The sequence below is a fragment of the Juglans regia genome, chromosome 4, assembly GCF_001411555.2.
Source record: "Juglans regia cultivar Chandler chromosome 4, Walnut 2.0, whole genome shotgun sequence".
Lineage (NCBI taxonomy): Eukaryota > Viridiplantae > Streptophyta > Magnoliopsida > Fagales > Juglandaceae > Juglans > Juglans regia.
The window spans coordinates 28335659-28407747 of NC_049904.1; the positions used below are offsets into that span (position 1 = coordinate 28335659).

General features: G+C 36.3%; 5 protein-coding genes across 7 annotated transcripts in view; 4 read left to right on the plus strand and 1 right to left on the minus strand.

The window, feature by feature from the left end:
- The first annotated feature begins 6046 nt into the window (after positions 1-6046).
- LOC109006431 (alpha-farnesene synthase-like) lies at positions 6047-14383 on the plus strand. Its single transcript, XM_035689279.1, has 9 exons — positions 6047-6120; positions 6280-6343; positions 11815-11886; positions 12193-12469; positions 12647-13022; positions 13145-13363; positions 13447-13588; positions 13712-13960; positions 14084-14383. The coding sequence occupies exons 1-9, from the start codon at positions 6047-6049 to the stop codon at positions 14381-14383; spliced, it is 1773 nt and encodes a 590-aa protein (XP_035545172.1).
- Positions 14384-23457: 9074 nt separating this feature from the next.
- Positions 23458-25180, minus strand: LOC118348229 (actin-depolymerizing factor 5-like). Its single transcript, XM_035689280.1, has 2 exons — positions 25032-25180; positions 23458-23653 (listed from the first exon to the last, which is right to left on the minus strand). Exons 1-2 carry the CDS (start codon positions 25178-25180, stop codon positions 23458-23460), a joined length of 345 nt encoding a protein of 114 aa, XP_035545173.1.
- A 256-nt stretch (positions 25181-25436) lies between these two features.
- On the plus strand, positions 25437-27797 carry LOC118348230 (protein FAR1-RELATED SEQUENCE 5-like). The gene is made up of 2 exons (XM_035689281.1): positions 25437-25463; positions 26118-27797. Exons 1-2 carry the CDS (start codon positions 25437-25439, stop codon positions 27795-27797), a joined length of 1707 nt encoding a protein of 568 aa, XP_035545174.1.
- Positions 27798-51733: 23936 nt separating this feature from the next.
- LOC109006437 (alpha-farnesene synthase-like) lies at positions 51734-55062 on the plus strand. The gene is made up of 7 exons (XM_018985711.2): positions 51734-51838; positions 51963-52248; positions 52366-52747; positions 53245-53466; positions 53554-53698; positions 54007-54261; positions 54721-55062. Exons 1-7 carry the CDS (start codon positions 51734-51736, stop codon positions 55006-55008), a joined length of 1683 nt encoding a protein of 560 aa, XP_018841256.1. The 3' UTR covers positions 55009-55062.
- A 13909-nt stretch (positions 55063-68971) lies between these two features.
- Positions 68972-72089, plus strand: part of LOC109006441 (putative E3 ubiquitin-protein ligase LIN) — a 4271-nt gene continuing 1153 nt past the window's right edge. The window contains exons 1-5 of one of the 3 annotated variants that reach the window (XM_018985713.2): positions 68972-70057; positions 70168-70306; positions 70404-71356; positions 71692-71839; positions 72017-72089. The exon at positions 72017-72089 is cut by the window's right edge and continues 179 nt beyond it. In XM_018985713.2, the coding sequence (XP_018841258.1) occupies positions 68994-70057; positions 70168-70306; positions 70404-71356; positions 71692-71839; positions 72017-72089 (2377 nt within the window). In that variant the 5' untranslated portion in view covers positions 68972-68993. The remainder of the gene's footprint in view (positions 70058-70167; positions 70307-70403; positions 71357-71691; positions 71840-72016) is intronic. The other 2 variants (XM_018985714.2, XM_018985716.2) reach the window with 2 other exon arrangements.

Here is a 72089-nt window from a genome sequence, read left to right on the forward strand (position 1 = left end):
TGCAAACATTTGTAAATATTGCACGTGTGGTGGAGGGCCTTTATCACCAAGGAGATGGGTTTGGTGTTCAAGATGGAGACAAGCAGAACAAAATTAATCAAGTCCTTGCTACTTAAGCCTCTATCATGCTCGATCTAGTACTTGAATTGAATTTTATATGTAAAGGTAGAAAACCCCAGGGGCCAGGGCTGGGATTTGGCTCGGACCCAAGCCCACATATAGGATTCGGGATGGGTCGAGATGGCCTCAATAACTGAGACGGCCCAGGAGGAATGGCCCAAGACAGGAGTCCCGACAAAAGGATAGGAAACCGAGCCACATGGCACCCCTGACAAAGGTGCCCCAACCCTGACATGACGGAACGGACTGGCACCCAAATGCACAAATAGCCAGAGGCGTCCTCATCTCTGACACAGCTATCTGGATGGCATAGTCGGGCAAGGAAGCCTGCCTGGACCATGCCGCATTTAATGATGTGGGAACGAGCACACATGGCAGGGCCATGTCGCATTCAAGCATCCTGGGGTCAGTACGGAATGGCGCACCCACCTAGGTGTCAACAACAACCTAGGGCAAACCTGACAAGTCTGACCGAACGCTTGAAGTTGACAGGGATGCGCGATCCGTACACCCGTCACTACCACTTCGGGACAGACTCCTCTCAGGTATAAATACCCCTCTTCCTACCAAAAAGGGGGTTACTCTCTCTCTCTGTCTCTCTCTCAAACTTGAACACTATTGCTATCTCATTCTAGTATATGTTCTTTCTTCCTCTTCCACAACCTTAGACTAACTTGAGCATTGGAGGTACCACGGCGCCCGAGCTCTCCCGTTCTCCTCCTTACAGGGAAGAGCCTAAGCACTGTCAGTGTGGAGTGGCCCAGGCACGCAAAACATGACATCAACACTATATTTGAAAAAGTTGAACTATTTTTGTATTTTGTTTAGAAGTTTGAGAAAGTTATAATGATTAGGTAATGATTAAATGAAAAATTTAAAGATTTGAAATTAAAAAGTATTTGTGTTTGTGATATTTGGATATTGAGATAAGATGAGATGAGATGAATTAGGAGGTCTTTACTATTCAAACAAGGCCTAAGGAAAATGATAGGGACCAAGAATGATGCCCCTGCATTGTACCGATAATGCAAATGCACTTTTTTTCAAATATTTTTTAATATCCTTAAGCATTTTTAAAAAATTAAAAATAATATAAATTCTTTAATAGTTTATTTGTTAACCTTTAAATTAAACAAGAAACTTTAGGACCACCATGAGTACTGCAGAATAGAACTCGAAAGATCAAAATGATTTTTATTTTTATTTCGTGAAAGAATCTTGTTGTGCTTGGAGAAAGACGTTTTTATCCACAGCTAGCTCTAAAGCCTTTAGAATGAGGTTTTGATAATTATAAGTTTGGAGGGTGCAAGCTATGAATTTCTCATAGAAGATCAAGTCACATATGCTCCATTTAATTTCTAGTAAAAATTAAACAATATATAGTGAGAAATTTAAGCTTATGCATGCAGTTAACACCTAAAAATTGCACAACAGACTTGAAGGGGAAAAATAGTTACTCCTGACCCATTGAGACGATTCAGACCTCGATCAATATGGTTTGGAGTCCCCGGCATTGGTATGTACATTCATGATGGTGAACTGAAAATAAATGCAGGAAAATAAAAGAGAGAGACACACATAGGTTTATGTGGTTCAACATTGGGTCTATGTCCATGGGTCGTTTGGGAAAACGAGTCTATTATAATATGAGTAGTTTACACTCTCACATAGTCTCTCGTCCTCACTGTAAAATGGAGATCGAATATCTATCTTCTGGGAGAGATGTTGTCGTTGGAGTCCTTGCCGAGAGGTTGAAGAACCTCCATAGGGAAAGTTGAAGCCTGGACTCAAAGTCCTCTGGAAACCCCTTTGAAGTCATCTGGTTGTCCCCTTTATCCTTTACTCCTCCCTTGTTTTATGTCACATCTTCACTTTTCCTCCTAACACCCTTTTCCTTGCTAAGCCTTTTGCCTCCCTTCCTTCTCTGTCTCTTCCCTCCTGAAGAGACCCTAAGCAATTCTTCATTAGTATATTTCTATCAAAAGCTACAAATCTATATAGACCTAGGTAATTTTATCCCCTCTAGTTGCCTGCAATTTTTAAGATCAATTCGCTCTGAAAGAAAGCCTTGAGAATCTTCAAGATAAAATATGCGACAGAGGTAGTCCATAGAAATCAGTAGCAAAATAAATTTTGGAAATGGGTCCCTAGTTTTTCGTTCTGCTTGCGTTAAGCGAGAAATATTTCCAAGCGCAAGAATAGGCGGGAGATATGCTCAACTGCGTAAGGTGCAAGCACAGAGCTTGGCTTTGGCAGGAGATGGGGTCGATCACGTAAGGTTTGAGTGCGAAACTCGGCTATGATGAGAGATGTACTCGACTGTGTAAGGTGCAAGCACAGAGCTCGATCGTGGCAGGAGATGTACTCAATTGAGTAACGTGCGAGCGTGGAGCTTGGCAGTGACAAGAGATGTACTCGACCACGTAAGGTGCGAGCATGGAGCTCAACTTTGTAGGGAGAGGTTCTCGACCTACGAACACCGAGCTAGGCTGTGGCAGGAGATGTACTCGATCGTGTAAGGTGCAAGCACGAAGCTTGGCATCAATGGGAGATATACTCGACAGCATAAGATGCGAGCGCGGAGCTTGGTCTTTATGCACATAAGGGTGGTCAAGTAGTCAAGTGACTTGCCCGCCTATTAGGGCCCCTCAGAGGTCAGGCGGTCCATGACCTTTCCCTCCTGTTGGCTTGTTATGAAAGTAGTGATAAGTCGGGTAGTCGAAAGACTCAACTTGTCTCGTTAGCCCTTGTAGACGTGAGGGAGGTTGAACAATTCATAAGATTGGACTTGCCTCGTCGACCCTCATAGACGTGAGGGAGGTTAAGCAGTTCGTAAAATTGGACTCACCTCGTTAATCCTCGCACAACTTTTTTTAGATTTGAATTGTTTTTAGCGTTTTCATTTTGCTATTAGCTCAAATGCTATCCCGAGTGCAGGAGGATGTCGCGTAATAATTAGAAATAAATTTCTAGATCGTCTCCTCAAGAAAAATTACTTACAATCAAACTTGTTTAAAATGATGAAATATTCACAAAGAGAAAATAAAAATGATGGTATGTGCAATGGATGGAAGAGTGCAACAAGAATGAAAAGGGCACTAATCATGGACTAGATTCATATTTTTGGATTTTTGAGTGTCGAAATGAAATGTAAAAAAAAGAAAACTAACAAATTGAAATTAACAATAAAAAAAATAACTTAACTAAAAAATCTTAATTAATCTGAAAATTAAACAATAAAATAAAAATTATTTAAGTCCTAATTAAGCTTTAATCGATCTTATATGCAATGGAACTGAGAGATTAATAAAACTAATCTAAGAATTAAACTAGATTATAAAGTAATTGAAAAAGTAAGAACTGAAAATTGAAAAGCCCTAAAATCAAGATCCTAGGGTTTATCCTTGTATTCAAATCACAAATTCTCAAAATTAATCCATAGCAATTGTAATCACTGTTAAATAAAAACTTAAAGAAGCAAGAAAAATAAATAACACGAAGTAAATAAACAGCAAATAAAATGCCCAAAAAGTCTAAGCCAAATATCTCAAAAATAAATCACAAACTTTAAACTAAAATTAAATAAATAGTAGATAGTGAAAAAAGTAAACCAAATGAATGGAGATGGAGGTGGTAAGCAATGGAGGAGGCAGTTGGAGCGGCAATTGGACCCTGGAAGAGTTCTTCAAATGTGCGGCGCTGCTATCTAAAAAGTTCCCAATTTCTTGCTAATGATTGCTTAAATAGGGTAGGAAAGAAACCCTAATGTCTTCATATTCCCACACACAAAATTGCTTAAATTTTAAGATCCAACTTGGCAACCACATACGCGCTTTAGGAGTTCGAATTTGGAAATCCTTATTAAAGATAACTTTGTATTCCTTTAAGATAGCTTTCGAACGAATCAAGAATTGTATCAATCCGATATTTAAACGGAAAGTTATGATTAAAATACTAAAGTATATCCATTGTCTCCTAACGCATTTTGGACTCTGATCTGAATTACTCTCAAATCCCATCACTATCTTTATTTGAAGAGTCCTACACTCGTTGAAGGTTCTTAGGTTGTTCCAACGTCTTGCCCACTTGAAAGTCTTTTGAATTTGAAATTAGAAATAAAATAAAATAAGAATAATAGAATATCAAAATTATGTTGTGCATGTGAATGAGCATTGTCCAATTAAATCACAAGTTATAAAATTAAGCATAAATCATGCTATTAACCAATTTAAATCATAACTCGGATTTATTCATCTTAACTATTTTTTCATCTAAAATCAATAATAATGTAATGAAATAAATAAAATATATTGGTTTAAATGTATAAAATATGCAATAATTCAGCTCAATCATTAATCCTCACACAACTTGTTTTAGATGTGAATTGTTGTTAGCGTTGCCATTTTGCTACTAGTGCTGGAGTTCGTTTGTAGTGACCCACGTAAAGTAGTCAGGGGACCCGTTGACCCCTTGGGTCCATCTTAGGTAGTTACTGACCCCGTCAACTCATTCTTGAGAGTAACCCAAGAAAAGCAGTTGTGGAGCACAGAGACACATTAACTTTGAAGGCTCATTTTTTAAAGTAACCTGCTAGCATCGTTTATGGCACAAGTGCGGACAGCCGACATTTTCTTGGTGGAGATGCCATCCCGGGAGTAACGTTGGGCAATGCGTAAGACTGAACCAACCTTGTTGGCATGTTGGAGGTCGAGTAGCTCGTAAGGTTGGACTCGCCTCGTTGACCTTTATAGAAGTGAGGGAGGGTCGAGCAGTTTGTAATACTGGAATTGCCTACACGTGAGGGAAGTCGAGTAGATCGTAAAACTAGACTCGCCTCGTTGGCCCTCGTAGGCGTGAGGGAAGTCGAACGGAGGTTAGGGAGCTTGACTGTGTTGTAGAAGCCAAACTGGTTAACGTAGACAACTTCCAATCACAAGTGTGAAATTTGTGAACTTGAATCATCTTGTTGGACTGTGGCGAAGGTTTAAGGATGCTGGTGAGGCCTGTGGATAGCCATGTTTTAGCGATGACGAAGGTTAGAGGTGCTCGTGTGCATGTTAAAGCCAAGAAATTGATTCTGATGGAGACATGTTGGGATGTCTGAGCGATGCCTGAGTGGGGCTATGTATCCAATATTTTGCGCCACAGAAACTTGTTCTATTAGTAGAAATGGAATTCACAGAAATTTAGAAAGAGACAAACCGGGGTGTTTTAGCTATTGTAGCCGTTTTGTTTGACTGAAAATTCCCCACTACTAGTTGTCATTTCTTCTCTTCCTTACTCTTTTTTTCTCATTCTTTTCCTTTCTTTTTTTTAAACAACTTGTCTGGCGTACGTTGTGTAGCTTTGACCTCCTGGGTTGGCCATTGCATGGTACGTGTGACCATCGCTGGATCCCTCTTGGCCGTGTACTGCATTGGCGGGTTGTTTCGACAATGATGCAAAGGGACTTCTTGTTTGAGCTCCGTTGCTTTGGAGATGTCGCAGGAGAACTTCCGAAGCCGAGGAAGTTCTGTCTGATCGGTTCCAGTTCGTGAAGTTGTTGTCAAAGATGTATATGGCTGTGCAATTTGTGGCCAAGCGGCTTGTGGCTGTGAGAGAATGATGGCCAAGCAACCAGAGATGGCCAAGGTGCAAGGGCACTAGTGCTGGCCGAGATTCTTGTGCAGGGCGGGATGGTGCTGGCCGAGTCGCGATGATGCAGGTGGCTAGGACCAAATGCGCGCATGGCCGAGTTGGGATGCGTTGGTTGTGCATTGCTGAGTTTGGATGATGCAAGTGGTCGGGACGAGATGGTTGCATGACCAGGACACTAGTGGCCGAGACGTGCATGGTCGAGATGCCAATGGCTGAAGAGAGTGGGCCCTTCACGGGTGGTGTGTCCACTAGGTGGCTGAGCAGCTCACCATGTTGTCATGTGTGAGCAATGCCTGGGGACCTCGTGTCGGCGGCAAAAAACCCCGTTGGTGGCCACGTCGTGCCTGCAGCTGGTTTTCACAAGTGCTTTGTGTTAGACAGAGCACAACAGCCACATTGAGCCATGGGCAGCTCCAGTGGCAAGGAGCATTTGCAGCTAAGGAGCCCTCACTAGAGAGGGCCACCCTCGCTTAAACAGAAAACTCCAACGGACTATCTGGTGGCTGTCGTTGGTCCTCTTAGCCCGTGGTTGGCCATCACGAGGTCAGAGCTGTGTGCCAGCGGTTTTGCCTTGCACGACATACACGTTTCCCAGCGGTGGATGGACCATGGATCACCTAGGGGGAGGACATAAACTACTGGTGAACCACATGGTGGTCACTGGTGCTTCTCGCTGGGCCCATGGTGGGGAAGCTGCGAGCCTCCTAGATGCACTTTAAGTGCATGGGCTACATGGTTGAGGGCCACCACGTGCCCGCCATGGTGGTTGAGGACCACAACGGTGGAGACAACTGACACCAGAGTGCTCCCCCGGTTGTGCCACGGTTGGGCAGAGCTATTGTCCCGTGTGCATGGCGAGGTGTATATGGGTGCACTGTTCACGACCCTTGTGGACAGGGGGCTTAGCGGTGGCCATTAGAAACTGTTGGCAGGACGCTGCGAGTGCACTGAGCAAGCCATGCACAACCACCATGTTCCCACTGTGCACACTTGGTATGTGCCCACGTGTGCATTCAGAGTGTATCCTGCACTTGCTTTAAGTGTACAGTGTATTCAGAGTGTATTTAAGTGTACACTATTAATCCATGTACTCCTCCCTCTTTTTGCACAATGCAGCCAAAAGGTACTAAGCATTTTGAAACTCAAGTGGCCGAGAAACTTGGGTTCCCGACCTTACACGTTGGGTGCATAAAAAGCATGTACAGTGCACTTAGCAGCCTTGATGAGGGAAGGTTTAGTCGCCCAATTTTTGGTAACAATGCTATTTATAAAAATACAACAGAGGAGAAACTGATAATACTTATCTAGAGAAAACTTTATCTGCTCAGTCCGAGATGAATTTTCAAGCTAGAAAATAGTTATTCTCCCACTTTCGATATAGAAAATTAGTCAAATCCCATTGACAACGCCAACTGTTAATGCCTAGAAATGAAACAACATGCAGGAAGGGGAGAAAGAGACATTCTCGGCCCGCTAAGACTATTCGAGCCTTGATCGGTGTGGTTTGGAGCCCCCAACGGTAGTGCAATGTGGTTGTACAATGTCAATGCGTACATCCATGGCGTTAAAAGAAAAATAAAAGAGAGGAAGACACATAGAATTACACGGTTTGGCACTGAGCATACATCCACGGATATTTTGGAAAGGCAAATCCACTATAATGAGTATTTTATAGTCTCTCACAGTCTCTCATCCTCACTGTACAATAGATTTCGGAGCTCTATCTTCTGGAGGAGATGCTATAGCTGAACTCCTTGCCGAGAGGTTGAAGAAGCTCCATTGGGAAAGTTGAAGTCTAAATCTAAAGTCCTCTTGAAACCCGCCTGAAGTCGTCTAGCTGTCCCCTTTATCCTCTCCTCCTCCCTTACTTTATGTCACATCTTCCATTTTCCTCCTGATACCATTTTCCTTCCTCAGCCTTCTGTCCCCCCTTCCTTCCCTCTCTCTTACTTCCTGAAGAGACCCGCCCCATCTTATGTTGGGCCTAGAACCCATTATGGGCCAGAGATATTTTATCACCTCCACATGCATAAAATCTTATATAATATATATATATATATATATGTACAAAAAACAGTACGCATGGAGATATTAAGTGTTTCAATAGGGATAATGCTCGAAGCTTGCAGACTCTATGACTGCAAATATCATTTTATTTTATTTTATTATATGACTGCTTTGGGCTAACATTTTTCGAGCTGATTGAGTAGCTTATATATAACTAATCATCTCGATCATGAATTTCAATTATTTTTTTTTTCTTTTGGATTTGAAATAATTAACCCAACGACCCAATTAATACTAGGTTATGTTTGGATATTTAGATGAGATATGATGATCTCATCTTATGTCAAAATTTTTCATAATTTCTTTCCTAAATATTACTCAAATACAAAACAAATTTCCTTTACAAAATTTTAACCTTTTCATCTAATATTAATATGATTTTTTCCAAACTTCCAAACAAAATGCAAAAAATACTATAACTTTTTCAAATTTTAAAACAAAAATTATATTAAAAAATTATATTTATTTTTTTTAATTTTATAATCTTTTTATTCAATTTGTTTTCCTCATTTCTCGAAATCTAATAAAATATCTTAATTCAAATTATTTCATTATTATTTATAAGCAGTTTTATTTCTATTTACATAATTATTATATCATCTTATTATCCAAACAATATGCCCTAAAAATTACCCTGATAGGCGCAGCCTACATATCTAATTAAATAGTTAGGAAGAACAAAATAATTACGGGGTTTCCCGCTCCCTATTGTCTAAGCCCAAGTAGTTATATAAAAAGGAAAAATATTTGCATCAGCCCCACACCAGCACACACTCAACCTATTGAGTGTAAAAAAAAAAAAAAAAAAGTGATGTGAAGTGTGTGCCGGTGTGGGGCTGATGCATAGCATTTCCCATATAAAAATTGTAAAGTTTTAGATCGACCATTTGTTTTTCACCGTCCTCTTGTTAGTTGACCTCGATATCTCTCTCTCACACACACACATATATCACCACCCAAAAATGTACAATACTCATGTATATCTAGATCATTAAGTACGTAAGAGCTAGGCTTCCCATATATATGTAAAAATTGAATGAAGTTGATGATGGGAATTTGTCCCCAAAGACAACTTGAATCTTCGGTCCTGCTTTTTATTTCAAACTTATTTTTCTTTACCTATATATAAATAGAGAGCCTTTCCTATCACAATAATAAGATTTTGCATTATTGAATAATAAAGTTAGAGATAGAGATAATGCACCCTTTTTGCGGACTCTATAATTACAAATATTTTTTTTATTATTATTATATGGTTGCTTTGGGCTGACATTTTTCGAGCTGATCGAGCCGCTTATATATAACACAAAAGTTAGTGATAGAGAAACTGAGAAATGTTATTTTACTTTTTCTTTGATGCTAATTAATTAAGGGGAGACTCCATATATTTCATTCATGCCGGCCGCCCATAAACGTAGATAATTTTATTGAACCAAACTGAACTATTTTAAGGTCTAGTTTTTGACTTTTCTTAATTCGTTATTATAATATTATTGATGTCAGAGAAAGAAACTCGGCCTCTTACGGTCAAGAAAAGAGTGCTCCTGAAATATTTGAAAATATCGTACGCGAATTAGGAAATTCTCGATCTGAATAGATTAGTTGGTTTACTTTGAACATTCTTCAAGTTGAACTACATGACAAGGTATTAACGAGTTCAAAAGACACTACGACGTTGAACTCAAAAGGGGTTTTTCTAACTAATGCAAGATGCCATAGATCCAATATTATGTGTCTGTCAAAAAAATATATATATTGGGATCGAGATGGTGGGCGGGAAGGGGCGCGAGTAAGAAATTTGCAGACCAATGAGATATGTTTTAGTCACGAAAATATTATATAAAAATAAATTTATAAACTGACATAATTTGATGTGGTTTGTTAGATTTTAAATCTGTTTTTATTATAAAGTATACTAAATCCAATGTATACAAAAAATCATGCATTTTAAATTATAAATTTATAACTTTTATAAAAAAATTTTGTGTCTATAATATTTTTCTAGACTAATTAATTGATCACTTTATACAAATATAATGAATTATATAGGAGTTTTAAAAAGTGCTTTTGATGTGAGCCATGCATGGCACCCTATCCCTTAATTGACAAAATGAAAAACTGGAAAAATAAAAGTGTATATATATAATAGTTTGCATCCCTATTTTCGGACCTAGATCAGTTATGAAGACGTTTTAAAAATGACTATTGCTATTCATCATTTATGGTACACAACATTTATTTTACTTTTATTTTAATTTTTTGTTTCATTTTTTTTAAATTAATTAAATTCTTCTACTCATCATCCATACGTATACTATACATTTTATAAGAGAAAAAAAAAAGTGTAGCTTATGGTGTGTAAAGATGATGAGTAAAATTTTTCTTTAAAAATTACTTTTTTCTAATATCTACACATAAATATATAAATATATATATATATATATATATATATATATATATAAGAGGCAATGCAAAAAGGAACTGTATTTTTTTGTCCCACTTTTTTTTTTCCAATTTTGTCCTTTTTTTTGGTGTTTTTTTTTTATTCGTGGTTTTACATTTTTGCCGGTCAATTCCATTAACAATGGTTTCTCGACCATTTTTCCTTCCCGTTAAAGATGTAAAGAAAAAAGATTCCGTTTAGAAGATTCGAGATACAGAAAGGAGCCCTGATGAGTACTCTACAGTCTGAGCAAGCTGCGCGAAGGCTTCGATTTTGGATGGCTTAATTAAAAGAGTGTTGGTAAAGAACGGTCCGGGTTCAGCAGCCCCGCGGCGCAATTTGAGGTCTCTTTTTATTTATTTATTCTTCTGACTTTGCATGGTCATGTTTTTTAGGAAAATTTTCTAATGCATAGTCATTTAATGCAAAGTCATGTTTTATGACTTTGCGTAAAACAGGCCCGCCGGTACTCATCAATAAGAGCATCATGTATAAAGTTTCTAATTCTCTAAATTTTAAGAAAAACTACAATTTTTTTTTATTATTTATAGAAACCTCTCTTCATCTGATTTCCTGTTTTAGGAAAATGTTTTAGAATGTGAACAGTAAATCTAACTCATTTTTTATAAATATTTTATTATAATAAATAAAATAATTTTTTCTTCCAATCATCTACAATTTCTGATCTCATGCTCATATTTATTATAGTTGTAAGTAATAATTTTAAAAATAATTTAAATAATTACAAAAATGTAAAAATAATTTTAAAAATATTATCATACCAGCAAAAAAAAATTAAAATTTTTGTTTAAAATATTCACTATATAGAGAGTAATAGTTCAAAATATAAGAAAAAATATAAAATAGTAAGTAGTTAAGTTTATAAATGAAAGTTAGAGTAAAAAGTAATAAAGAAATAATATAAAATTATTATTTTAATAGAATAGAGAAATAATAGAGAATCAGATATAGAAGATTTTTGAAAGATGAGTAAAATTTAAGAAAAAAATTAAAAATGTATTTTTTAGCTAAATTTTAGAAAAATTTATAAAGAACTACTCAATGTGAATTATCTAATAGCGCCAATTGCACAAGTCATAAACGCGATAACAAAATCTTTTCATAATCCAAATTCAACATTACCATAAAAAGTCAGAGAATTGTTTCGTTGCACCAAAACAAAATCTTTTGCTGTTTCTTCCGAAAAGACCCCTGAGTTGATCTCCATTAATAAAGACATGATCAATTTTTACTTCAAATTGAGACTCTACATTTTTAGGTGCAACCCGGGCTAATGGAACCAGTGCCGTTCCCCAGAGTTAATTCTAATTAATTAAAAACCCTGGGAGATTTTGGCCGTGGCCTAGATAAAGCAGCTAGCTAGCTGGGCGAATTATTCGACCAAGTCCATCGTCAACTCAGCATTGCTTGCTTAAGCTAAACTCTCTCCATTATAAATAATATAAGCATTTCCTTCTGAAGCGTTAATTCATCTTCCCATTCCAGATATCATGAAGTCTGCAGCTTTTAATAAAATGCATCATGAGAGACGGTCTGCCAATTATAAGCCAAATATTTGGAAATACGATTTCCTGGAGTCTCTTGATAGCATTTACGATGTGAGGATCATTCTCAGCCATATTTAATTTTATGCTAACAGTTCATGTTACTATATAGTTTTAATTAACGTGCTTGTATATTATAATCTGTATAACGTACATTCATTCCAATAATGGCATGCATCTTGATCATAATTTGATGGTAGTTTCAGCAATTTCCATATTTTCTCGCAGCAGCAGCAATATTATATTTGATTTGCATGTTTGTTCAAATTTGTCAGAGATTAATATTAATATAAAACGATCGGGGCGATCGATCTACTGATCTACTTTCCATTGAGATTTGAAACGATGATCTTTTTGCAGGGACCAGAATATAAAAGACGGGCAGAGAAGTTGATAGAGGACGTAAGAATTATATTTGGGGAAGCGGTTGACTCAGAGGCAAAGTTGGAGCTGATTGACAGCGTGCAAAAGTTAGGGTTAGCCATCCACTTTGACATGGAAATCAAGGCGGCGCTAGACACCATAGCAATAGCATCCATCAACAAGAACAATCAGAGTCCAGGAGAAGTGGGTCCTTTATACGTTACTGCTCTGTGCTTTAAGCTTCTCCGGCAGCATGGCTATGGTGTTTCACAAGGTAATTATAAATGGTTATAATGTTTTAGGTATGCAACTTCCACACATTTATTTTAAAAAAAATTAAAAATAGAGTCCACAGTAAAAATGTGATCAGTCTTCTCGTGTGGATACCAAATGCATTCCCAATTACTGATTATTCATTGAACTCCGATGCATTACGTGAAACCCACATCAGATATGTTTAGCGGCTTTATGGATGAAAAGACAGGAACATTCAGGAAAAGCACGCACGAAGATATCAAAGGAATGCTGGAGCTTTTGGAGGCCTCGCACTTAGCTCTAGAAGGTGAAGACATTCTGGATGAGGCTAGAGAATTCTCAACCACAACTCTCGAAGAAGCCATTCCCAATTTAGACGGTCACCGTGCGAAGCAGGTGGCCCATGCTTTGGAGCTTCCCTCACACAGGAGGGTGCAGTGGTTTGACGTCAAATGGCACATCAACGTCAAGGAGAAAGACCGGCACACGAACGCTATTTTACTTGAACTTGCTAAACTTAATTTCAACGTAATTCAAGCCACACTCCAAAAAGATCTGAAGGAATTGTCTAGGTAATTACAAAAAAAATATACTTATATTAATGTACCGATTAAGGATAAGAACTTATTTGTTGGTTTTCTTTTTATTTATTTTTTTTATTTTTATTTATTTATTTTTTTTTTTTGTCATTTAGGTGGTGGAGGAATCTGGGCCTCAGAGAGAGCTTGAGTTTTGCAAGAGACAGACTGGTCGAAACGTTCATCTGCTCAGTAGGGTTTGCTTTTGAGCCTGAGAACAGATGTTTCAGAAAATGGCTTACTAAAGTCCTCATTCTAGTTGCGATAATTGATGATGTTTATGACGTTTATGGCACGTTGGAAGAACTAACACACTTCACCAATGCAGTAACTAGGTTAGTATCAATTAATGCAATCATGCAAGCATGGTTAATGTTCTATAATGTTAAGAATTCTAATCTCAACATGTTAAATTCAGGTGGGATGTCAGGGAAACTCAACAGCTTCCAGAGTGCATGAAGACTTGCTTCCTAGCACTCTACAATACAGTCAATGAATTCGTTAATGAAGTTCAAAGAGAGAAGGGTTGGGACCCATTATTACCTCATCTAAAGAAAGTGGTACGTACTCACCTGTTCATTTCCTGTACTTTGAACATCTTCCATGGATAATTTATAAAGATCATCGATATTGGAACCTTTAGCTAGAGAAATTAAATCTCTTAATATTCTTGCGTTTAATAGTGGGCAGGTTTTTGTAACGCATTATTTGTGGAAGCAAAGTGGTACAACACGGGCTACACTCCATCTCTAGAGGAATATCTTAGCAACGCATGGATTTCATCATCCGGCTCTGTGCTTTTGGCCCATGCTTTTTTCTGTCTAGAGCACAAGGTAACGGAGGAGCACGAAAACTTTATGGAGAAAAACAAAGAACTTCTGTATAATTTGTCCATGATAATTCGGCTCTGCAATGATCTTGGAACATCATCGGTACGTAAGATCAACTGTTTGAATCAATAAATTAAGGTTAAAGAGAAACTTAGAAATATATATGACTCCTTTCTTAATTGTTCATTCATTATTCTTTGGTACAATATATGACTTTGGGACCAGGCTGAAGTGGAAAGAGGCGATGCTCCTTCATCAATCCTGTGTTATATGAGAGAAGAGAATGTTTTAGAAGAAATAGCTCGGAAGCATATCGAAGGAATGATAAACAGAACTTGGAAGAGATTAAATGGGCAATGTTTCACCCAATTGCCCACTCTGCAACCATTTATCAATATGGCAATGAATATTGCTCGTGTGGTGCACGGCCTTTATCGCCATGGAGATGGGTTTGGAGTTCAAGATGGAGAGACTCGGAACAACATCCAATCTTTAGTTGTTGAGCCTCTGATCATGCACTATTGATCAGTTGAGATTACTTTAATTTTGAAAAGAATTAAAGTAATCCTCACATCCCACACTACAGTTATTTTAATTTTTTTATTTATTTTTCTTATAATAAGTATATAGTATATGGATGATAAATAAAACAACTCAATTAGTTTAAAAATAATAAAATAAAATAAAAAATAATTTTAAAATATATAAATATGTGGTGTGGAATGATGTGTAGCATCCCTCTTTTGAAAAACATTAGTGGATCAAGGAATAACATTATTCCAAGAAAAATTGTACTTATCACATTTTACGCCGCATATCAATATGTAATTTGTTATTTTTATTATTTTATTTAAATGCATATATATTGATGTGTAAATATATATATTTAAATAAAATGACAAAAACAACTAATCATGTATTAATATATAATGTAAAAAGGATCATGATTAGCATTTCTGTACCCAAACTAAGACTGTTCATCTAGGTTTCGGACCGGATTTTCTGGTATACCCGGCCCGGAACCCGGGCTTCAAACCCGAGCAGGGTTTCGGCTCGAGTACACCCGGTTTATGACTCGGGCTGGAACCCGGGTTTCTACAACCCGGAAATCCGGGTTCCAACTTCAACCCGGGTTTTTTTTTCTTTTTTTTTTTTTAAATAAAAGCCTACAGTATCTATTTTTTCTAGAAAAAAAAATAAAGCTCAAAAAGTTTTTTTTTTAATCTAAAAGCCTATGTTACTGAAAAGTTGGTAATATATATATTTAATTTGAAATTAAATGATCATGTAGATGTAATATATTCCATATTCCAGTATGATAATACTACTGTTAAAAGTGATCGATCAAGTAGTAGTACTTCTAACCTCTACTACTTCTAACCTTCAATGGCCATGCATTATCATGTAAAATGCATGCAATAATGTAATTTACTACATATTAAATTAAATTACATTACATTACATTACAAAACACAAAATTATAATATATGAAAATTACAAAATGCTTCAATTGAAAGTTTGAAACTGCCATCTATTCAGCTGCTTTTGTGTCCTTCAAGTGTTTACTAATTGCATCAGCACGTCATGAGAAACTAGGGAACCTAAAAAAAAAAAATTACTAATTACAAAATATAAATTGCTATGAACATAATTTGTTTACATATTGGCATCAATTTTCTTTCAAATGAAAGCAGAAATGCACATTCATGAACATAGTACTATCATGTTTGCCACATGCCCACAAGTTACACGTCTAAACTTGATTATGTGGCTATCTAGATTTATATATATAAGTTGAAAAACATTGGGAATGTGTCATACCCAAAATAATGGATCACTTACCCAAAATAAACATACCCAATTCATATTTCATGTTGTTCAAGGCTTCTTAAACAAGGATGAGCAAGGTATATACAAGATTTGTATGACTTGAATAAAGAAACAAACTTTAAAATAGACAGCAACCCACATATATCTTTTAATGCACACACATATGTTAATCATACAAATAAAAGAGTTGGTTGATTATGCAAGAAGAAAGTACTTACTCTAAATTTTTTTCAGCATCAATGGGAAAAGAGACTCACAGCATCCTCTGTTGAAAATGAAACTAGATGATCATCTAAAAAAATATTAAAAAATGAGTTAGATAGATAATAAACCGAGATAGATAGATATTAAAAAAATATTTCAAATTTCAAACTTACCTTCAAGGTCCATCGACTATACGTATTCTTCCAACTCCCGGATGTCAACAAATTTGGTTCTTAACCAATTTTGGGTGCAAATGAGGGCTTCGACAATTTCCGGAGACAATGAATTCCTAAAAGGATCCAATATTCGTCCTCCAGTACTGAATGCAGACTCCGAGACAACAGTGGAAATGGAGGTGGTTAACACATCACGTACTACCTTAGCAAGGACAGGATAATTGGCAGCATTAACTCTCCACCAATCTAAGATAACAAAACCGAGCGAGTCATTTACACATGCCTCAGACAAATACCTATCTAGCTCCGATCTAAACTCTATAACACCCTGCTCCTCAAGGAATTTGGTAAACATGATCTGAAATTTAGTCGAAGGCGATGTTGGCTCATTAGAACTCCCCCCACTAGTAGTGTCTGGCCTCCCTTGAGCCACATTAGAACTCCCTCCACTAGCCACACGAAATGTATTATACTACCCGATCAGGCGGCCTGAAAGGAGTTTAACCTTGTCCTCTATCTTATCCGCCAACTCATACCCTTTGCACTTTTGCAACCAAAACTTCATTGCCATCATTTTGTATCGTGGATCAAGCACAAAAGCTATATCATTAAATTGAACCTATTTGTGCTACCCCAATATTTGTCGTACTTACTTCTCATATTTATGTCCATGGTACAAGTGATAATATCAATACTCAAGCACATATCATTTAATACATCTTCAATTGTGCAAAGTTGCTCAAAATATACATTAGCAGTCACATACAAAGAACCATAAATGTTCAATGTAACATCATAAAAAATTTTCAGCAACTCTACAAAAATCCGTGCATTTTTCCAATCATCACTAGTGCAGTTCACAAAATGTTCATCCACAAAAATAAATTGATTAAATGCTTGTTTATGTTTTTCAGTAGCACTCAACATCAAATATGTGGACTTCCATCTAGTAGGAATATCCAAGCAAATCATTCTCCCAATATTCTTTTCCTTTGCCGTACAAATCTTGAACTTCGCAAATCTTGATGGCGAAGATTTCACATACCTGACGGCATTCCTAATCTTTGTTACAAATTCATAAACATCATTTAAGCCGTCCATAACAATCAGATTCAATATATGGGCAGCACACCGCATGTGAAGAAATTCACCACCCAATATAGTGCAATCATTGTCTTTTATTCTCCTCCTCATGTAATCAACAACAACATCATTTGAGGAGGCATTGTCAACTGTGATGGTCAAAATTTTATCAACACCTCATTCATGCAATCACAAGTCTAACACCCTCCCAATAGTTTCGCCCCTATGGTCAGGAATTTGACAAAACTTAAGTATTTTTTTATGCAATCTCCAATTGCAATAAATAAAATGTGCAGTAATGCACATGTAGTTCATATTTTGCACCGACGTCCAGGTATCAGTGGTAAGATAGATTCTTTGACCATCCAACAATTTCTTTAATTGTATCTTCTCTTCGTTATACAATTTAATACAATCCTTTTTTAAAGTGATTTGGGATGGCAAAGTAAATCGAGACTCTAAATCAATCACGAACTCAACAAACCCTTCATGCTCTACTAGCCTAAAAGGCAATTCACACCTAATAAAAAACTTAGTGGTTGACACCCTAAGTTTTTCTGCATCATACTTCACTATACCTTGTGGGCTACACATTCTTCCCTCCGCATTCCTCTTAACACTAGATTGACTTTTTTCAACTCCTTTAAGTCTAAGAGTGGAAGTTTTACATGTATTCTGGAGATGATGTAGCATAAATGAAGTGACATTCTTGTAGTGACAACTGTATAGCTTAGCGCAATAATTGTACTGAGCTTTTGGGTTATCGTGGTCAATAGGTTGCACTTTAGTAAAGTGTTCCCAAACCACCGATTGGTTACTAGGTGTTTTTTTTTTAATTTCTTGGGTAAAGGTGAGATTGAATGGGTAGTCTATTGTGTATATGTGGATGAATGAGTTGGAAGACTCTCATGCTCCTCCACATCCACTGGAATAGACGAGTAGTCACCACCAACCCCTTGGGTCGTACTGATATTACAACTCACAGAATCTTCTTCCATCTGTTATTGAGTAATAAAAAACACAAAATACAATAAATAAATAATAAAACACTAATATAATCTACAATACTACAAGCAGATACAACCACCACATTTACTACAATAGAAACTTTTTTTTGGAAGAAACTTACTACAATACAAACATATTTTTTAAGTGGACACCTATGAAGTATACATGTATTCAAGAACAGAAACTAAAAGTTACAATCCCCAACTTCAAAAGATCAACAAATATGTAATACCCCAGTCCCACATTACTGGGAAAAAGAAATTATCCAAAGCATGGCTAAATTATAAAGGTAATCATGGCAGCTAAGTTATACATTGGCTAAAAAATTATTACACAATCACTGCCATATAAACCCACCTTATACATGATTTTGTTCAATGAACTCAACAATATAGAAATCAATCAGCACTACTTGAGCAGAAGAGGAAGCGTTATCCATTAGACAACAAAAGATACTCAAATAATTTTCAACCCAAACCCAAATCAGACTCACGGAGAAACCCAGAAATCCAAACCCAGATCTGTTCGATACTTTTCTCTCTTGGAAAGCCAAACGCATAAATCCAATGGAGAGAGAGAGAGAGGGAGATAGAGAGAGAAAGAGAGAGAGCAGACTCACGGGTTCACGATGGAGGTAGGGACTTAGGGAAAGGCCAACGGCGACAGAGATGCGGCGGCGACAATGGGTCGCGGCGACAAAGAGGCACGGACTTAGGGTCTCTACTTTCTTGCAAGCGTAACGAGAGAGAGAGAGAGAGAGAGAGAGAGAGAGAGAGAGAGAGAGAGAGAGAGAGAGTGAGAGTGAGTGAGTGAGAGAGACGAATTCTGGGGGGGTTTTCCTTAGGATGCGTAAAGACCCGAGTATCGGGTTTAAAACTGGGTACCCTGGTTTGTAACCCATATCTAGGCCGAAAAGGTTCAAATTTTCCAAGTTCAGGACTAGGTAGGGAAAAAACCCGGCCCAGTTGAACAGTCTTAAGTGTAGGCCTCGGCCATGCAACTAAGCATTGTGGTTTACAAAAATAGCAAAGCCACTACCAACTAGTGCCATCGGAGGATGCTGTAAAATCTTACTACAGTAATAGAAATCCTCATCGTTGTAGAATATTAATCTAGTACGTGAAGGAGATGCGAGTATTGTCAATGCTTCTTGCGACAATGTTGTATTGACAAACAAGGGGAAAGTCAAATTAATTAAGAGGATTAGTGATATTCATACTATTATGTCTATGTTGTAAATATCATTGATGATAGTCAAATTTGGTGTTTGTTTGGGGAAAGGAGTTATATTTTTTGAGAACTTGCCTGATCCATCCTCCTAATGAATAAATAACCAATTTCTTTAAGAACAACATGATGATAAGTAATTACCATGTACCAAAATTATTTTTTCTACTTTTCAATCTGCACCTCTACCAAAGGAGAAAATAAATTATATATATATATATGTACATATTTACACAATGACACTTAGACATCAATTATTTTATAAGTAGGGAGTCATTCTATTAAGTGGACACCTATGAAGTATACATGTATTCAAGAATAGAAACTAAAAGTTACAATCCCCAACTTCAAAAGATCAACAAATATGTAATACCCCAGTCCCACATTACTAGGAAAAAGAAATTATTCAAAGCGTGGCTAAATTATAAAGGTAGTCATGGCAACTAAGTTCTACATTGGCTAAAAAACTATTACACGATCACTACCATATAAACCCACCTTATACATGATTCTGTTCAATGAACTCAACAATGTAGAAATCAATCAGCACTACTTGAGCAGAAGAGGAAGCATTATCCATTAGACAACAAAAGATACTCAAATAAATTTCAACTTAAACCCAGATCAGACTCACGGAGAAACCCAGAAATCCAAACCCAAACCCAAATATGTTCGATACTTTTCTCTCTTGGAAAGCCAAACCCAGAAATCCAATGGAGAGAGAGAGAGGGAGATAGAGAGAAAGAGAGAAAGTAGACTCACGGGATCACGATAGAGGCAGGGACTTAGGGAAAGGCCGACGGTGACAGAGATGCGGCGACGAAGATGCGGCAGCGACAATGGGGTCGCGACGACGAAGAGGCACGGACTTAGAATTTCTACTTTCTTGCAAGCGTAACGAGAGAGAGAGAGAGAGAGAGAGAGAGAGAGAGAGAGAGAGAGTGTGTGTGTGTGAGAGAGTGAGAGAGACGGATTCGGGGGTGGGGCTTTCCTTAGGAGGTGTAAAGACCCGGGCACTGGGTTTAAAACTCGATACCCGGGTTTGTAACCCGTATCCGGGCCAAAAAGGTTTGGATTTTTCAACCCAGGTTCCGGCTCGGATCAAAATCCGAGCTGAACCCAAAACCGGATCCCAGTTTTTCGAGTTTTGGACCAGGCCGGGAAAAAACCCGGCCCAGTTGAACAGTCTTACCCCAAACCTCGAAAGTTTTATGTGAAGTACTCTACAATGTTTATTTAAAGTTTAATTAATGCTAGATGAAAATTTGGGTGAATAACAATATAGTCGCATCTAGAGTAGTCTGGTCAACTTGATCGATAGGGAAAATGAATGTTTTTATTTTTATTTTTTTCATTTTTCTTTTCAAAATTTTTAATAGATTTAAATATTTTTAAAAAATAAAAAATATATCAATATATTTAAAATTAATTTCTTAATTATTAAATACAAAAATAAAAAAAACAGCAGTTAAGTCAAACTAGTGGACAAAAAGCTTTTCCCATATCTCCCTACAATTTGTACTGCGATTTATGTCGGCGAGGTAGGTTGATTCGCTCCGAGTCTAGAAATTTTGGAACTATATCGCGCGGTATAGATCGATTTTAAAAATTTAATAAACGATAGGAAACGATTCATCGTCAAAATTAAAATTTTTAGTTTTTTTAATTTCAGTCCAAACCGATTTGAGTTTTTCGGTTTACACGTACATAAAATTAGTCTTATAATTTTTTCAACACTAAATTTAATTATTAGAATTTAATATTTATTATTAACAATTACTCATTCATAGTATTTAATTATACTAATATAGTATAAGTATAACTGTCTAACAATTATAAGAATAATAGATATGAGTAATAAAATTAAAATTTTATGGTATATTAATTAGTAATTATTATATAATGTATAATATAATACAATATAAAAGCCTATATAAAATTTTCAAAATATAATATAAAAAATTAAATATATATGGATTCAATTTGAACCGATTTTCAAGATATAAAAAGGGATACCAAACTGATTTAGTACCTATTTTAAGCCGGTTGATTCAACCGAATTTCAGAATTTTTTAAATAATGTTAAATACAATCGTGAAATGTATAAACGGTATGCAATTTTTTTAAAAAAGAGTAGAGTTCACTATTAAAAAATTAATTTTTGAGTAATGTTAGATATAATTATGGGTTGTGCAAACGCTACGCACTCTTTTTGAAAATGAATGGAGTGTATTATTAAAAAATTATTTTTTTCATATAGATCTTATTTATTAACTATTTTTAATACAGGACGCTTGCGCACTTTATAATTACAAATATAGTTTTTCTTAATTGTTTATATAGATATCATATTCACTTAATCTTTTACAAAAATATTATGTAGTATTTATATATTTCACAATTGTAAATATCATTTCGACATGGATCATGCTACAGCTCCCGCTGGGAGCTGTAGCATATATTTACATGTGTTTTTTTTAAGTTGTTTTTTGATTAAGAAAGTGTTTTTAATGATGTTCTAAATTTATTTTATTTTTAAAAAATATTATTTATTTTACTTCGTGATTAAGAAAATATTATTTAATAATATTATGATTTTTTTTATTTTTTAAAAATATTTAAAAATTCTATATAAAAAAAGAACTAAAAAATATACATAATAAAATACACTAGAGTTCCAACGAGAGCTCAAACATTTTCCTTTCGACATTAATGAAAGGGTTTGATTTAGGAGGTTGATGTGATGTTTTCACACTCCATGCTTGGTGTCAAAATGGGTAGAGTAATCCAAACTGTACCTGGAGAAAAATAACATATTTTATTAACACGTGCTGATACACATAAAATCATGGAGATCCAAGTCCAAAATTGAGCATTATTGAAGGAAATCCTAAGCATGGAGTAAGCACATCGTATTATATACATGATAAATTAGGAAAATTCTTCTCTTCATCCGGTTCTCTTATCACACGCCACACGAATGCTGATGTGGCAAACCCGATCAACTTACATTCTGGTTCGGTGGTTAAATGCAAAATTCCCTATCCCTTTTCCCTGTGAATCCTTGAGAAAAAATCCCTTGACGATTTCATCTTCCCCATCTGAAAACTTCCTCTCCCCGTGAGTCCCCAGTTGTGATTTGAGAAATCATCACTCTCTCCCGTGATGGTTTCATCTTCCCCCATCAGAAATCATCAATTTCTTCTTTGCTAATTTCGGGCCTAACGCAACCACATTTGTCGTGCTAGCTAAGATTTTCCCAACCAGATTACGGTCTACTTGCCACGGCATATCTACAGCATCGGAAAAGCTTGGAGCCATAGTGGGTGCGTTTGGTTTCTTGTAAGGCTTCATGTGGGAGACTAGGAATTACAAATGATTTTATGGCATATAACTGCTAGGGTTCCTCTTTTTTGAAGAAAATTTGTCTAAGGAATGAAGGGAAAATGTAGAAAACATAGCTGCAAAATATTCAAGTTCCTGTGGGAGACTTTTCTACTCGATTTGCTCGCAAAACTTGAGCCTTTGATGTGTGCATTTGGGTTCTCGTATTTCTCTAAGAACAAGGCCAAGACCAATGCAACGTGAGGATTTTGCTCCTCCTGTTGGGGGAAATCAACTTCTCGCTTATGACATTTTCTCTTGTGGAACTTGAAGCAAAGAGGAAGAGAAGGGTGGAAATTGGGGAGGGAGGATAAGAATAAGAGCAATTTTTGTTGTTTCCCATACATCTTCAGACATGTTAATTTACATGCCAATAAACATGGAGTTTCTACATATCCTTTTACAGGTAAATCCTTTGGAGACCAACTTTCATAAGATTACTTACATCAAGAATTTCCAAATACCACTTTACAAACTCATCTTTTCACCTGAGAATCAGCAATCAAGAAGGAAGTGACTTTCTTCATTATCTCTATTATCAGATAATATTAACCTAAAACTAATGTGACTCAAATATGTCAATTTATTTATGGATAGTGCAATGCTATGCTATGCTTGATAACTATTTCGTAAATTTAAAAATCATAGCACTCTCCAAGGAAGAAAACTCTAAACAACAGAGACCATTCAGTGTCCACGGTCTCTAAGCACTTCAAGACCAATCTCCATGGGGTCAGTGGCCTGAATCCCATAATGGACACCATCCAGCTCTCGTCTGATGGATGGGTTCTCGTCGGTCGGTCGTAGCTTTCTCGTTGAAGATCCCAGAGGGTGGCAATGAAGGCTGGCAGAGGAAGAACTGTCGCGGGGAGGGAAACCAAACCTGCTTTGATTTGGGTATTAAGAGTGTAAAACTAAACGCATCGTTTAATTAAAAAAATAAAAAACACATCACTAATTTCGCGTGGTGTATGAGAGGAGGAGGCATATTGGTAGGTTTACCAGATAAACTAAAGATAATCGAGAAGGCCAACAAGAAGAGGACCAGGTGTCGAGCAGCACTACTACAAAAGGGCAGAAATAGTGCCAATATGCGCACCCATTGATGTGGTAGCATTTATTTTATTTTAAAAAAAAAAAAGTCAGAACTCGGAAGGAAGAAGAAAAAAGGAAAACACCCAGACTTTTCATTTCTCTCTTGGCTTCGTTTCTCTCTTGGTGTCGTCTCTTTGGTTTTTGTTTCTCTCCCGCTCTTTTCGTAGCAGTCTCAAATCGGTGTAGCTCCATCGTTGTTGATCAGTTGCAGCAACCCACGCCATCCTCGGCTACTACCCACATTTCGGCATCGAATCTGGTAAGAAGCTTGAAGCTTTTTCTTCTGTTTATCTTTTCTCTGACTTTGGGACTGTGTGAGTGTGAGTTTTGAAATTTATCAAATGAATGGGTCCTCACCATGCGGTAGAGATGTAAGAAATTGGATACTGAGCATGGAGCCTGAAGCCTTGTTAACTTCTTCTTTTTGGTTGTTGAATGCATTCGAGCCCCTGAGAAAAAGCCGATTCATTGTAGGAATTTTGTTGATTTTATACATATTACAATAAGAGAAAACAAATTCAACTCCGAACGGTTTGAAGTGAAAAGAGTGAGAAAATATAAAAGAAGAGAGATTTTGAGCCAAAAAAAAAAGAAAAAAGATAGAGACGAAATCGTTATTCCTTTTATTTAACTTCTTCTTTTTGGTTGTTGTACTCTTTGAGGACAAAATTGGATTGTATTGAATGCCTGCGTTTAGAATTTTTGATAAAAGAAAGACTTTTTGCTATATATATGAATAATTCCCCAATAATACTTATGTATAAATATATATATATATATAAATTGCCCAATAATATTAAATGCAATATGGGGTTATAACTTATTAATCAAAAAAGAAAAAAGAAAAAAAGGATCATGGATGGGACACAATATTTTGCTGAAAATTTATGGGAAGTCAATCCAGGTAAAAACTTGGTTAAGGTTTGTCAACTACTTAGATCTAAGTGGAACGTACAAAATGTACAAACTAGAGAAGAGACAAAAGGGTGAAAAGTTAGAGCAGTGTTTTCAAGAGGTAGAACTGCGATGAAAGCAAGGGATGCATACATATATATACAACAGAAGCGCTGCCAAGCGGTCCATCCGCTTTTCAAAGAATAACAGCCCTCCAATAGGAGGGCGCCACATCAGAGATGTCACCATAATAGAATTAGAATTGTGCACACAGGATTAAGCCGTGTAACACTGCAGAATTGACTTGAAGAGGCTCATATACATCGCGTGCGTCGCCAACCAAAGCACTACCACCAGCATCCGCCACTAGCATCCGCCGCCAACAGTTGACCACCTTAAGGCCGGTTTCGCAAACACCCATTTCGCCCACTACGCCGATTTCGCGATTTCAGAAACACCCATTTCGGCCTCGCCCACTACGCCGATTTCGCAAACACCCATTTCGGCCTCGCCCACTACGCCGATTTCGCAAACACCCATTTCGGCCTCGCCCACTATGCCGATTTCGCGATTTCAGAAACATCCATTTCGGCCTCTACGCCGATTTCGCAAACACCCATTTCGGCCTCGCCCGCAACGCCGATTTCACCCACTATAGTTCGTCAACAGCTAAGTTCATGGCTGACTCCAGTGACGTATTTGTGGTATTTCCTCTTCCATAAGCTATGCTTTTCAGAACAACTATTTTTATCTGCTCCATTGATTTTTTGATTAGTTATACTCAAGTATTTTAGTGAGTTGATCATTTAATATATTAGAATTTGTCTCTGAGTTCAATAAATTGATTGTAAATTTATAGCCAAAGGCCATGGCAATTGATGTTGTATCTTATTCTAAAATGACAATCGGAAATATAAGTATTTTAGTTGGATTGCATTCTGGTACTCATTCTCATTCTGGTGTGAAAATGACAATCAGAAATATATACTTGTGATAAATTAAGACATCTGTTGCAATAAAAATTCAAGAAAAAAATTCAAACTCTATCGCGTTAAGCATCTATATCCTCTCATAGTAATGGCATTGGAATAACCATTTGTTCTTGTTAGTCATGTTTTACCTAAATTATTCTTATTTTTATCTACATTTGAATATGTTTGAATAGATAAACTTGACTTCAACCATAGTGATTTTATGTATTTTAGGTTGATTATACATTTCCTCTTGTAAAAATATTGTCTGATCTTGGATTTTTCAGTTCTAGTCTTATTTTTAGATGGAACTTATACATTTTGCATATGTAATTTGGTGATTTTCCATAACTAATAGATTTATAATCATGTGGTTTTGTATTGAAGGAGCCAATTTATACTGTTGATAGTGACGAACTTGAGGCTGAAAGTGAAGACGTTCAATGTGATGTGAATGAAGATAGTGTCAATGTTGAAGATGGAGTGAATGTGATTCCCTCTTCAAGTAGTGGTCCGTTAGAGCCATTCATTGGTATGGTTTTTGAGGAGGTCGAAGACGCCCAAGCATTTTACAAGGCATATGCAAGGCGACAAGGATTCGCAATCCGGACGAATCATACTCGATTGTCGAAAGATGATAAAACTCTTTGTGCAGTAGATTATGTTTGCACGAGGGAAGGATTTCGGCGAGTGAGTCGGAAAGACACAGATCGAATAGTCCCTGAACCCGCTGAGACAAAGATTGGATGTAAGGCAATAATGGGAATAAAGAAAGATGGTGAAAAGTGGATAGTCACCAAATTTGTAGTTGGACATAATCATATTCTGCTTATAACGAGAAGTACTAGTTTCCTTCGTGGACATAGGGGAGTTACTAAAGTCCAAAAAAATCTCATTATGACTTTGAATGAGTCCGGCGTACCGACAATGAAGATAATGTCGGTGTTGAGTAAAGATGCAGGTGGTGAATTTAATGTCGGTTGTATTGGTAAGGATGTAGAAAATTACCTGGGAACCAAAAGGAGAAAAATATTTGAAGAGGGGGATGCACAAAGATTATATTCATACTTTCTTGATCGACAACTCAGAGAACCTGGGTTTGTGTTCTCCATGCAAGTTGACAAGGATGGGTGTATGGGAAGTTGTTTTTGGGCTGATGCGAGATCAAGAGCTGCATACCAATATTTTGGGGATGTTGTTACATTTGATGCCACTTACCTGACCAATATTTATAAGTTGCCATTTGTTCCATTTTCTGGAGTTAACCATCATCATCAGACCATAATGTTTGGTTGTGCTTTGTTGATTAATGAAACGGCAGAATCATATACATGGTTATTGAGAACATGGCAAGAAGCAATGCTTGGGCGTGCTCCTTCAACGATAATTACCGATGATGACAAGGCGATGGCTAAGGCAATTATAGAGCTACTCCCAAATACAACTCATAGGTTGTGTTTGTGGCACATTTTACAAAAGTTTCCCGAACACTTGGCTCATGTATACAATAAATTTCCTGACTTTCAGAAAGATTTTCATCATTTCATACATGAGACAATTACTACTGATGAGTTCGAGCAAGAATGGGCTTTGATTGTGGTGAAGTATGAGCTAGGAGAAAATACTTGGCTGCAAAATCTGTACAGCAGATGGGATATGTGGGTACCGGCCTACTTGCGTTCGATATTCTGTGCCGGTATGTCAACAACTCAGAGGAGTGAAAGCATGAACAAATTTTTCAAAGACTATGTTCGTTCAAGCACTCTGGTTAGTGACTTTGTGCATCAGTATGAGAAAGCTATAGATGCACGTTACTTTAAAGAGAAAGAGAAAGATGTGCGGACAAAATCCACGCTGGCGATAATGAAGACACCTTTTAAAATTGAAGAGGAGGCGGCAACTGTTTATACAAGAAAGTCTTTCATGATTTTCCAAGATGAGCTGTTTAATAGTCTACGGTACCAAGCAAAAAAATTGTATGTTAGTGGTGAGGTGAAGACATATGGAGTGACAGTCCATGGCAAAGAAACACCTCTTTACCATGTGACGTTATCGGGTGATGAATGACATGCTACATGTACATGCCATATGTGGGAGTTTATGGGAATTCTTTGTAAGCACATCTTGTGTGTTTTTGGCAAGAAGGCGAAGTTAAATATATTGCCACAGCATTATGTTCTGGATAGATGGACTATTAATGCTAAGAGTCGACCCATTCCCGCCATACCATGTTCTGATAACCAAGTGCATCAAGTACAAGATGAGCCGACGATGAGAAAAAATAAGTCAATGATACTACTTTATGACATTGTTGAACTTGCATCACAGTCAGCTGAAAAGCACAATCACTTCACACTTGCTTTAGAAAAGGTTCAGAAAGAGTTGCTTGCAATGGAAGATAATGTACAATGTTCACAAACGGTGCCCACTAATGATGATCAAATATTTAGAAGTCAAGTTATATCAAACTTTTCACAAACGGTGCAGGATCCTCCACAAGTGCCCACAAAAGGATGCCCAAAATCACTGAGATCGAAGAACCCAAAGGAAACACAAAATACAAAGAAAAGACGTTGTAGTATTTGCAAGAATGAGGGACATACGAAAAATAATTGTCCTTCAGTGAGGTATAATAGCTTTATACCTTTGTAGTTATTTGTATTTTGTTAGTTTTTAATTAAATAAAGTAATACAGTTTGTTGTTATTTGTAAGCACATTGGGTCAACAACTGAAAACATATCGGAACACTTGGATTCATAGTGCAAATTTGAATATATCTCGTATGTGATATATTTCTTATTCTCTTTAGCTACATCTTGATTGCTTTAGAAATATAAAAAAATTTGAATTCCTTGTGCGTGCATCAATGTTCAGGTGGAGGTTTTTGAGAACAACTTGGGAGAAGCTAAGAGTGTTGAATCAGACGAGGAGAAGCTAAGGGTTTTGAAGAAAGAAAGCTGTTGGAGCCATTTTGTTAATTGTAATGAAACATGGAAATTGAACTATATTGTGTTTTTTTTTCCCAGACATCTTGTATTTCCAATGGAACCATCTTGTTTTTAATTGGAATTGAATATTTCACTTTGTGGTAAATTTTTTTGATGTGCAATATTCAACTGTTACGACATATTGTGATGAGTAGCAACTTCACACTGAGATAAGTAAACATATTGTGATGAGTAGTCATGACATTACTAAAAGTAGGTCATTACATCCATATAAAAGTAGTCATTACATTAATTGTCCTTCAGTAGTCATTACATAAGAGAATGTAGTCATTACATAAGTCCTAGCACTGACTGAGATACATTGTAATTTTTTGGATACGTAACAATTACACGACAAAATATTATAAAAATTAACCATGACAAGATTAACACTTTCAAGACTCTCTTGTACTTCTTCTCCATTGCTTTAAATTTGAATTCTTCGATGCGTAGCCGCTCATTAAGTATCCTATCATTCCTCCGTTGAGCTAACTCCAAGGTTGTCTTACAACAGTTGTTTTGCTCTTTTTGAAGATCAATCCACTAAAAAAATCCACATTGTTTGCCCATCTTATAGTTTGGGCAATTGTAGAATCTTCTACCAAAACTATTAGGTTTTCCAGAAATACGTAATTTCGCTTGGCAACCACAATAGCAAAGTGGTCTCTCCAAGCTACCACTTGCAGCCCAAGAACTTGAATCAGAATGAGAACTAGAATGAGAGCCCGAACTTCTCCATGTCTGTCATAATAAAGAAAAGTCATGAATTTTAAAAGAAAGTAGCATGCTCACAAAAGAAAATAGTGAGTTGTTGCTGCACCAACAGATTCTTATATAGGCCAATCACTTGCACAATCATTGAGAAAACTGCTCAATGGTCAAGTGCAAACTGGGTGTTGCAAAAGAGCTAATTAAGTGCAAAAAAAATTAAACTGATGCATGCTGACAAAAGAAAATAGTGAGTTGTTGTTGGTGCAAAAAAAAAAAAAAAACTGGTGCATGCTTACAAAAGAAACTTGGATTCATGCTCACTAAAAACTGGGTGTTGCAAAAGAGCTAATTAAGTGCAAAAAAAATTAAACTGGTGCATGCTCACAAAAGAAAATAGTGAGTTGTTGTTGGTGCAAAAAAAAAAAAAAAACTGGTGCATGCTCACAAAAGAAACTTGGATTCATGCTCACTAAAAACTGGGTGTTGCAAAAGAGCTAATTAAGTGCAAAAAAAATAAAACTGGTGCATGCTCACTAAAGAAAATAGTGAGTTGTTGTTGGTGCAAAAAAAAAAAAAACTGGTGCATGCTCACAAAAGAAACTTGGATTCATGCTCACTAAAAACTAGGTATTGCAAAAACAGAAAGTGCTTGAGGCATTATTTATCAATCTCAATTGCAATAAGTTTCTGGAATAGTATCTAATGTGGTTCTCAATTGGTAGTGGCATAGTATCTAATGTGCTTGAGGCATTATTTATACATATATGTGTAACTTCGGGTGATGAGGCATTATTGGCAGTGGCATTCAACCAAATATACCCAAACATCATTCATTCGGACAGATGGACTAATATGCACAACAACATGTTTGTATATGTGTATTTCATCCAAATAGACCCATGCCAACGACAATACAATGTAAAATAGACAATTTGAGCATAATGTTTCTTCATAGAACTTTTACCAAACACTTTCTGTGCATGGCATTTTCTTAGGCTTCCAACGTTTTCTCCTCTTTCTTGAAAACCAGCTTACATCATATAGAAACCAAGCAGCAGAAATTATAATGGCTAACAACAACAAGAAGCATGCAACAACAATATAGCTCAATCAACATCGCCCAGTAACAATTTTCAATTTAAACTGTGAAATACGTCAAGAAGCATGCAAAAATTGGACTTTTTATGGAGATCTCAGTCAAGAACCAAAGCAAAAATTCTCGTAATATTGAACAGCTTCGAAAATCAGCTTCGTACACAGGTGGAGAACTCACAGTTTTCTCTGCACGTCGATTTTCCTCCATGCCACCACTTGGGTCGAGCCTCGTCAGGGGGTTGAGTTGCTGACGAGATGAGGCCGAGTTCCGTCGTGGGGTCAGGATCGAGTGTGGGGTCGAGTTCCGTCGTGGTGGGGTCGAGTTCCGTCGTGGTGGGGTCGACTTCTGTCGTGGGGGCGAGTTCTGTCGTGGGGTCGAGATGGGTTGGGAATGGAATGGAAGGGAAGACGAAGAAGTGAGGGGGCTGTATGGGAGCTGTATCGGGTGTAGACAAATTCAAAATAAGCTTCATAAGTTACATGCGTGGCGCATTAGTATTGGATGGTTGTTTATTGAAGAATAACAGCCCGACCGGCCACCAGGTATTCTCTATATACAAAGATTATGGATAGATAGATAGAGACTGAAAGAAATGTGGCATCTTTATTGTGATTTTTTTTTTTTTTTAAATTGTCCTGCACTTCTACACTTTCAATTGCAATTTTAGGAAAAGTCAGTGTATACCTACTGCTTGTACCCAAATTTTATCTCCTCTTAAAATAATTTATAGCTACATTTCTAGCAATGACTTTGAGGTGTTTTGAAATCTTTTTTTTTTTTTGTTTTATTGGAAACGATATTAATGAGATGATCTTGGATATTCTCTTTGTAATTTATTGAAGATAACAATGGAGACGTGGGATTGTTAAAATTGGTTTCTATGAGTTAATGACCTGATCTTGAAGAAAGCTCAAAGGAAATTCATTTATGATACATTTGGATAGATGGATTGGGAAGGGTTTCATTTGATATGAGCATTTAAAATCAAAATCTCTCCTTTGGTACATAAACTAAATAGTGGGTTTGGATTCCCAAGCAGGATTTTAATCACTCAAAATCTTGGATTTCAAATTCTATTTATTGAAAAGGAATTTCAAATCATTCTAAAACATAAGGTACATTGAATTTCAAATCCAGTCATTTCTAAAATCCATCCAAACAAAGAAGTTTAAAATCAAATGCATTTGGATATACAATTATTTGCCCTGTAGTTTGGTGTGTATGTTCTTGTGTTTGGTTTTTGGGTGGTGAGGAACAAGATGCTGGAGAGAATTATGGTTATAAAATTATATGTGCCTTTGCAATTGGGTTACCTTGTGTTTTGTTATATGGATGCATGCTGAAATTGTTTTGACCAAATTTTGTGTGCCTTTGCAATCGGTCTAGAGTGTCATTCTTGATGCTGTGTACTGGTCCTTGTGTTAATTTAGGATATTGTTACTTTCGTGTATTTTTGTACTTTGGGTGTCATTCTTGATACTATGTACAAGGAACTTTTGTTAATTTGGGATACTGTTACTTTGATGTATTTGTACACTTTGGGTGTCATTGTTGATGCTATGTACAAGGAACAATGTGTGGATTATTGTGTAATCTGAGTTAGATATAATTTGAATGCCCCTGATTTATTTCTAAGTCTTGTATTTCTGCCTCTTTGTTGAGAAATAAAAGAGCAGGTTGGTGGATGGTGAGGCACATGAATGTTCTTTTCTTGAAGTCACAGGTGCAAGTGTTCGTCAGTGGGAGTCTGGGACAAGTGGATCCAGATATGGTGGAACTTGTCAAAGCAGGTAGTAAAAAATGAGGATCCAGATATAATTTTTTAACTTATTCTCTTATTGTACTCTTACAGGCATCACCTCAATTGAAGGTCTCAGCTTACAGGAGTTTTTTCTTTTCTGGGTGGCTTGGCAATCTGAAGTTTATTCTCTTTGGGAAATGGTTCTAGAGTAGTAACAAATAAAAAATCATAAAAAAAAGTCTGCATTAGAAACTCAAAAATCCCTGCCATACATTCGACATTCCAAATTTAACACCTAGTCTAAATCAATATACATAAAGTCCCTATCAACAAAGTCTCCAATGATTGGCCCCATTACAAAAACTAGGTCCCTAACAACAAAGTGAGCGACTTGGTCGAGATTATATACAACAAAGTTCTCATTAATTGGGGCTTCACTTTGATCATATTAAGTAAAACGATTGACAAATTTGCAGTGATCCTAATACACACGAAGTAGTGTGCGTGAACGCCGCATGTCTACTTCTTGCCTTCGCAACTTGACTTAGTTGTTGTGGAGTCCCAACTCCCTTTTCTCAATTCGTTCCTCTCGTTTGAAGCTCTTCTTCATTCTTTAACAATTCAATTTCTCTTTGTCTTCGTTACTATCCGTCCATTTGAATCAATAGCTCGACATGCTGCAAAAGCTGGATTAGTATTATCCAACACATTTATAAAACAACAAATACCTTCTTCTCATAGCAATTTAGAAGATATAGTGGAACGCACTTTACCGATGATTGGGAATGCATGGTATAGATGTAATAATCACTACACTCCAATAAGTCACAACTACAAGTACAAGCTAGCCAATGCATTGCGATTATTAATATGCAAAAGTACCCCATCAATAACAATCAAGGCATGTATATACATCATATTCATGAACATGGTGTGAACAGGTTACACACAAGCCAAATAACAATTTGCTTCAGTCCAGATCCTATCATTATCTCAGGATAAGACTGTTCATCCGAGCCAGATTTTTTTCCGGCCCATAATCGGGTTCAGCCTAGGGCATACCCGGGCTGGTACCCGCATGATTAAAATTAGTTTCATCCTGCCAGGGTACCAGATTTTAAATTCGAAATCCGGATTTAAACACAGTACCCGATTCTTTTAAAAAAAAAACCTATGTATCAAAATGAATCATCACTCCTTCAGATCTCTCTCTCTCTCTCTCTCTCTCTCTCTCTCTCTCTCTCTCTCTCTCTCTCTCTATTCAACTTGCACCGATGTCCTCTCTCACTCTCACGCCGAAACCCTAGCCTCATCTACCTTCATCACCTTTGTTGCTCCATCGTCTCCATCTCTCCCCCCCCCCCTCTCTCTCTCTCTCGTGTCGTCAAGGTCCCATTCCGTGACCAGGGGAGGGAAATTTCGGTATTTTCTATCATGGGTTTGAGTTTTGGATTGTTAAGTGCAGAAACCCTAGCCTTCCTTTGCCGAGTGCCGAAACCCTAATACTCTTAGATCTAAGATGTGGCTTTGAGTTGTTTTCACTTTTTTATTCTAGATCTACTCTTAGATCTGATCCCATAATTTGCATTATATTTTCTATTTATTTGTAGATCTTAGAATCCTTAATGTGCTCTGATATATAGGTTTTTTTTTTTTTTTGGTTGTTTTTAGGGTTGATAATCCTCCAATGACCACGATCTATCTTGCCATCGGTCTGTCAGCAAAGATTTTACCGATTTGATGTGCTTTGTCTGGGTTTGCTGCGTAAATGGCGGTCTTGTGATTACTCATCCTTTTCTTTTTCTTTTTTGAGACGCTAAAACTCGCTTTCTCTCTCTTGCTCTCACGTCAAAACCCTAGCCTCCTCTGCCGATCAAAGCGTCGTCTTCATCCATGGGTATGTTTTATTCTCTGTGTTTGTTTTGTTCTCTCTGCTGATTTTGATTTTGTTTTGATGAGAATGTTTGAATGTTTGAGGAGTATTTTTATGGGTTAGATCCTCGTGCCGTCGTCTTCATTCATTGGTATGTTTTCTTCTCTCTGTATGTTTTGTTCTCTATTTGTTGATTTTGAGTTTGTTTTGTTGATTTTGATGAAGGTCTTGTGAGATTCAATGCTTTCTCTTTTGTTTTTAGAAGATTTACTGTTGTTGGTGAAAATTTTGAAGTTGAATTTAATAGATAAGAAGTAGCTACTCCATATATATTATAAACATGATTATTTGGTTGTGATGGGTTTTAGACTTTGGGGTGAAAGTGATGGATTAATGTTTTCCTAGATCTCCTATTTTTTCTTTAACATGGGTCATTTTTCACTACTGATCTGCCCAGATATTAAGTTTCTTCAGCCAAAGATCTAGGAAGAAGCAGAGGAGCAGATGTTTCACATGACCTCGTAGACCCTTTTCCCACTCTAGCACATCTGGGTATGGAACTCTCTATCTTTTGTGTGTGTGTCCGTGTCTTGGTACAAGTTGTTTTCTTGGAAGCCAAACATAATGTCTTCTACCTGTATTTTTGAAAAGTTTGACTTGTTATGCAGCAGTACTGATAGAAAAAAATGTAGACTTTTCCTGTCTAAAAAGTCTTTACAAGGGTTACAACTTCCCATTATTGATTTGAAAATGGAACTCAGTGATCAACATCTTTTTTTTAAGTCCATCACCAAACAAGTCTTCAAAGATACTGTATCTTAGTACAATTTTCTACTGGAATCTATGCTTAGCATTGTCACAATTTTCTTTTACATGTATTTATCTTGCAAAGAAAGAGATGGAAGATAACCCAGCTAGGATGAAGCAATTTGTGTTAGGCAAGCTTGGAAAAGTTCCTGATGAAATGTCAACAAAGGCTTCTTTGGGAAGTTTCTTTGGTGTGAGATTAAATCACTGATGGGAAGAGTCGGAAGATTGTGCTGCTGATTTTGTAACTCATTTCTTGTAATTTTGTATTTGGTAATGTAATTTATAAATACCAATAGTGTAATATATAGTGGATTACATTGTGATGCATGCATAGATGAATATTGAATTTTTCTTTTTTGTTTTACATGCATTTAGTATTTTTAGAACACAAATATTATGCGTTTCTTGAACTTGACTTCTTAGAAAAAATAATAATAATAATAAAGGCTTTTACTTAAGAAGGACAAAAAAAAAAAAAAAATCTAGGTACAACCTGAAACCTAGAATTCCGAGTTTTAAAAACCTGGATCCAACTGGGTTCCAGCCCGGGTCTGACCTGGACCAACCCAGTCTGGGTTCTGGCCCGGGTTTGAAACTCGGGTCCGGGTCCGGGTCTGGGTATACCCGGGTTCCCGGGTTGGAACCTAGATGAACACCCCTCTCTTAGGATCTAACTGTTTCAGTTACTAAGCAAGACCCACCACATTGCTAGTTATTGCTTCCCATCCTTGTGCTTCTGCTCATGATTTTGATATCCCAATTCAGTAAATAAAAATGAACAAGATATAGAACAACTACACCTCCTTTCCAGCAAAAGAACACTACTAGCATTCACAACAAAGCATGTATCAGTAAAATCCAAACTTTCCACATGCCCAAGTTCAGGACTAGACTCACTGAAAGGCATGATGAGTTCAATATTCTTCAAGATTCAACTTTCATAAGTTTAAACCCCACGATCAAAAATAAATTATCCAATCAACATGAATATGAAGCAGTGGTACAAAATAGTTGCAAATTTTCAACTCTTTTATCATCACAATACAACCATATAATTAGTATTGTTGGGAAAACTTTTTGAAAAGGAACAAAATGGAAGTAATACATAAGTTTACTAGAATCAAGTTTATCCTTTCTGATCCTCGTAGTATTTTCATCACCAACATCTTATCATCCACATTTACGTTTTTCAGCCTGCAAGTATTTTGCACGAGCTACAAACAAGAATAAATAAACAAAAAAAAAATGCCACCACCAGGAATGTGAAATCCACCAATGTATTAACTGTAACGCCCTCAATAGAATGCCCAAACCACATAGCCTATACTCCAAAATGACTAGTTCATAATACAATTGGAGCCTCATTATAACCTTATAAAGAGCAAGAACTTCTCATTCCTAAGCAATGTGGGATATCATACATCTATTAGATTTATCCTTATCATATGAAGTATCACAATCTACTACCCTTAAATTCTCGACATCATAGTCGGGCCTATCCATCGTAAGTGGCACGGCTCAAATCTCACATTTCTGGTTGTGATATACTTTAATATCATTTGTAATGCTCTAATGGAAGACCCAAACTACATGGCTTATACTCCAGAAAGAGTAGTTAATGATATAATTGAAGCTCTATTGAAACCTTATAAAGAGCAAGACCCTCTCATTCTCATGCAATATGGGATCTCATACACTACCTACCATTATCTTTTTCATATGGGGTATCATATCAACCCAATGATTTAGATTCCTCTCTCTTTCAATCTGTTTCACATCAACGTCCTTGTCTTCACTCTATTACATTATATTGCCTAAGAGAATCACAAAATAGTTTTCAATCATATTGCCTGGCAATATCCTTCTACCCAAAAGACAAAAAATAAAATAAAATAAAAACAAAAATCATAAATTGCTTTTCAGGTACCTGAAATTTGAATGGGGAACAACAAAATCGTTCCCTATGCAACACATAATGAGTAAAACCTAAATCTGAGCCATGGCAGGATAACTATCAATAAATCAAAGTGCTATAGGGAAATCAAACTCATGAATGGTTTAAGACAGCTGAGATACCACATACATGGAAGGACAAGAACTTAGTAAACAGAGGGAAAAATAAATCCATGATGAAGAATGACCGTCTGCCACAAGGAACAAGGAGGAGGGACTCACCATCTACCACGATGAAGGAGAAGGGACTCACCGTGAGCTTTGTGAAATGGATTGGGAAGAGAAAAAAAAAGTTGAGCAGAGGAGAGGGGAGGGGAGTTAGGAACAAGGAAACACACCTTTCATGGCTTGCAATTTTTTCATTCTTACCCATCCCAAATGCCTTGTTTCATTTAAGCCACATCGACTGTCGTGCACTAGGCCTACATCCTTGTGACTGAGTTTAGACTTTTTCATATATTATATATACAATCATGTCATGTATGGGGAGGAAAGACTATGCTACTTTTGGACATGTTGGTACCACTGGCTAGAAATTCTATGGCTTTTCTTTTAAGCAAACAATCTCGTATTATTGATAAAAGTTTGTCAAGCTATACATCATTTCTCTCTCAAGACAGTATTTGAGATTACATCAGGTCCTTCTTCCATCTAGACCATGTCCCCCTCCCTTTCAAAGCTTAAAGCATACTTTTCTAATAATTGTGCCACTATATTACCCTCTATAGGAGTATAAACCACCTTCCAATCTTTCCTCCCATTTGTATAAAACTTGATATCTTTTATAATATGTCCAAACCAAGATAAATCTTCAACATCTCTATATACAACATTGACAATTGTTAAAGCATGCTCTTCTATTATCTCCTTCCTTATGTCTAACTCATTGCATACCTTTATCGCCTTTCATAGTGCATAACTTTTAGCAAGAGTAGGTTACGAAACATGCCGCTTTTGGGCACAAATCATGACTAGAACCTCCCCTCCATCTCGGATTATGATACCAATCTTCATTCTCTTGATTTTTGAATTTAAAGTCGCATCCCAGTTTGCCTTCACAAATTCACTAGGCAATTTCCACCAATTCTTTGTCAATCTCCTAGTCACTATTGTGTTTTGAATCCCTTTCTTCTTTCATTTGCTGATTGACACTCTTCCATACTTATTCTTGCTAGTTTAGCCACCTTACTTGGACTATGAAATACATCTTCATAAATGAACCCATTCCTTCTTAACCATAGCCTACTCATGGTAATAACAACCCACTCCATCTCAGCGTTACTTAACATGCCCATTAGCTTCACCCATAACTTCATAAAGTCTTCTTCCTCATTGGGCCATTTCTGGACTGGACTTTGCTCCTCTACCCGCACATTGTTTGTTGTTGGGAAGTTCCCCTAAACACGCATCACAGTTTCCTCCCTATTTTGACAAATAGGGTAGCAAGAGTTATCAACAATTTTCTTATTAAAAATTATTTTTCTTGTAGGTAGGATGTTATTTCCAACTTTCCAAAAAAAAACATTTCACCCACCCCTGTAACTTTCATTCCCCATATAAATTTTCATTTATCATCTTGCTCAGTTTCCTTTGATGCTTCACTCTTGGCTCTCATTCTTCTATTTAGATCCACATAGTAAGCACTCCTTATTGAAAACATCTCATCCTTTGTAAGGCCCCAAATTAATTTATCCCCAACCCCTAGCTTGGTAATTGGGATACTACAAATTGCATATGCTTCTTCCTCCACAAACAATTATTTAACTCTAACTTCTTTCCATTCTTTGGATTGATTGTTGATGAGATCACAAACCATAGATTCCCCATTAACGGCCTTACTTGGTGATTGTACACAGAAAGAAATAGGTGATGGGATCCACCTATCTCCCCATATTCTAATTTTATCCCCATTCCCTACCCTCCATTTAAGACCTTTTTTTAGAAGTCCAATCCCATTCCATACACTCCTCCATATCAGTAATGGTGCCCCCCTAGCCTGGCCTTTAGTATATGTTGTTGCTTGAAATATTTATCTTTATAGACTTGAGCAGCAATCGAGCTTGGTTTTTTCAACATCCTCCAGCCTTGTTTTGCAAGCAAGGCTAAATTAAAACCCTCCAAGTCTCTAAAGCCCATCCCTCCTCTTGTTTTTTATACTCCCATCTTTTTCTAGCTTTTCCATTTTATTTTCTTGTCCCCATCTTTGTTCCCCAACCAAAATCTGGAAAATATTGAGTTTAGTTCCTTACATATCATTCTCAGGAGCTTGTCAACACTCATGGTATAAGTTGGGATTGCATGTACTATTACCTTTATGAGAACCTCTTTCCTAGCTTGAGATAGGAACTTATTCTTCCAGTTGTTTATTTTTGCCACGCCCTTTCCTTAATACACCTAAAGGTGTTATGCATTGATTTGCCTACCATTGTTGGTAAACCCAGGTAGCTCTTGTAGTTGCTACAAGCTTTTGTCCCTATTGCTCTCAACATGCATCTCTTTTATGCGTCCCTAGTGTTTGAGCTAAAAAAGATGGAGGTGGTTTTAGCTTTATTAAGAACTTGGCCTGAAGCACTTTCGTCTATATATAGAATCTACTACAATCTCTCTCATTCATCTCCAGTTGCCCTTCCAAACCGCACATAATCATACGCAAACAACTTATGATTTATTCTAATACCATCCCTAGCCATGGACACTCCTCTTATCTCCCCCCTTCTTTCAACATTAGTAAGCATTGTACTAACACCCTCAGCACATAGCAGAAACAGATAAGGAGACAGTGGGTCATGTTGTCTCAAGCCTCTTGAAGGTGCAAAGTTTCCTCCTGGTTTTTCATTGATCAATACAGAGTAAGTAATTGAGGTAACACACCCCATTATCAGAGCAATCCATCTCTTGTTGAAGACTATCTTCATCATGAAAGCTTCTAAGTAAGCCCATTCTATATGATCATAGGCTTTAGACATATCTAGCTTTAAAGCCATTATCAAAGCATCTCATTGAAGCTTGTTTTCCACTATGTCTAGTCTTCATTGTGAGGAGTGCTTCATAAGCCACCATTATGTTGTCTGAAATGAGCCTCTCAAGGATGAATACACTCTGATTTAGAGATATTATGGCATCTAGCACAGAATACACTCTGATTTAAAGATATTATGGCATCTAGCACAGCCTTTAGCCTGTTAGCAATTACTTTTGAAACAATCTTATACAAAACATTACACAGGCTTGTTGGTCGAAAGTCACTAACATATTCAAGAGATTTAACTTTTGGAATCAAAACAATGTAAGTGTAGTTCAAAGAATGAGATAAGGTGCCACCATTTAGAATACTCAGAACTGCATGAAAAACCTCCTCTCCCACGATGTTCCAATGATTTTGTTAGAAACATGCCCCAAACTCATCTGGGCCTAGTGATTTCAGTGGGGCCATCTGTTTTAATACTTCTTCCACTTTAGTTCTGTTGAAATGCCAGGTTGGCACACACATGGAGATATTTGGTGTTTCTATTTCCATGTTGATACCAGTTCTTCTTTGCCCTTTGTCTCTATTTTAAGTCTTCATTCTCCATAAGTTGTCCCAACTCCCTTTGTATCCTTTTGATCTCTTCTATATTGTGACTCCCTTCCTCTAATTGTAACCTGTGAAGGCTTGCTATTTTATCTTTTATCTCTTTCTCCTTATCCTTCTCAAAACTCTTGCTACACCCGGTTAAAGCCCCATTGCATCGACTGAGCATGTATTGCTGTTTTGAAACTGGATCCAACACCATTGGCCATTTATTCCATTCTTCCTCTATTATGTTCTCACACTCTCCCTCAACTGCCCACCCTGCTTCATATTTAAAGCCTTTCTTCCCATGCAGAGTTCCTTTCTTAAATTTATCCATGGTTAATAGAATGGGTCTATGGTCTGAACTTTTAGTTGTCAAGACATCCATGCTTCTTTCTCTATAAGTCTTAGACTACTAGTATGTGTTGGCCACAACCCTGTCTAATCGTTCATTTGTGAATGTTTCATCACTGTGCCTATTACTCTAGGTAAATCTATCTCCCTTCCAGCCAATGTCATGTAACTCCACCTTCTCCAAACCATCTCTAAAATTTGACATTAAGTATTCCTTCCTAGGCCTCCTCCCTTCCTTTTCATCGTTTGTTACTATTTCATTAAAATCTCCTAAAACACACCATCCATAGGGAATATTATGTTTAAATGATAGTAACATATCCCAAACTTCTTTCCTTTTAATAGCATCTGGTTGTTCATAGAAACACATTAACAACCATTAGCCTTTTATTTCATCATCAAATATCCATACATTTATATGGTTTTGTGAGTAGTTAATAAGTTCAACTCGCATCTCCATATTCTAGAAAAGTGCTAATACCCCACATTTGCCAATTGGTTCCACCACAACACAATTTTTGAACCCCACATTCCTCTTTAACACCTCATACTTCCCAGCTTTTGACTTGGTCTCCATAACAAAGACTAAGTTGGGTCTCTTTTTCTTTACTAGCAGGCAAAAGTCTCAAACTGTCCATGGGTTCTCAAGCACCCGACAGTTTCAGCGTAGGATTTTCATTGTGATTAGCGAGGCTAATTTACAGCCACCACGAATTCCTTTTTCATATAGTTCCCATCTTTCCTACTATCTATTTTGCCTTTTTTCAACTCCCCCATTTGTAAATCATCCATGTCTTCATCATTTATTCTTCATTTGGAACTAACCTAGTTAGACATCTCCTAAGGTGCTTTACCCATACCCATTGTGATACCCCATATTTACGTGTATTTTGACTTAAGTAAATTATTGCATTTATTAAGATTATAAACTTTCTTGTTTTAAATTTTAGATAATTTACGTTATGTTATTTTAAGATTTTTAATTGTTAATTCAATGTGTTTTCTGGTTATTAATTATTGTTCATTATTTAAATTGTTCTTTAATTTAAATTAGTTGTTTGTGGGTTTTAAAATTTATTGTGTTGTTGGATTTAATTATTTTATTTTAATTAGTCTTTGTGTTTGAATTATTTTATTTTACTTGATATTTTGAAATCGTTTCCATTGGATCATTTTTGTGACCCAAGATGTGAGGATGGGACCTCATTTCTTTCCTTCACTTTTTATTTTCTACTTTTTCTTTTCTTCTTCTTTTATTTTTCTCCTCTCTCTCTCTCCTCTCCCGCGCGCTGCACGACCTCTCTCCCTCTCCCTCCCCGTGCATTGCTTCTCTTCCACCCAGCCACAGCCGCACGCCGCCGTGTGCCTCACCACCCAACCCACCTCCTTCCCCACCCACCGGTGACCCCACCCCTGTGTTTTCAACCCCTCCAGCGCCTCGAAACTCCCCCACGCGTGGCTTCAAGCTGCACGGCTTTTGGTGCTCGCGCTCCGCCGTCGCGCCACCGCTGGCCACCACCTTTTCAACACACCATCCTCAACCTCCTAGCTACCTAATGCACCCATCCTTGGCTCTGATCTGCTACCGGTGAAGCTCATCTATCTCTATCTCTGATTTAAGCATTTTGGCCTTCAACCACCATTTACGCCGTCACCCACAGCCAACAACCACCACCATTGGCTTCACCGACATCCCTAAGTCCTTCCCTATCAATCTCGGGTCTTCGTTTGTACCCATTCAAAAGTGAATTTTTGAGACACACGGCCACAGTGCATTTGGCACTGTTCTGTTGATGTGTTGCCACTTCTTGCAGCTCCGTGATCCTTCAGAAATTATTATATAGCGCTGTAAGTATTTTTCCAAATAACTTTCGTGATTTAAATATATTTTTGTACTAACTCATTTTACTGTGAATTGATTGGTTTTGCCGGACTGAGTCCGAGGAGTACGGGGGTTGGATGGATTGGAGAATGAAGTTTGTGTGATTGGATTGTGTTGACATTTGTTGGTTGTTGGATATTGTTGTAGGGTCGTGTTCATTGCATTTGCACGCATGTTCATGTTTGTAACTGAAACTGGGTTTAGCATGATTGCATGCATGTTCATGTGTTTATTTGAAAACTGAGTTTTCATATGAGAAATGATTTGAGTATGCTTGAAATGTTTGGATTGACTGGTTTGAGAAAAAGGAAAGGAACTGTAGGGATGGTGGTAGAGTCTCGCCTGTGATTTCCGCCTACGGTGCACGCAGTAGGGATGGTGGTAAGTAGGGATGGTAGTTGTGTCCTGCCTGTGATTCCCGCCTACGGTGCATGCGGTAGGGATGGTGGTATAGTCCAGCCTGTGATTCCCGCCTACAGTGCTCTGATATGTATTCATTGTGTGAAAAGGAACTGTAGGGATGGTGATAAACATGGATGGTGGTAGAGTCCCGCTTGTGATTCCCACCTACAGTGCATGCGGTAGGGATGGTGGTAAGCAGAGATGGTGGTTGTGTTCCGCCTGTGATTCCAGCCTACGGTGCATGTGGTAGGGATGGTGGTAAGCAGGGATGGTAGTATAGTCCCGCATGTGATTCCCGCCTACAGTGTCCGATAAATGTTGAGTTTTGTGTAAATCATTTTCTGAGAAAATGTTAGATTTTATGTTTTGGCTAAAATGGGATTTTTAGCGTGTGTTGGAAAATAATCATTTTTGGAGAAAATGAGGTTTTGGGATCTGTTAGTTGGTTGCTTTAATGCGTTTTTATCTCGAGGGCTGTTTGGATTTTTACTTACTTGCGGTACCGTTTTATGGTATCGCAGATTTTGATGCAGATGAGGATGACGAACCTTAGGCTTTGGTTCCGTTGGAAGAGCGACTTGGGGTTGCTCTCGTGTATCAAGATTTGCTTTACTATATGTTTATGTATTTGCCTTTGTGATATATTTTGGGATAACTGTATAACTTTTAAAGGTAATTTATTTTGGATACTTGTATTTAAATTTCAGGTACTTAGTTCACTTACTTAAATTATCCGCTGCATTTTTGTTGTACACTTTCTGCATGTCCACACACTTGACACTTATCGTTGGGATGTGTGACCCATGTTGTCATCATCTCGACGTCACGATCCCCGCGTTGTCGTACGAGGGGGTCGGGGCGTCACACCCATAGCTCTCCTCTTCCATGTACCTCCTACATTCTTCTACCCTCTCCCTTTCTCCTCAGACTTCTTTATTATATCTTCTGTCGAGATCATAGTAGATTCTAAACAAAAAGGCCCCTATACTTTTCCTTCAGTCATCACTATTTTTTTACTCTGCTCTCCACTACCCATTCTCTCAACCTTTATACCCTCTATAGAATCCACATATACTTTCTCCCCCGGCACCATTATTACTTCTTTGCTTTCCCCCTCATTTTCATTTCTTCCATCCTTTCTCATCCCTTGTCTTTTTTTTGTTTTTTTATTCCCATCATCACACAAATTTTCTTTTAGATTTGTGCCCTGTAACAGATCTGGACTAATAACCCTAAAACCTCTAATTGCTGATCTACCTCCATAATCCTCATTTGATGAATTTCCAAAGATGGTATTGCTCTTATATTTGGGTCTTCCTCCTCCCATTCTCCTTATAGTTGTTTCAGCTCTAAGCCAAGGCCCAAATTGCTCTACCTCGCCTGTCTGTTTCTCCATTTATTTTTCACTGGCCATACAACCTTGGGAGCTATAGATTATTCTTCCACAAGTAAAACAAATACAAGGAAGTTTTTCGTACCTGAGGGAAACCCACTCATTCTGTTCTTGCACTATGATTGTTCTTCATCATGCAACTGGCTTGGTTTAAGTCCAGAATTATCTGTGCAAGCTTAAGTAATTTCCCCAACTACTCCCATCCTCTCAGACCACCACGTTCGTCACCCTTCCGATCGTATTGCTGATTTGTTCCCCACAATCACGCATCAAGTAAGCTAAAGGCAGGTTGTACATTTGTACACAAGAATTTTCCTGCTCAAATCTCATCTTCTATGGTTGAGTGAAACCATCAAACAAGTTAAGGACTAAAAGGGTGTTATCGAATAACCAAGGCTTCCCGTCCCATACTCTGTATTTGTCTTCCTTATTTGCAAAGGTAATCACAAAAGTGTTTCTCCTCACTTATTGGAATGATGCTTGTTTGCTTACTCTTTAGACCTTTGTCATGGTTGATCCAATAACCTCCTGCCCGATCTTCTTGTTGGTAATTATCTTCCCCACCAAACTCATGTCCCCCTTCTGTTTCACCTCCTCTAAAATACCATCGTCCACATTGATGGATGTATACTCCTCCATCAATCGCAATCTATCCCACTTAACACCTAACTCTTCCATCCTGTCACCGTAGCCTGCCACAATGACTGATGACTTCAAGCGCCCTCACCCGAAAGGATAGGGAGTAACCGTGTCTTTCACCCTTGCCTTCTCAGAGAGATTGTTTAATAGAAAGACCGATAATTCTATGGCTTTTCTTGATGTCATTAATTCGTAGGTTCATGACTTTCTTTTCTTTTTTTCCTTCTTTTTTTTTTTTTTTTTGTATGATCATGATTCTATTTTTTATGCTTTTTTTTATGATCATGATTCTATTTTTCATGCTTTTTTTTTTTTTTTGGTCGGTGTGGATCTTACCTTGAAAACAAAACATACGGTCCGGTAATTAATTTTAGTACTTCTGTTTACATATTAAAAAAAAAGTTCATTCCATTATAAACCCGTATGTTAGTATTACAAGCTTGTTTAATATTAACACACTACTTTATATTAAAAATATTAGTATTTTGAGTTTATTATTAATATGATAGATTCCACGTTAACTAGCAGTATGTTACACACTAGTATATAATAGAGCTAAAAAATAGGTTGACGTTTGAAGTGATGTCGCATGTGGAGTATTATCACGCGTAAAAAGCTACAAAAAATTGTAAATAAAAATAAATCCAAATAATTCTAAATAGGATAAATTAATTAAAAAATAAAGCAAAAAAATATTTTGAAAAAGGGAAATAGTATAATAGAAAAATTTTAAATAATATATCCTTAAGGACACAGGTGTTGAAATTAAGCATCTTTGGGGGATGATTTCATAATTACTACATGAAGAAGATATGCAATAATTAAATGGATCAAACCTATATATTGTCTTCATTAGCATATATGTAATCATATTCTGTGAGAAGAATATTGTTAAAAATACGTTGTTGAATTTATATCATGTGTCTATCTAGTTTAAATGAAAATTTCAAATAATGTTGATTTCTGATACAAAATTATCATCAAAGTACTTATATATTTCATTATTATTATTATTATTATTGTAATAAGTACCTATATATCTCATTAGGTCTTTAAAAATGAAGAATATTATAGTCACAAAGAGATTGTATAAAAACAATCTCACATGAAACTAATATGAAATTATTTTTATTGTAAAGTAGATCTAACGGATCAAATATAATCATATCAGTTTATGTGATTATGTTTGTTTAATTCGTTTGTGGATGGTAACTGCAAACAAATTTCTCTTTTTGAGCAATGCTACGTACAGTTCTCAAATGGGGACTGCAATGTAAGCCTAGAAAATTTTATCTTTAAATTTTTTTTTTAAATTACAAAAATATACCTCTTAAAATGATTTTTTTTCTCATTTAATAAAGGGTCTGCACATATAGTCCCAAAATGATGGCTGCAAATAAAATATCTCTTTTCAAAATTTGACCCAATTGCATGGCTGTATATGTCTCGTGGCAATATAATGCTAATTTCTTCAAACAGTAATTGCATGTCACGTACTGAGGATAAGGAAAAACTATCTCAAAGAGCTCTTCGTATTCTTCCATCTATCATGTCATAATTCACAAGATGACCAACTTAATTTCCTTCAAGATCAACTCGAAACAGAATCTCTCATCAGTTGCACACGGCCAATATTTCTCATTAATGGACATTAATCTTACACCAATGCTAAACTAAAACCAACCCCATAGCTATAGACAAATATATATATATATATATATATATATATATAGCCTTTATGTTAGGTTATAATATTTTCCTAGTACAAAAAGTGGTGATTCAACCTCATACCTGCACATCATTTTTCTTTTTCATTTTATTACTCCCTTCACCCATCTCTGTCATAATTACCTACTCACTTCTACAACATCACCCCCTACTATACTATTACCATTATCAGCCTTCAAATTCATAACTTCCATGGTTCTCAAGCAACTCAAGATGTTAAAACACATAGATTTTACACAAGCTCATCAACTGCAACATCCATCTTATTTTAGTTACACATATTTTATACAAACTCATTTACACAAAATTATACAGATTTTACACAAACTCGTCAACACAAAATTATACAGATTTTACACAACCATATCATCACTACATTACACAGATTCACAACATCTATTTTTCATTTCCACTATCAAATTACACAGAAATAAACACAGAGACAGAGAAAAACAATGTCTAAAAGAGACAGAAGACGAAGGGAGAAGAGAGAGAGAGGCTTACCATGTCACTAGAATTTTGACAGGACATGTACTGGACTGCTACTTGCGGAGGTAGTTGGGGAAGGGTGATTGACTAGGTGAGGCCACGCGGGGGTGAGAGGTGAGGTCATGGCCGGGGGAGGGGGGTGTGGTAGAGGCTTGCAGTCGTGGGGAGAGAAAGGTGGGGTCACGGTGGGGGGGAGAGTTAACTCGTAGTCAGAGAGAGAGAGAGAGAGAGAGATGAGAGTATCGCGGGGTGGTGGAAGAAATGAATAAGGGGAAAATGTAGATTTTAATTTTATTAGCTTTTATGGCGAGTTATTATCACCGCCAAAGTTGAAAAAATTGCCGCAAAATAAAAGAAAAAAAAACCAAAATTGAGAAAATAATTGAGGTAAGTTTATTTGCGGTTAGAGAAAGTTGCTTGCAAAAAGCTACTAACATCATTGCTAAAACTAATAACCCACGAGAAATTAATATTTCTGGTAAGATTATTTGCGGCAAGAAAAAGTCGCTGCATAAAACATTTTACTTGTCGATGTGATCTCATGGTAAAAGGCTAGTTTTTTTCTCACAAACAGTTTTCATTTCATGTGCTAATTATTTGCCACAAATGTATATCTTGTAAAAAAAAATCGTGGGAAAAGACCATATTTTTTGTAGTACACTTTACCCTATTTTGTTGTTTGACAACGAGTGTGCTGCATGTTTAAGAGAACAATCTTGATGATGATATTAATGGAAGTCATTCTAGGAGCCAAAAAGAATATAAATGCAATTGGTAAAGCTGCTTTCAAATGCTATGGTTGTCTTCTCAGCGACAATGAATTATATCTTGGAATCACTTATCAAACAGAAGAAAACATGATGTTCAGATCAACTTGTTATGTAATAACAGCCAATGCCCCCCAACAATGTTGGCCTCAGGATTACAATGATGATCTTCTTCCATCGATATAGTTTTAGAAACCTTATCAGAGGTGATGCTTAGGGAGGAGAGGAGAGAAATATCAGGGAGGAGATAATAGTTCAATCTTCAACTTGGAATGTCCTATTTGGAACAAATGTATTTTACTTTTACTTATAAATAAAAAATTTGGAAGAAATGTTTTTAAATTGGAGGTGATGCTACCCATAAAAATACTGCTTCGGCATACTTATTTGTGCTTGCATTTGAAGGAGTAGCTAGGAGAAACACAGGGCCAAATTTTGAGGTGTGTACAAGTTAAAGGTCATACGCATGTCAGTTGCAAAGAAAGTTGGCACATTCTTTACCACTTAAGGCAACTTGATGTCGAGGATCTTCTTGACGAAACTAGCTAGAAACATAAATATGACGTCTGCACTGGAGATGTTTATGAAATATTGGTTTATATGTGTGTAATGACGTAAGGAAAATGCTAGCTACATCTACTTTGTAATCTAAAAAAGACTAGTCAATTTGAAGCTTCTCTAGAATCACTTATAAAGACCAGTTTACTTAAATAAAAAGAAAATACATATAAAGCCCAGTTTCATCCAATAAGTATAGCCAATGTACTGGCATGTAGCACCAATTACTATATTTATAATTTTACCCCACCATGTGTGAGGTACTCCTTTATCGGATACGGGACTAGGTTTTATAAACTCCCCCTTCATAAGTTCATGGCATCCCCTTCGGGGTCATGTAATACAGTGCCCCAATAATACAGGGAACATCCCAGGGCCGGGAAAGCTCTAGCCATATTGGTTTGTGCTATCTCATAAGCTACTAGTCAATTTGAAACTTCCCACCAATCACTTGTTAAACGCTATTTCATCTAGAATGGAGTCAACATGGGATTTAATGCCCATGAGGATAAGGAAAACTATCTCAAGGAGCTCTTCGTATTCGTCCATCTATCATGTCATAATTCACAAGATGGCCAACTTAATTTCCTTCAAGATCAACTCGAAACAGAATCTCTCATCAGTTGCACACGGCCAATATTTCTCATTAATGGACATTAATGGTATACCTTACACCAATGCTAAACTAAAACCAACTCCATAGCTATAGACATATATATATATAGCCTTTTAAGTTAGGTTATAATATTCCAAGTACAAAATGTGGTGATTCAAGCGCATATCTGCACATCATTTTTCTTTCTCATTTATTAGTCCTACCAACCTTCACCCCTCTCTATCTTAATTACCTACTCACCAACATCACCCCCTAATATACTATTACCATTATCAGCTTTCAAATTCATAACTTCCATGGCTCTAAAGCAACTCAAGATGTTAAAATACACAGATTTTACACAAACTCATCCACTGCAACATCCATCCTATTCTAGCTACACATATTTTACACAAACTCATTTATATAAATTATACAGATTTTACACAAACTCATCAATACAAAATTACACAGATTTTACACAATTACATCATCACAACATTACACAGATTCACAACATCTATTTTTCATTTCCACTACCAAATTACACAAAATTAAACTCAGAGATAGATAAAAACAATGTCTAAAAGAGAGAGAAGACGAAGGGAGAAGAGAGAGATCTAGAGAGGCTTACCGTGTGTCCAGAATTTTGAGAAGACGTGTATTGGACTGCAGCTTGTGGAGGTGGTTTGGGAAGAGTGGCTGACTAGGTGAGGACGCGCGGGGTTGAGAGGCTCGCAGTCATTGGGAGAGAGAGGTGAGGTCGCAGTAGGGGTTGAGTGGCTCACAATCACCGGGAGAGAGGTGAGGTCGCGGCGGGGGGTGAGAGGCTCCCAGTCATGGGGAAGGGGTGGTCCAGCCCCTTAGGGGGCTGGTAGTACCCTACTCACACGTAAAATATAATAAAAAATTCAACTTTTGTAAATTTTAAAATAAAAATAATTTATTCAACTTTTAATAAAATATGTCATTTCATCTTAATTTGATAAGGCCTAAGAATTGTTGACACCATGTAACACGGCCGAACAACGAGAACGATGCCTTAGGCCTCGTTTATTTTTGCAAATAAGATAAAATGAAATGATATATATAAATTGAGATGAAAATTAAAAATTAAATAAAATATTGTTAGAATATATTTTTTTAATATTATTTTTGTTTTGAGATTTAAAATGATTAAATTATTTATTTTATTTTATATAAAAAATTAATAAAATTATAATAATTAAATAAAATGAATTGAAAAGTTTTGTGAAAAAAATAAGACCAGCCACTTGCATTCGAGATTTTCGAGGAGACTCAAGTAAGTACGTGCTAATGTAATTAATAGGTCGTGGGTCTGTGATCTCCTGATCTTAAGACTGTCTTGCACGTATTTTTATATGCTAGAAAAGTATTATTATATATATATATATATGATAAATGATTTTTACAAACTCTAAAAAATAAATTCCATATAAATTTTTATAAAAAAGCAGACTTTTTATTAAAAAAATGTAACAACAATTATTCATTTTTAATAGGATTCATATTTTTACAAAAGATCTATATGCGACTTGTCTATTTAGAACTTATATCTAGCATTACTTATTTTTTATATGTTATACACCATATTTTTATTTCACTTTCATTTTACTATATAAGTTGTAATAGATTTTATTATTATTAGATGATAAAAATCATTCAATAAGTCAATGTCTTTTAAACTGGATGACATAAGGATTGATCTACAAATGGGAGAATCAGGTTTGAAGTTTTGAACCCCTCAATCTTATATATATATATATATATATATATATATATATAATCATCTAATAAATAATCATTCAATAGTGATAAATGTATTACATCTTACATAATGAAATGTAAGTAAGATGGTAGTGTAATGTATAGAATTTTTTAAAATATAAAATTTGAAATACATATTAATTAAAATAATAAATATAATAATTAGAGAACTGTTATAGTCTTAAAAAGATTCTATAAGAGTAAACTTAAAAATTGATATAGTTTAATATAATACGTTAGATCTATTTTATAATAAAAATTAATTTTTTAATAGTAGACCTCACTCTTTTTTAAAACTACTGTATAATATTTGCGCACTTCACGACTGCAAATAGCATTTCTCAAAGTTATTTCTCAAAGTTATTTTCGTAAGTAGAATTTATTTGTAGTTAAAAAATTTCTCTTATAGTTAGTCGGTGCAAATATTGCTCGCGGGGGTAGTTTATAATTTGTCATGATTTTGTGTCCGGCCCGTTGCCCTTATATAAAGCTCTCTCATGAACTACAAATTTCTCCACATCCAACATCGCCCGCTATATAGCTCAGCGTTGCTATCTTAACGTTAACTTCGCTAGTTTCTTCATTAGCTAGCTAACCAGCCTTTTTCCCTTCTCAAGTACTCGATCATTATTGACTGTAAGAAACCAGTACTGCAGGACGAGCAGCAAACCTTACCATTTCAGATGAAATCTGAAGCTTTTAATTTAATACATCAAAGACGGTCTGACAATTACGAACCAAATATATGGAAGTGCGATTTCCTGGAATCTCTTGACAGCATTTACGATGTTAGAATCCTAATTCCCACCCACATGCATTATATTCATTAATTATATTAGAAAGTTCCATCTATATTATTGTTTCCTATATATATTGAGATTATATTCGGATGCATGCTTTTTGTTTTTGCAGGAACCGGAATGTAAAAAACGTGCAGAGAAGTTGATAGAAGATGTAAGATCAGTTATATTTGGAAAAGCTGTAGAACTTGACTCCCTGGCTAAGACGTTGGAGCTGATCGACAGCTTGGAAAAGTTGGGTTTAGCCATCCACTTTGAAGTGGAAATCAAGGAGGCGCTAGCAACCATAGCAATATCCATCAAGCAGAAAAATGGGAATCTTAATGAAGAGGATGATCTCTACGCTACTGCTCTTTGCTTTAAGCTTCTCCGGCAGCATGGCTATGATGTTTCACAAGGTACAATATTCAGAGTACAACGTAGTACTATTTAAGATAATATATATTGTTATTAAAGTCCAAATCCTGCTCATATATATCTAACTTCAATGAATTATATATGTTAAACCATATCAGATATGTTTAGCAACTTCATGGATGCAAAGACGGGAGCATTCATCAGGAAAAGCAAACACGAAAATATCAAAGGAATGCTGGAGCTCTTGGAGGCCTCACATCTAGCCATAGAAGGTGAAAACTTTCTGGATAAGGCTAGAGAATTCTCAACCACAACTCTCGAAGAAACCCTTGCAAATTTAGAAGGTTTCCATGCGAAGCAGGTGATCCATGCTTTGGAGCTTCCCTCACAAAAGAGGGTGAAATGGTTTGACGTCAAATGGCACATCAGTGTCGAAGAAAAACACAGGGACATGAACGCTATTAATTTGCTTGAACTTGCTAAACTTAATTTTAACATAGTTCAAGCCACGCTCCAAAAAGACCTAAGGGAACTATCCAGGTAACTAAGGCCTCATTTAAACATTGAGATGAAATGAAAATTTTGTAAATAGTGATAAGATATTTGTAAATAGTAGTGAAATGATTTGAGTTAAGATATTTTATTGAGTCTTGGAAAAGGAGAGAAGAAATTTGCACAAAATATTATAAACTTAAAATATTGTTATAATATACTTTTTTAATAAAATTTTTATTTTGTAATTTAAAAAAAAAATTGAATTGTTTTTTATATTTTGTTTAGAAATTTGAAAATTTTATAATGATTAAGCAATAATATAATTAAATGAAATAGTTGAATATTTGAAATTAAAAAGTGTTTGTTTTTAATGATGACATTTGAGAAGGAAATAAGATGATATAAAATGAGATGAATATCAAAAGAGATCTAAATGAAAGTACTCGATATGAATAACTGATGTGACGTCATCATAGTCGATACAATATTGTACCATAAAGATCAAATTAATGATATGTTTTTTATTTTTTGTGTGTTTTTAGGTGGTGGAGGAATCTGGGTGATCTCATAGAGAATTTGAATTTTGCAAGAGATAGACTTGTCGAAAGTTTCGTTTGCTCGGTGGGCCTTGCGTGCGAACCTGAGCACAGCGGTTTCAGAAAATGGCTAACAAAAGCCATTAATTTTATACTGATAATTGATGATGTCTATGACGTTTATGGCTTATTGGAAGAACTCGAGCTCTTCACTATTGCCGTAAATATGTTAGTGTTGCAGCATATTACAATCCCTGAGGTTTTCTTAATTCCTAGAACCTAAAGAATTCTAATCAACATGTTAAACAAATTCAGGTGGGATGTCAGTGAAACTAAAATGCTTCCGGAGTGCATGCAGATTTGTTTCCTAGCACTCTACAATACGACAGATGATTTCGTCAATGAAATTCAAAGAGAGAAGGGTTGGGATCAGTTATTACCCGTACATGTAAAGAAAGTGGTACGTACACATCCATTAATTTCCTATCGCGATGAATATATGAAGGCTGCGTTTGGATCTGAATTAATCTGTGAGTTGTAATATTTTGTGGGTCCTATTGAGATATGTATTTAAATGCATGAACTATGTTGAGATGAATTTAATTTTTTTTTTATAAAAAGTTGAAAAAGTAGTGGATTCTATAAATGATTAGTTTGAGATAGATTGAGATAAGTTTGTGTTCCAAACATATATAGCTAAAGATGATCATTGTTAGATTTTTTGTTATGTTGTTTTGGGTGAAAGTATTTTCTTCTTTTGTTTAATAGTGGACAGATTTTTGTAACGCATTATATGTGGAAGCGAAGTGGTACACCACGGGTTACACTCCATCCCTACAGGAATATCTAAGCAACGCATGGATTTCATCATCCGGCTCTGTGCTGTTTGCCCATGCGTTTTTCTGTCTAGAGCATAAAGTCATGAAAGCTGAGGAATACAATAATTTCATGGAGAAAAGCAAAGATCTCTTGTATAATATATCTGTCATAGTTCGACTCTGCAATGATCTGGGAACTTCATCGGTAACTACTCATTATATGTCCATTAAATCTAGAAAAAAAAAATGAAAACCTTTAAACATGATTGAATATTGGTTTGTTGTCCATCATGTGAAATCACAAATTTTTTCAATAACTTAAGCTGATGGGAACTAGAAGTGGTAGTTTTAATTATTTTTATTATATTAGTTCTTAATACTCTCCATCACGTGTGGGTCAGACTCATCCTCAATAAGTGAACTTAATATGTAAAATATTTAATTAAATGAGATATAGTGTATCATCAAGGTTCAAACTGATCATGACTTGATCATCTGCTTTATGATACCTTATGAAATTATCACTTATCCTAAAATATTGAGCTGATGGGAGCTAAAAATGCTAGATTTGATTAATTATTTATATTATATTCTTAACATGAGTTTGATAATCATTGTAAATTAATTGAACTTTTGCTAAGTGTAATATATAACTTTAAAACAGGCCGAAGTTGAAAGAGGAGATGCTCCATCATCAATCGTATGTTATATGAGAGAGAAGAATGTTTCAGAGGAAATGGCTCGGAAGCATATCAAAGGCATGATAGACGAAAGCTGGAAGAAACTAAACGGGGAATGCTTAACGCAGATGCCCATGCAGCTCATGCAAACATTTGTGAATATTGCACGTGTGGCGGAGGGCCTTTATCACCAAGGAGACTGGTTTGGTGTTCAAGATGGAGACAAGCGGAACAAAATCAAGTCCTTGCTACTTGAGCCTCTCCCATGCTAGCTCGATCTAGTACTTGAATTGAAATCTCATGCATGTTATATATAGGAACAAACATCCTGGCTATAACGCTAATTTGGATTAATCATGAAGTAGTAGTCTTAGAATCTAAATAAAAATGGTTTTGTGCGTGCCCTTGTCTCTGTGATTTAAATAAAGATAATTAGGGTCATTTTAGTTTGTGATCTTTGATAAAAGTACCGATCCATCTCATGTGTTAGTTTTCTGTGAGTTTACAAATATAATCTGTTTTTTAAAAATAGAGGTACTAGCAGCAGTCTGGCAACATGAGTGGAAACTCTTCGATCGTGAACTTGCTTTTTTATTTCTTGCATTTTATAAGATTATATAAAATCACTATTTATTCATCCTAAAAGTTTAAATTAATGAAAAAATGTAGATTTTATTATTTATTTTATATAGTACTCTTAACACTCATTTATGTGAGTGAGACGTCTCCCTTAATAAGTCCAACACAAAGAATATTTAACTAAATAGAATAAATTTCTTTTAAAGTCAGGATTTGAATTGATTGAGGATTCAAGTCACTATTCTAATACCATATAAAATTATCACTTATCACAAAAACTTCAACGACTAAAACTAATTAAATTCTATTATTTATTTTATATATGCTTGACCGGGAGCCTAACTCTCGAATTGACAAACGGTTTAACTTGATACCTAGAATATACTATGGTCATTGTCTTCTCAACGGTAATGAATTATATGTTGGAATCACTTATCAAACAGAAGAAAACATGATGTTTAGATCAACTTGTTATATAATACACTACAAGAAAACTGCTTATTTGCGACCAGTTAATTCCAGCGAAATGATTATTGGTTACGAAAAGTCTTTTGGTCGCAATAAATTGGTCACAAAAGCTCGTTTTTCTTGTAGTGATAATAGCCAATGCCCTGCAACAATGTCGACCTCAGGATTACAATGATTGATCTTCTTCCATCAATATAGTTTTAGAAACCTTATCAGAGGGGAGGAGAGGAGACAAACATCAGGGAGGAGAATAGTTCAATCTTCAACATGGAATGTCCTAGTTGGAACAAATGTTTTTTTACTTTTACTTATAAATAAAAAATTTGGAAGAAATGTTTTTAAATGGGAGGTGATGCCACTACCCATAAAAATACTGCTTTGGCATACTTATTTGTGCTTGCATTTGAAGGAGTACCTAGGAGAAACACAGTACCAAAATTTGAGGTGTGTACAAGTTAAAGATCATACACATGTCGGTTACAAAGAAAGATCATACACATGTCGGTTAAAGCTTCTATAGAATAACTTATAAAACCCAATTTACTTAAATAAAAAGAAAATACGTATAAAGTCGGGTTTCATCCAGTAAGTAGCCCATGTGGCATGTAGCACCAATTATTATATTTATAATTTACCCACTATGTGTGAGTTACTCCTTTATCGGATACAGGACTAGGTGTTGTAAACTCCCCCTTCAAGTTCATGGCATCCCCTTTGGGGTCTTGTAATACATGGAACATCCTAGGGAAAGCTCTAGCCGTATTGGTTTGTGCTATCTCATAAGCTACTAGCCAAGTTGAAACTTCCCAACAATCACTTGTTAAACGTTATTTCATCTAGAAAGGAGTCAACATGGGATTTAATGCCCAAGAGGATAAGGAAAAACTTTCTCAAAGAGCTCTTTGTATTCTTCCATCTATCATGTCATAATTCACAAGATGACCAACTTAATTTCCTTCAAGATCAACTTGAAACAGAATCTCTCATCCGTTGCACACGGCCAATATTTCTCATTAATAGACATTAATGGTATAACTTACACCAATGCTAAACTAAAACCAACCTCATATATAGCTATAGACATATATATATATATAGCCTCTAAGTTAGGTTATATTATTCCAAGTACAAAAAGTGGTGATTCAACCCCATACCTGCACATCATTTTTCTTTCTCATTTTATTACTCCTACCTACTTTCACCCCTCTCTATCTTAATTACATACTCACTTCTACAACATCACCCCCTACTCTACTATTGCCATTATCAGCCTTCAAATTCATAACTTTTATGGCTCTAAAGCAACTCAAGATGTTAAAATACATAGATTTTACACGCACTCATCAACTGCAACGTCCATCCTATTTTAGTTACACATATTTTACACAAACTCATTTACACAAAATTATACAGATTTTTCACAAACTCATCAACACAAAATTACATAGATTTTATACAAACATATCATCTCAACATTACACAAATTCACAATATCTATTTTCCATTTCAACTACCAAATTATATAGAAATAAACTCAGAGACAGAAAAAAAAATGTCTAAAAGAGAGAGAAGACGAAGGGAGAAGAGAGAGAGAGGCTTACTGTGTCTCCAGAATTTTGACAGGACATGTACTGGACTGCAGCTTGCAGAGGTGGTTTGGGAAGGGTGGCTGGGTGGGTGAGAGGCTCGGAGTTGCTTGGTGAGAGAGTGAGGTCGCGGCGGGAGGAGAGTTAACTCGTAGTCGCCGAGAGAGAGAGAGAGAGAGTATCGTGGGGTGGGGGAACAAATGAATAAGGGGAAAACTTAGGTTTTAATTTTATTAGCTTTTGCAGCGGGTTATTATCGCCGCAAAAGCTGAAAAAGTCACCACAAAAAACAAATAACCCAGAATTGAAAAAAGTAAGTTTATTTGCAGTGAGAAAAAGTCACCGGTAAAAAGCTACTAACGTCATCGCTAAAACTAATAACCCACAAGAAAAGCATATTTCTGGTAAAACTATTTGAGGCGAGAAAAAGTCGCCGCTTAAAACCTTTTACCTACCTACATGATCTCATGGTAAAGGCTAGTTTTTACCCATGAACAGTTTTTGTGTCATCTGCTAATTATTTGCAACAAATGTATATCTTGGAGAAAAAATTAGTGGGAAAATACCATATTTCTTGTAGTACACTTCACCCTTTTTTTGTTGTTTATCAGTTAGTGTGATGCATGTTTAAGAGAACAATCTTGATGATGATATTAATTGAAGTCATTTTAGGAGCCAAAAAGAATATAAATGCAATTGGTAAAGCTGCTTTCAAATGCTATGGTTGTCTTCTCGGCAGTAATAAATTATATGTTGGAATCACTTATGACTCTTGTCAATGCTCAATTCCCTCAATTGAACTTGGGACAAAGCAAACCACTGCTGCATACCCCTGCGCCTCCCTCACCAGCCATTTTTTAATCTAATCTTCCAACCACATCTTACTCAAACTTAGCAGGTAATCATCACTGTTTCTCCAGTTTGAGCATACCCCATAACCCTTCTCTTTTCAATGTCAAAAATATGACAAACTCACTTCATTTTCACAACATCAGCATGCTGATTTTCATTACACACCAAGGATGATGGACATAGGAGCCACTGATCACATGTTGTGCTCTACATCATTCTTGACTAACTCTTCCTGCTGCATTCAAGCCTTTGTACAACTTTTTAATGGCACAAAGACTCATGGCTCAAAGGATCAAGTGAACGACTAGTTGGTCGAGATTATATATAACAAAGTTCCCATTAATTGGGGCTTTACTTTGATCGTACTAAGTACAACGACTGACAAATATGCAATCATCCTAATACACACAAAGTAGTGTGCGTGAACGCCGCATGTTTACTCTTGCCTTTGTAGCTCGACTTAATTGTTGTGGAGTCCCAACTCCCTTTTTCCAATCCATTCCTCTCGTTTGAAGCTCTTCTCTATTCCTTAACAATTCAATTTCTCTCTATCTTCACTACTATCCGTCTATTTGAATCAGTAACTTGACATGCTGCAAAAGCTGGATTAGTATTATCCAACACATTTATTAAAACAACAAATACTTTCTTCTCATAGCAATTTAGAAGATATAGTGGAACGCCATTAGTCTAAAATAAAAACTTTACCAATGATTGGGAATGCATGGTATAGATGTAATAATCACCACATTCCAATAAGTCACAACTACAAGTACAAGCCAATGCATTGCGATTATTAATATGCAAAAGTACCCCAGCAATAACAACCAAGGCATGTATATACATCATATTCATGAACAAGGTGTCAAAAAGTTACACACAAGCCAAATAACAATTTGCTTCAGTTCAGATCCTATCATTCTCTCAGGATCTCACTGTTTTAGTTACTAAGCAAGACCCATCACACTGCCAGTTATTGCTTCCCATCCTTGTGCTTCAACTCATGATGTTGATATCCCAATTCAATAAATAAAAATGAACCAGACATAGAACAACTACACCTCCTTTCCAGCAAAAGAACACTACTAGCATTCACAACAAAGCATGTATCAGTAAAACCCAAACTTTCCACATGCCCAAGTTCAGGACTAGACTCACTGAAAGGCATGATGAGTTCAATATTCTTCAAGATTCGACTTTTAAAATTTTAAACTCCACAATCAAAAATGAATTAGTCAATCAACAAAAATATGACACAGTGGCACAAAATAGTTGCAAATTTCCAACTCTTTTATCATTACAATATAACTACATAATCAGTATTGTTGGGAAAACTTTTCGAAAAGGAACAAAATGGAAGTAATACATAAGTTTATTATAACCAAGTTTATCCTTTGTGATCTTCGTAGTATTTTCATCACCAACATCCCATCATCCACATTTACATTTTTGAGCTTGCAAGTATTTTGACAAGAGCTACAAACAAGAATAAATAAACAAAAAAAAAATGCCAACACTAGGAACATGAAATCCACCAATGTATCAACCCAATATGCATGATTTAGATTCCTCTCTCTTTCAATCCATTTCACATCATCGTCCTTGTCTTCACTCTATTACATTATATTGCCTAAGAGAATCACACAACAGTGTTCAATCATATTGCCTTGGCAGTCTCCTTCCACCCAAAAGATCAAAGACTGAAAAAAAAAATCATAGATTGCTTTTTAGGTACCTGATATTTGAATGGCAAACAACACAATCATGCCCCATGCAACATATAATGGGTAAAACCCAAATCTAAGTTGACAGGATAACTATCGTGAAATCAAAGTGCTGTAGGTAAATCAAACTCATGAATGGTTTAAGTCAGTCGAGATACCACATACATGGAAGAACAGTAACTTGGTAAACAGAGGGAAACATAAATCCACAATAAAGAAGGACCGACCGTCTACCACATGGAACAAGGAGGAGGGACTCACTGTCTGCCACGACGAAGGAAGAGAAGGGACTCGCCGTGAGCTTTGTGAAATGGACTGGCAAGAGAACCAAAAAGTCAAGTAAAAGAGAGGGGAGGGGAGTTAGGAACAAGGAAACATACCTTTCATGGCTTGCAATTTTTTCATTCTTACCCATCCCAAACGCCACGTTTCATTTAAGCCACGTGGGCTATCATGAGCGAGGTCTGCACTCTTGTGACTGAGTTTAGACTTTTCCATATATTATATAAACAATAATGTCTTGTGTGGGGAGGAAAGACTACTACTTTTGGTCATGTTGGTACCGCCAGCGGGAAATTCTATGGCTTTTTTTTTTTAACCAAACAATCTCATATTATTGATAAAAGTTTGTCAAGCTATACATCATTTCTCTCTCAAGACAATATTTAAGATTACATCAGGTTCTTCTTCCATCCAAACCCTTTCACCCTCCCTTTCAAAGCTTAAAGCATATTTTGCGAATAACTGTGTCGTTATATTACCTTCTCTAGGAGTATAAACCACCTTCCAATCTTTCCTTCGATCTGTATAAAACTTGATATCTTCTATCATATGTCCAAACCAAGATAAATCTTCAACATCTTTATATACAACATTGACAATTGTTAAAGCATCCCCTTCTATAATCACCTTCCTTGTGTCTAACTCATTGCATACCTCTATCACCTTCCATAGTGCATAGCTTTCAGCAAGAGCAGGTTACGAAACATGCTTCTTTTGGGCGCAAATCGTGACTAAAACCTCCCCTCCTTCATCTCTGATTATGATACCAATCCTTATTCTCTTGATTTTTGAATATAAAGATGCATCCTAGTTTGCCTTCACAAATTCAGTAGGTGGTTTCCTCCAGTTCTTTGTTAATCTCCCAGTTACTGTTGTGTTCTGAATCCCTTTCTTCTTTCATTTGCAGATTGAAACTCTTCCATACTTATTCTTGCTAGTTCAGCCAGCTTACTTGGACTCTGGAATACAACTTCATAAATGAACTCATTTCTTCTTAACTATATCCTGCACATGGTAGTAGAAACCCACTCCATCTCAACCTTGCTTAACCTACCCATCAGCTTCACCCATAACTTCATAAAGTCTTCTTCATCATTGGACCAATTCTGGACTGGACTCTGCTCCTCTACCCACACATCGTTTACTACTAGGCAGTTCCCCAAAACATGCATCACAGAAGGAGTTATCAACAATTTTCTTGTTAAAAAGGATTTTTCTTGTAGGTAGGATGTTATTTCCTACTTTCCAGAAAAAATTTTAACCACCCCTAGAACTTTCATTCCCCATAAAAATTTCCATATGTCGTCTTGCTCAGTTTCCTTTAATGTTTCTCCCTTAGCTTTCCTTCTTCTGTTTAGATCCACATAGTAAGCACTCCACACTAAAAACATCTCATCCTTCGTAAAGTCCCAGATTAATTTATCCCTAACCCCTAGCATGCTAATTGGGATACTACAAAGTACATATGCTTCTTCCTCCACAAACAATTATTTAACTCTAACTTCTTTCCATTCTCTGGACTGATTGTTGATGAGATCACAAACCATAGATTCCCCATTAACAGCCTTACTAGGTGATTGTACACAGAAAAAAATAGGTGATGGGATCCTCCTATCTCACCTTATTCTGATTTTATCCTCATTCCCTACCCTTCATTTAAGACCTTCTTTGAAAAGTCCAATCCCATTCCATACACTCCTCCATATCAGTGATGGTGCCCCCTAGCTTGGCCTTTAGTATATGTTGTTGCTAGAAATATTTATCTCTATAGACTTGAGTAGCAATCGAACTTGGGCTTTTCAACATCCTCCAGTCTTGTTTTGCAAACAAGGCTGAATTGAAACTCTCCAAGTCTCTAAAGCTCATCCCCCATCTCATTTTTTATACTCCCATATTTTTCCAGCTTTTCCATTGTATTCTCTTGTCCCCATCTTTGTTCCCCCACCAGAATCTGAAAAATATTGAGTTTAGTTCCTTACATATCCTTCTCGGGAGCTTGACAACACTCATGGTATAAGTTGGGATTGCATGTAGTACTATCTTTATGAGAACATTTTTCCTAGCTTGAGATAGAAACTTATTCTTCCAATTGTTTATTTTTTGCCACACTCTTTCCTTAATACACCTAAAGGTGTTATACTTTGATTTTCCTATATTGTTGGTAAAAACCCAGGTACCTTTCATAGCTGCCACAAGCTTTTGTCCCTGTTGCTCTCAACATGCATCTCCTTTCTGCTTCCCCAGTGTTTGAGCTAAAAAAATATGGAGGTTTTAACTTTATTAAGAACCTGGCTTAAAGCTCATTCATAAGTATATAGAATGGACTACAATCTCTCTCATTCATCCCCAGTTGCCCTTCCAAACAGCACACAGCTATCTGCAAATAACAGATGATTTATTCTAATACCACCCCTAGCCATGGACACTCCTCTTATCTCCTCCATTCTTTCAACATTAGTAAGCATTGTACTGAAACCCTCAACACACAACAGAAACAGATAAGGAGACAATGGATCTCCTTGTCTCAAGCCTCTTGAATGTGCAAAATTTTCTCCTAGTTTTTCATTGATCAATGCAAAGTAAGTAACTGAGGTAACACACCCCATTATCATAGCAATTCATCTCTCGTTGAAGCTTATCTTCTTTATGACAGCTTCTTAGTAAGCTCATTCTATACAATATAGGCTTTCAACATGTCTAGATTTAAAGCCATGCTTCCTGTTTTTCCACTATGTCTAGTCTTCATTGTGTGGAGTGCTTCATAAGCCACCATTATGTTGTCTGAAATGAGCCTCCTAAGGATGAATGCACTCTGACTTAAAGATATTATGGCATCTAGCACAGCCTTTAGCCTATTAGCAATTACTTTTGAAACGATCTTATACAAAACATTACATAGGCTTATTGGTCGAAATCCACTAACATATACATGAGATTTAACTTTTGAAATCAAAACAATGTAAGTGTAGTTCAGAGAATGAGATAAGGTACCACCATTTAGAATACTCATAACTGCATGACAAACCTCTTCTCCCACGATGCTTTAATGATCTTGGTATAAACATGCCCCAAACTCATCTGGGCCTGGTGATTTTAGTGGGGCCATCTATTTTAATGTTTCTTCCACTTCCGTTATGTTGAAAGGCTTGGAGATGCTCATTCATTTATGCAGTTACTTTACTCTCCATGTTCTTCAAACACCTTAGAATTTCCACTGTGGTTGGCTCTGTTGTGGCAAACAAATCATTAAAGTAAGCCTTATACGCTTCCTCTATCTCCTCTGGCTTGTCTAAAGATTTGTGTATGGTGTTCTTCCTCCTCCTCTAGTTGGCCCACGCACAGCAATATTTGGTGTTTCTATCTCCATGTTGATGCCAGTTCTTATTTGCCCTTTGTCTCTATTTTAAGTCTTCATTCTCCATAGCTTATTGTTTTTTCTTTTATCCATTTCTCCTTATCCTTCTCAAAATTCCTGCTCCACCTAGTTAAAGCCCCACTGCATCGACTGAGCGTGTCTTGCACTTTTGAAACTGGATCCAACACCTCTGGCCATTTATTCCATTCTTCCTCTATTATGTTCTCACACTCTCCCTCAACTGCCCACCCTGCTTCATATTTAAAGCCTTTCTTCCCATGCAGAGTTCCTTTCTTGAATTTATCCATGGTTAATAGAATGGGTCTATGGTCTGAACTTCTAACTGTCAGGACCTCCAAGCTTCTTTCTTTATCAGTGTTAGACCAATATGTGTTGGCCACAACCATGTCTAATCGTTCATTTGTGAAAGTTTCATCATTGTGCCTATAACTCTAGGTAAATCTATCTCCCTTCCAGCCAATGTCATGCAACTCCCCCTTATCCAAAACATCTCTAAAATTTGACATTAAGCATTCCTTCTTAGGCTGGCCCCTCTCCTTTTCTTTGTTTGTTACTATTTCATTAAAATCTCCTGAAACACACCATCCATAGGGAATAGCAGGTTTAAAAGATAGTAACATATCCGAGACTTCTTTCCTTTTATTAGCATCTGGTTGTCCATAGAAACACATTAACAACCATTTGCATTCTATTTCATCATCAAATATCCATACATTTATATAGTTTTGTGAGTAGTTAATAAATTCGACTTGCATCTCCATATTCCAGAAAAGTGCTAATCCCCCACCCCTGCCAGTTGGTTCCACCACAACACAATTTTTGAACCCCACCTTCCTCTTTAACACCTCATACTTTCTGACTTTTAATTTAGTACCCATAACAAAGACTAAGTTGGGTATCTTTTCTTTTACTAGTAGGCAAAGGTTTCGAATTGTCCGCGAGTATCCAAGCCCCCGGCAATTCCAGCATAGGATTTTCATTGTGATTGGCAGGACTGATTTACAGCCACTGCCAATTCCTTTATCAGATTGTCCCCATCTTTCCTGCTATCTATTTTGCCTTTTTTCAACTCCCCCTTTTGTAAATCATCCATGTCTTCATCATTTATTCTTCATTTGGAACTAACCAAGTTAGACATCTCCTCAGGTCCTTTACCCATTCCCCTAGCTCTCTCATCTTCCATGTACCCCCTTCCTTCTTCTGCCCCCCCCCTCTCTCCTCAGACTTCTTTAGTATACCTTATGTCGAGATCATAGTAGATTCTAAACAAATAGGCCCCTATACTTTTCCTTCAATTATCACTAGTTTTTTACTCTACTCTCCACTACCCCTCCACTCAACCTCTAGACTCTCTGCAGAATTCACAGATACTTTCTCCCCCGGCACCATTATTACTGCTTTGCTTCCCCCTTCATTTTCATTTCTTCCATCCTCTCTCATCTCTTGTCCTTCTTATGGTTTTTATTCCCATCATCAAACAAATTTTCTTTCATATTTGTGCCCTATAACAGATCTGGACTATTAACCCCAGAACCTCCAACTGCTGATTTACCTCCATAATCCTCCTTTGATGAGTTTCCAGAGTTGGTATTGCTATTGTATTTGGGTCTTCCTCCTCCCATTCTCCTTATAGTTGTTTCAGCTCTAAGCCAAGGCCCAAATTGCTCTACCTCGTTTGTCTATTTCTCAATTTGTTTTTCACTACCCATACAACCTTGGGAGCTACGGATTATTCTTCCACAAGTAAAACAAATACAAGGAAGTTTTTCGTACTTAAGGGAAACCCATTCATTTTGTTCTTGCACTATGATTGTTCTTCCTCGGGCAATTGGCTTGGTTAAGTCCAGAATAATTTGCACCCTTAAGTAATTCCCCCAACTACTCTCATCCTCTTGGACCACCATGTTCGTCACCCTTCCGATCGTATTGCCGATTTGTTCCCCACAATCATGCATCATGTAAGCTAAAGGTCTCATGTTGTACATTTATACCCAGAAAGTTTTCTACTCAAATCTCATCCTCTGTGGTTGAGTGAAACCATCAAACAAGTTAAGGACTGAAAGGGTGTAATCGAATAACCAAGGCTTCCCATCCCATACTCTCTATTTGTCATCCGTATTTGTAATCACAAAAGTGTTTCTCCTCAGTTCTTGGAATGATGCTTGTTTGCTTACTCTCCAGACCTTTGTCATGGTTGATCCAATAACCTCCTGCCCGATCTTCTTGTCCGTAATTATCTTCCCCACCAAGCTCTTATCCCTCTTTTGTTTCACCTCCTCTAAAATACTATCGTCCACCTTGATGGACGTATACTCCTACTCGGTCAATCACAATCTATCTCACTTATCACCTAGCTCCTACATCCTGTCACCGCAGCCTGCCACAGTGACTAATAACTTCAGGCGCTCTCACCTGAAAGGATAAGGAGTAACCGCTTCCTTCACTCCTGCCTTCTCATAAGTTCATGATTTTTGTTTTTCCTTTTTTTCTTTTTTCCTTTTTTTTTTTTTTTTTTGGCGTGGATCTTACCTTGAAAACAACATATATGGTCCGGTACTTAATTTTAGTACTTTTGTTTACACATTAAAAAAAAGTTCATTCCATTATTAATATGTTAGTTTTACAAGCTTTTTTAATACTAACACACTACCTTATATTAAAAATATTAGTATTTTAAGTTTATTATAAATATAAGAGTACTGACACATCTACAAATAAATTACACAAAAATAATCTCACAAATTGATGTGATTTCATCTGATCCGTTAGATCTACTTTATAATAAAACTAACTTTATAATCTGACAAACCATATGATCAAACCACATCAATTTGTGGGATTGTTTCTGTGAAATCCATTTGTGGCTAGAATATTTCTCTAAATATAATAGATTCCACGTTAACTAGTATGTTACGCACTTGTATATAATAGAGCTAAAAAATAGGATTGACGTTAATTTGAAATGATGTCACATGTGGAGTAGAATCACGTGTAAAAGGTTATAGAAAATTCTAAATTAAAACAATTCTAAATAGGATAAATTAATTAAAAAAATAAAAATAAAATATTTTAAAAAAAGGAAATAGTATAATAGAAAAAATTTAAATAATATATCCTCAAGGACACATATATAGGTGTTGAAATTAAGCATTTCATAATTACTACATGAAGAAGATATGCAATAATTAAATGGATCAAATCTATCATCTTCATTAATTAGCATATATGTAATCATATTGTGTGAGAAGAATGTCAAAAATACGTTGTTGATCAAATTTATATCATGTCATGTCTATCTAGTTTAAATAAAAATTTCAAATAATGTTGATTTCTGATACAAAATTATATATCATCAAAGTACTTTAATTATATATTTCTTTTTTTATTATTATTATTGTACTAAGTACCTATATATCTCGTTAGGTCTTTAAAAGTTGATCATATGGATTGTAACGGTCAAGATTTTTTAGACTAAATGACAAAAGTTCTGGTCGTATGAAATGCATTTTTTCAAAATTTGATCCACTTGCATGGCTATATATGTCTCGTGGCAATATAATGCTTCCTTCAAACAGTAATTGCATGCCACGTACACAAGACGAAGATCTCGTGGTGAATTAATTAAACAAAGACTAGGCCCCATAAATCTTGAAAAATTGCCCACATATCCCGTGAATAAATGCGTCTTAGATAGTCACGAGGGGTCGCCATCCCAACGAGAAATAATATTATTCTTCCTAATTTATATTATTCATTTTGTCTATTTAACGTGGCACTACAATATGATATCATGTCACTTATTTAAAAAATTAAAAATACAAATATAAAAATGTAGAGAGAATTTTAAATTTTAATCTTCCTCTTATTATTTTTTCAAGCACCATTTTATTTTAAATATATATATATATAATAAATCATGTGGTATGAAATAAAATAAGTTGTATAAGTTTAGGGAAATAGTAACGTAAATCATTTCTTTACTACATATGACCTAATTGTACGAACTGTTCCATAGATTTAAGAAAAATATAATGTTGTGGAGTATTACGAGAATACTTTATTATTATTTTTTATTTTATTATTATTTTTTATTTATTTTTTATTATTATTTATTATTATTTAATATTCTATCATTATTTTTTTATTAATATTCAAAGAATATCTGAGATCACCTCACTATCCAAATACAACCTAACAGAAAATATACATTTCATTATTCATACTATTAATATTTACTTTTATATGAAAAATATATAAGTTCGAATTGTAGGAATTAAACAACGTAGATAGCGTATTTTTTATACAGACTTGCCAATAGAATGACTGAAGATTTAGGCGTGGTTTAATTTGTACAGTGAGGTAAAAATAAAATGAAATAATTTATGAATAATAATAAAATAAATTTAAATAATAGTAAAATAATTCGTTAATATATAAGATGAAATTTTAATTTTCCAAAATTAGTGGGTCCGGCGCCGCCGGCCAGTGGCTAAGAACATTCACATGTTCCAAATTTCCTAGTCTTCTCAGACTCGTGTTTGATTCTTTTGGTTGTTGAACATGGGTTAACCAAATTAAGCATCTTTTCAGCCACTTTAATAACCATGAATATATATATATATATATATATATATATATATATATAGGATTAGATCGTGTTTTGTCCATATATACATATATATCTAACCCTTGACTTCCTGACTTTTCAATGATCTGATCTTTAGTTCTTTAGACTTCTACAATAATGTTTTACTTTGTAGAATTGTATTACATTAGGGTTTGCAATTACATGAAATATGTAAATTATCTTTCATATATAGGATCGATGGTGCAGGTCATGATGATCGGGGTCAAGACGCATGTCCTCCTCATAGTCATCGATCGTGTTCTTTTTAAGGGCAAGAACCGGGTCCAGACATGTTGAAAAAACACTTTTTAATTAATGGAGAATGGCATCAACGGTTTGAAAAAACATAGGAACCATTTTCTTGGCCTCATCGTTCATGTTTTTCCTTCGTCTCATTCTATTTCTTTTTATAGTTTGTCAAAACAAATATAAAAAAGTTAAATCTAAGTCCTTTCATTAATTTAAATTTTTTAAACAAATAATGATTTTGGATTCCAACAATAAGCTCTGGTTTTGATTGAAAATTCACACCAATTTATTTAATCTTATTATTATAATTTTTTAAAATTTTTATATAAAATATAATAAATAATTTAATTTTTTTAAATTTAAAAATAATATTTTATTTAACTTATCTAAAATTATATCAACTGAATCAAAATAGGAAAAAAAATACTCTGCACTTCTCTTATTTAATGGTTAAGCTTTTCAAACTCTCTTCCCTTTTCTCCAAAACCAAAGTCCAATATTTCATTACCAAGAAATGGCTTCCAGCTTACAAGAACTGCTCGCCGAGGAAGGACTTGCGCTCCAACGCAGGAAACTTCCCAAGACTCGAAAGCCTGTGAATCCTAGCAAGAGAGCACAACCACACGAGTCACCTGCGCTGCCTATGTACATCTGCCATGACCGAAATTCTTTCCATATCTCGAAACAGAAGATCGAGAAGACTAGTTCAAAAAAAGGGTCTTTGGTATTCTCGTCTCAAAGGGTGCTGTCGGAATCAGAGGGATCAAATGCCAAGTCATGGGTGCCAGAGGGTTCAAGAAGAGATGAGCTTGCAATTGATGAAGCAGCCATTAGAGCTGTGATTTCTATTCTCACCGGATACATTGGAAGGTACGTAAAAGATGTGAAATTCCGGGAAACAGTTCGGCTGAAGTGCAAGTCTTGCTTGGTGAGAAAAAAGATGGAACCTGATAATGGAATTTTTATGAACATGGAACTCGGTATTGAGAGCGTAGAGAAGTTGGTAGAAGATCAAGCGACCAGGAAGGAACTAAGGATGAAGACATTAAGAAACTCCATTCGGCTTCTAAGCATCGTCGATTCCTTAAATTCTAGAAAGTCAAAGAATGGTTCAACATGCGGAACACCCAATTCTCACATTTCTGCGTGTGCTCAGCTATACTTGGCAATTGTCTACAAGTTTGAGAAAAACAATCGGATTTCTGCTAGGCACCTACTTCAAGTTTTCTGCGATTCGGCATTTTTAGCTCGAACCCACTTGCTTCCTGATCTTTGGGAGCATTTCTTTCTTCCCCATCTTCTCCATCTCAAGATATGGTACACTAACGAAGTCGAAACTCTCTCGAACTTGGACTATGTTAAGAAGGAGAAGGTAATGAAGGCCTTGAGCAAAGCATACAATGAACAAATGGACAAGGGAACTGCTGTCTTTGCTCTTTACTATAAAGAGTGGCTTAAAGTTGGGGTTAAGGCCCCTCCAGTTCCTATTGTGCCCTTGCCATCAAAACCCAGCTATGGATCATCGAAAAGAAGATCATCAGATTCTTACACTTCACAGTCCTCCATGAACAGGAACTTGTAAGTTAATGAAGGCGACGGTTTAATCATTTCTGTAAAATGTAAAAAAATTTGACATTTAGTTTTTTGCTAATAGTGAATTTTGCTTCCTGATTTCCTAATCAACGAAGATACCGAGACGTGCTCGTCCCAACATTTGAACGGAGATCTATGGACCTGGTTGATCCAGATGGACCTTCAATGGATACTGGGGATTTGAAGGAAGAGGTGAAACTTTGCACACACGAAGATAACTGCAGTTTTGTTAATGTGGGTTACTTTATTGATGTTTTAATTTAAAGTTGCATAAAATGATAAAAAGTGACTGTTACGTTGCAGATGATCGCCTTTTTCCTGTTTTGTACAGAAAGGAGATAGGACTCATCGAAGGTCATCAAGCCAAAACTTAAGAGATTCGAGAGTTGAATTATGCACTGAGACTAAAAATGCAGATTATATCGAATTCCTTGCTTGCCGAAGTATGCCAACAGAACGCAATCACACGGCCCAGATAGGTTCGGTCAGAAAGGAGGAAAATACCCATTCAAGTGAATTAAGCAGAGCCATTTACACTGTTTGCACCTCGGATTCTCTAAGCGAGTGTGAAATTTCCATTCGTATAATCTGCAAAGCCTGGTTGGACTCACATGGTGATCCTGTCATTGAAGCTGCATTATCAGAAGCCTCCATTATTGAGGGGATGCTAGAGGTTTTATTTGCTTCTAAAGATGATGAAATTTTAGAACTCATAATATCGATTTTTGCTGAATTTGTAGGAAGGAAGGAGGTGTTTAGGCGGATTATACTGAATTCAGATCCACGGCTAGACATTTTCCTGAGACTTCTGAGGAGCAGCAGTCTATTTGTAAAGGCTGCTGTTCTGCTTTACCTATTAAAGCCCAAGGCAAAACAGATGATATCATTTGAATGGGTGCCACTAGTCCTTCGAGTATTAGAATTTGGAGATCATATGCAGATCCTATTTACAGTACGGTGCAGTCCTCAAGTGGCAGCAATATACCTTTTACACCAACTCCTTACAGGTTTTGATGAAGATAGAAACTTAGAGAATGCTAGACAGGTGGTTTCTCTGGGGCGAATGAACCTTCTGGCTCAAGGAATTGAGAGAGGGGATTCTCATGATAGGAGCAATGCTGCTTTGCTCATGTCGAGATGCATTCGAGCTGATGGAAGCTGCCGAAATTATTTGGCTGAAAATTTGAACAAAGCATCTCTCCTTGAACTTCTTGTTCTCGAGTGCCGCAAGAATTCTAATAGCTGTGCTTTTGCTTTACTAACCGAGTTACTCTGCCTTAGTAGGTATGAATTTTTACCTTTTGCAGTCTTTTCTCTTTCAGGAGCTCAATCCATTTTCTAATGATATCTGTGAAATCACTACTTATCTCAAAATCTTAAGCCGATGGGAAGAAGTAAATTTATTATTTATTTTATATCTTAACAATCTCCCTTACGTGCGGGTCAGACTTCTTCTTAATAGGTGGCCCAACACATGAAATATTTAATTAAATAAGGTAAAGTGTAGAGTCAAGATTCAAACTCAGGACTTCTGTTATGATACTATGTGAAATCATCACTTATCTCTTAGATGGAAAGAGATAAATTTTATTATTTACTTTACATCTTAACATTACCAGAAGAACCCGGATGATAAAGTTCTTATGCGGACTGAAAGAAGCTTGGAGTGGTATGAACACCATGAACATTTTATTAGCCTATCTCAAGAGAGCCCCACCAGAAGAATATCCACTGGCCGCAGCAATTTTATTGCAGCTTCATCTTCTGGTAATTCTATACCATTCACTTTTGTTTTCAGAGTTTTATGATTCCCGAGAATTCAAAAGAGAATCTCTCCACTGTTTGTTCCTCCATCTTCTGAGCATCCAAACTGGCCATTTGTATAAAAGAATTTGGTTGTGCAGTCTTGAGCAGTAAGCATAACAAGTAGCACTCATGTGGCAGGGTGATACTACGAAGTACAGTGTATATAGAGAAGAAGCTGTTGAGGCAGTGATAACTTCTTTGGACTGTCGAC

What these genes read in the sequence shown, in the direction of transcription:
- LOC109006431 (XM_035689279.1), top strand. Translation starts at nt 6,047, where the DNA reads ATGCCTGGGGACCTCGTGTCGGCGGCAAAAAACCCCGTTGGTGGCCAC. An exon ending in CTCTTGATAGCATTTACGAT is followed by an intron (nt 11,887 to 12,192) that starts GTGAGGATCATT and finishes ATCTTTTTGCAG; the next exon opens with GGACCAGAATATAAAAGACG. An exon ending in TTCACCAATGCAGTAACTAG is followed by an intron (nt 13,364 to 13,446) that starts GTTAGTATCAAT and finishes TGTTAAATTCAG; the next exon opens with GTGGGATGTCAGGGAAACTC.
- LOC118348229 (XM_035689280.1), bottom strand. Translation starts at nt 25,180, where the DNA reads ATGGGTGTTTGCGAAACCGGCCTTAAGGTGGTCAACTGTTGGCGGCGG. An exon ending in GTGTTACACGGCTTAATCCT is followed by an intron (nt 23,654 to 25,031) that starts GTGTGCACAATT and finishes AAATCAAAGCAG; the next exon opens with GTTTGGTTTCCCTCCCCGCG.
- LOC118348230 (XM_035689281.1), top strand. Translation starts at nt 25,437, where the DNA reads ATGGCTGACTCCAGTGACGTATTTGTG. An exon ending in ACTCCAGTGACGTATTTGTG is followed by an intron (nt 25,464 to 26,117) that starts GTATTTCCTCTT and finishes TTTGTATTGAAG; the next exon opens with GAGCCAATTTATACTGTTGA.
- LOC109006437 (XM_018985711.2), top strand. Translation starts at nt 51,734, where the DNA reads ATGAAATCTGAAGCTTTTAATTTAATACATCAAAGACGGTCTGACAAT. An exon ending in TTCACTATTGCCGTAAATAT is followed by an intron (nt 53,467 to 53,553) that starts GTTAGTGTTGCA and finishes AAACAAATTCAG; the next exon opens with GTGGGATGTCAGTGAAACTA. An exon ending in CCGTACATGTAAAGAAAGTG is followed by an intron (nt 53,699 to 54,006) that starts GTACGTACACAT and finishes TTTGTTTAATAG; the next exon opens with TGGACAGATTTTTGTAACGC.